The 71303-nt window shown below is 48.9% G+C and overlaps 3 protein-coding genes across 4 annotated transcripts; 2 read left to right on the top strand and 1 right to left on the bottom strand.

Annotated features, from left to right (window-relative positions):
- The first annotated feature begins 14064 nt into the window (after positions 1–14064).
- Positions 14065–14632, top strand: LOC103643723 (uncharacterized). Its single transcript, XM_008666897.2, has 2 exons — positions 14065–14394; positions 14502–14632. Exons 1-2 carry the CDS (start codon positions 14093–14095, stop codon positions 14581–14583), a joined length of 384 nt encoding a protein of 127 aa, XP_008665119.1. The 5' UTR covers positions 14065–14092; the 3' UTR covers positions 14584–14632.
- Positions 14633–17906: 3274 nt separating this feature from the next.
- Positions 17907–19995, top strand: LOC100281188 (nucleotide binding protein). Its single transcript, NM_001154107.2, has one exon. The coding sequence runs from the start codon at positions 18182–18184 to the stop codon at positions 19625–19627; it is 1446 nt and encodes a 481-aa protein (NP_001147579.2). The 5' UTR covers positions 17907–18181; the 3' UTR covers positions 19628–19995.
- Positions 19996–24506: 4511 nt separating this feature from the next.
- On the bottom strand, positions 24507–37849 carry LOC100502100 (exocyst complex component SEC3A). Of its 2 annotated transcripts, none has more exons than XR_004855536.1 (25): positions 37465–37849; positions 36275–36351; positions 35830–35910; positions 35660–35727; positions 35445–35547; positions 33582–33739; positions 32854–32971; positions 32580–32684; positions 31744–31845; positions 31516–31653; positions 30964–31092; positions 30798–30878; positions 30621–30695; positions 30213–30386; positions 29979–30126; positions 29821–29885; positions 29437–29607; positions 29254–29333; positions 27628–27709; positions 26048–26145; positions 25798–25906; positions 25649–25717; positions 25356–25421; positions 25015–25161; positions 24507–24899 (listed from the first exon to the last, which is right to left on the bottom strand). XR_004855536.1 is itself a non-coding variant. In XM_008666895.3 (25 exons), the coding sequence occupies exons 1-25, from the start codon at positions 37634–37636 to the stop codon at positions 24789–24791; spliced, it is 2670 nt and encodes an 889-aa protein (XP_008665117.1). In that variant the 5' UTR covers positions 37637–37849; the 3' UTR covers positions 24507–24788. The 2 variants fall into 2 exon arrangements, 1 of the variants encoding a protein (XP_008665117.1); XM_008666895.3 differs by having other exon boundaries at positions 25015–25104.
- Between the last annotated feature and the right edge of the window lie 33454 nt (positions 37850–71303).

Genomic DNA, 71303 nt, shown 5'->3' with positions numbered 1-71303 from the left:
GAGCCCTTGCCCTCCGACGTGTTCTTTCACACCATCGACACGCCAGCCGTCCGGAGCCCCGAAGGGCTCCAAATAACTAATGATAGCGAGGGCCACCGCATAGTCAACCTAATCATGACCGAAGACTGGCGGGCACCAATAACCCTGTTCCTACAGGGGTACTATCATCCAACCGACGTCAGTGAGGCAAAGCGCCTCAGACATCGAAGCCGGGACTTCGCACTGATTGAGAGCCAATTATACAAGAAAGGGGTCAGTCAGCCAATGCTGAAATGCGTCACCGAAACCGAAGGCATGCAGATCCTACACGAAGTCCACAGTGGCACGTGCGGCTCGCACGCAGGGCCAAGAGCCCTGGCTGCCAAGGTGATCCGACAAGGGTTTTACTGGCCTGCAATGATCTGCGCCGCAAATCGAGTCACAAGGTCCTGCGAAGCCTGCCAGAAGTTCTCTCCTCGGTCAGGCAACCCCTCGCAATATACAAAGCTGATCGCCCATACATGGCCTCTCCAGCGCTGGGGCCTGGACATTGTCGGGCCCCTGCCCACCGCTCAGGGGAACCTTAAGTTCGCCTTCGTAGCCGTTGAATACTTCACCAAATGGATTGAAGCGAGGGCTGTTTCCACAATCACATCAAAGACTGCCCAAAAATTCTTCTGGCAGAACATTGTTTGCCGCTTCGGAGTACCGTCCGAGCTAACAGTTGACAACGGCAAGCAGTTCGACAGCCAAGATTTCAAGGATTTTTGCTTCTCCATCGGCACCAAGCTTGCCTTCGCTTCAGTCTATCATCCGCAGTCCAACGGGGTCGTGGAGCGTGCCAATGGGAAAATCTTCACAGCTGTCAAGAAGATGCTCCTCGACGAAAAAAAGGTAGATGGACCGATTTACTACCGGAGGCAGTCTGGGCGCTAAACACAACTGAGTGCAGGGCGACCGGGTTCACTCCTTTCCGCCTTCTATACGGATCGGAGGCAATGACCCCGCAAGAAATAAAGCATGGGTCCCCGCGTACAGTTCCGTCAGCCGTCCCCGACGTGGACAAGCCAACTTCAAAAGATCTCATTGACGGAGACCGGGTCTTCGCCCTACAGGCCCTAAACAAATACCAAGCCCAGACCAAAGCATGGCGCGACCACGCAGTCATCCCGAGGGAGTTCAGCGAGGGGGACCTCGTACTCGTCCGAACAGCTCAGACGGAGTCCAAGGGCAAGTTGGAGCCCAAGTGGGAGGAACCCTTCATAGTCAAGACAAAAGCTTCCCCCAGCGCTTACAGGCTCACAACGCCAAATGGCGAGGACCTGGAGCACTCCTGGAACATCGACAACCTCCGCAAATTTTTTGTTTGACCCATTTAGGGCTGATTTCGCCCTTGTAATTCGCCGCAAACAATCTTGTACCGGCCCGCACTCTTTTCCTCCCGGGGGGTGAGGTTTTTAACGAGGCGGAGCCATGTAATATATGTGAGAAAAATCCCCCGCAAAAACATGTGTCGAAAAAAGACCGCGACAACGGTCTTCGGCATTCGACCAATTCGAAGTCACCGCGAGGCTAAGCGCTAGCCACCCTCGCGTGCGACAAGTCCGCGCAGAAGTCGCCTAAGGGTGCAGCCGGACTAAGCACAACAAGTGCGAAAAAATCCGATGTCTATCGCGAAGACTATCCGCGCAGAAGTCGCCTAAGGGTGCAGCCGGACTAAGCACAACAAGTGCGAAAAAATCCGATGTCTATTGCGAAGACTATCCGCGCAGAAGTCGCCTAAGGGTGCAGCCGGACTAAGCACAACAAGTGCGAAAAAATCCGATGTCTATCGCGAAGACTATCCGCGCAGAAGTCGCCTAAGGGTGCAGCCGGACTAAGCACAACAAGTGCGAAAAAATCCGATGTCTATCGCGAAGACTATCCGCGCAGAAGTCGCCTAAGGGTGCAGCCGGACTAAGCACAACAAGTGCGAAAAAATCCGATGTCTATCGCGAAGACTATCCGCGCAGAAGTCGCCTAAGGGTGCAGCCGGACTAAGCACAACAAGTGCGAAAAAATCCGATGTCTATCGCGAAGACTATTCGCGCAGAAGTCGCCCAAGGGTGCAGCCGGACTAGCACAACAAGTGCGAAAAAACCCGAAGTCTATCGCAAAGAACCCACGCAGAAGCCGCCTAAGGGCGCAGCCGAACCAGTACAACAAAAGCAGAAACGACAGCATCAAACCACCCGCGCTAAGACCGACTATAATCACACCAGCACAGCATAGCCAACCATACCAGACAAAGTACACAACGTCCTCGCAGGCACAGGCACGCGAGGGCACACAACTTCATCTTACAAGCCTTTACACATATACAAGCGAGGGCGCCACACTCTACATCGGCTCAACCTTAGGAATAATTCCCATCTCCCTATAATTAAATAACATTATCCTAAGCTCCTCACCCGCAAAAAGACTTCGCAGCTCCCCTTCCCCTGCACCCGCGGCGGCCGGCAAAGACAGCAGCTCCTGCCGACCAGCCCTACTCACGCGAAGCCGAGCCCCTTCCTCCGCACTAACCCTACGCTTTGCAACCTCCCTTCGTCGTCGGCGTCCGGTGCTAGGACCTGGCACGTCTGGCGCGTCCGCGGCGTGTGGCGAAGCCTCCGCCGCAGCCACGTCCAAGGCCGCAAAATAATCCAAGTCCTCCTCCGACGACTCCTCAGTCCACTCAACCGAGCTCCCAGAGTCAGTAAAATCAAAAAACTCAGATACAGACCCACCATATTCATTCCCACCTTCCGCGGTCGAAGCCGCCAAAAACTCAGTAGTAGCGGTTGCGTGCGCAGGCCCAAAATCTTGAACCTGCGCAGCAACCAAAATTCAGCACAACATCCAAAAATTCCCCAACCCTAAACACCTACTACGCCACCTGCGAAGGCCCTGACGCTGCGGGAGCCTCCGCCGTTGGCTCCGCCGTTGGCTCCGCCGCTGCCTCCGCCGTTGTTTCCGCCGCCACCGCCGCGGGATCTTCAGCACTCGGCACAGCAGCTGCGGGGGCATCAGGGGCGCCTTCGGCCACCTTCGGGGGCAGGTCTTCGCCGGCCACAGCGGATGTGGGGGCAGCTGTCGCGATCGCCGCGGTCTCCGGGGTTGGCTCCAGGGCGACCCCAGTCACAGCCTCCGCGAGGGTCGGCTCCGGGTCTGGCAGCGCGCTGTTCAGAGCCCCGAAGTCGTCCACCCGCTCGCCGCGCTCCGCCTAGGACAAGACACACAGATTCAGCAAACACACGCACAGCCCGCATACAGCAAACGCCAAACAAACAACAACGTTACCTGAGCCCTTGCAGTCTCGGCCCGCTCCCTGACCACCTCACGACCGTACAGACCCCACATCCGGTCATAAAGGGCCCCGGCGGATTCCTTCACTACGGGGTCTTCGACCTTATAGATATCTCGCTCAAATTCTTCATCCGCCTGGTCGAAGGCCTCGAAGTGCCGGCACCCTTCGCGGGAGAGCGCGTTCATCGCCCCCTCGCAGGTCACCAGGGAGGCGTACGACATCAACCCCCCCCCCCCCCCGCGACGGCTGGAAGTTCCAGCAGCTCCTCCTGCACCCACTGCAGACAGCGAAGCCCGGGCTCTCGGTCCGGCACCTCGAAGTCACCGGTCTGCGCACCCAGCTCACGATATGTATCCATAAGCTGCGTGCGCGTCCGTTCGGCCTCCGCATGCATCACGGCCTCGGCCTCCTTCGCGCGGCTCTCCAGGGCGGTGAGCCGCTCTTGCAGATGTTCGGCGAGCTCCTTGGCAAGATTGCCCTCCGCCCGCGCCAGCTTGGCCTCCGCCTGCGCAGCCTGCCCCTTGGCGACGGCCTCGTTGGCTTCCCTCCTCTCCGCCGCCAGTCGGCGCCGGAGGTCAGCCTTCTCCCTCTCCAGGGCGGCCACCCTGTCCGTCAGCTTACGGCACTTGCTGTCGGAGGCCGACTTCTCACGGACAGCGTCAGCATGTTGTGTCCGAAGTCTCTCGACTTCGGCAGACACAGCTGCCGTGAGGGCCCCTGACGCAGTACGGCTGGCGAAGTCAGCCACCTGCAGAGCCGCGACGCAGTACGTAAGGCCGTTGCCCCAAAAGAGGTGGGGGAGAGAGTATAACTCAGCGGACCTGACTCAGCGCCTCCGTCGCCTGACTCAGCGCCTCCGTCACTCCCTTCAGCCGGCGGGTCACTGCGCCCGCCTCGTCCCTAACCACCGCGAGGGCCGACACCTCGCCTCCGGCGTCAAGGGCCTCGCCCCTCGCCTTCGGCACTATGGCCGCCGTCGCGATCTCCGCGCCAGGCGCAACCATAGCAAGCTGGCCCTCGTCCGACCCTGCAACGCATCTTCGAATTAAAAATAATAATAATAATAATAATAATAATAATAATAATAGGCCAACGACTTACCACCAAGATAGTCGTCTACAGTAATATCGGTGCCGAAGTCGGCAACGCGCTTGCCCGACAACGGCAACGCTCGGGCCGCCTTCGAAGCCTCCGCCACTCCGCTGGCCGGCGGCACCACCTTCGTTGACTTGGAGCCTCCGGCGCCCGCCGTTGCCTCCGGTGCCTTGCTAGGTGCAGAGGCGCCCGCCTTCGCCGCCAGCGGCGGCTTGCCTCCGCCGGAGGCCGCAGCCTTCACAGCCCCCCGCTGCCTCTTCGGCCTAGCTTCATGCAGCCTGACAGCCGCCTGGCGTTTTTGCGCCGCACCTTGGCGATCCTTGTCCATCACTGCCCACACAACAGCACCGATATTCCGCCCGTAAGGAAAAACTCTCCACTGACGAACCATACGAGATGTAAAACAGTCCTCGCCAGCCGCGCAGGGGATAGGAACATTCCTAGGCCAGCAACCCCCGGTAACCCTCAGCATCCGAGCCGAAGACTCCCGGAGCTCGGGCGAAGACATCCTTTCCCCCGGGGCCGCACACGTCCTCATTAACTCTCTAGCAAAACTATCAGACACCCCAAGTCCTCCCATTGCAGTACCTAATTTTCTCTTTTTTGAGAAAGGGGCGGCCGCCAGCGCAGGGTCGCCTCCAGTCTCCACCGCCGGTTTCTTTCCACGGCGGTCCGCTTCGTCTTGACCAGGATAGCCGTCGTATGGCAATTGATTTAATTCGAAGACCCTGTTCAAACGGTCATTTGACCCGCGGATATCAAAGCTGCGCTGGCCTTCCGTCCTCGGCACGTAACGCCCCACGAGCCGCACCGCCCCGTCCTCCGCATCGCGCACAAACGCGGCCGGGTCGCGGTTTCGCAGATTCAGTGCGAAGGCAGGGCTTCGCACCACCCTTCCTCCGTGAAAAGGCATCTGGCGAGGGCACACTTCGCCCAGCGCCCAGCCGTGCGCCAAGGGCCACACCCCGTACGCCACGAACTCTTCAACTAAATCACGCCCACTACTCTGACCGGCGGCGCACCGAAGGGCCCCTTCGTCTGCATCTTCCTCTGCCACTTCAAAGGGCGGATACGAAGAGTAATAATGAGAGCACATCTCAGACACAGGGAGTCCTTCATGGCCTTCGACAGTAGCCTCAGCAACGTAAAACCAAAATTCATTCCAATTGCCCCACTTGTTGCGGGCGCACGGAACCAACTCCACTACTTGCATTGTGGTCTTGCCGGTCTTCGGCGTGAATGTGCATGACCCGAACTGGGCGACTTCGTCCCCAATCATCCTCTTCTGCCAATGCAAACAATAATACTTCGCAAAAACTTCAACCGACGGCTGTCCGCCGTACGAAGTCGTCGCCCAGACATACTTCGCCAGTGCCACCACGGCATTCGGTGTCAACTGATGTATTTGAACGTTGAATCTACGCAGGACTTCGCCAACAAACCGGTGCGCAGGCAAGCGGAGACCGGCGGCGAAGAACGCCTCGAAAATGACCAATTCACCCTCCGGCTCGGGGACTTCCTCCGTCCCTGGAGCACGAGCAACTCCGCCGCCAAAGTAGCCCAATCGCTGCATATCTTCAACGCGGGCTGACGTCATCCGTGACACACCAAAATCAACAGAGTCGCCGGCGCGCAACTCCTCCACCATCAAGCTACTCAACGTCTCCTCAGACGAGGCGGCGGCCGGCGGCGTAGTAGCAGCGGAAGAAGAGGAAGACGGCATTGCTACGTACCGTCGGCGGCGGCGGGCGGTCTGCTTCACTCGAGCCAGAACTCCGGCGAGCAAAAGGAGCAGCGGAAGAAGAGGAGCAGCAAGACGGCGGGCGGCTAGGGTTTTCACGGAGCGCGGAAGGCAAAGTTCAAACAGCGCCAACCCCCGCCCCCTTTTATAGGCAGGGCGCGGCTCTTCGGGAAACCCGCAATCCGACAGGGCGCGACGCTTCGGGAAACCCGCAATCCAACAGTACGCCATCCATCAACGGTCACATCAAAAACCCCCGCGGAACCACTTCGAGCGAGGGCAGCGTCTCCGCCATCTAGCGACGTCTTCGGCACCAGGTGACTTTGTCGAACTGGTCCCTCGGAGGGCAAATGTTGGGGCGAAGGCAAAGACACCACCCTTCGCTCGAGGCCTTCGCCGCAGTCGCTGGTCTGACAGAGACAAAACGGGCAGGGACACCCTTCGCTCCATTCGGCACCAGACGAAGGCCTGCGACGACGCCTCCCCGCGGCGCGGCCTCGTTCAGCTCTGAGGCCCACGTGTGATCTGGCCCATTGTAACGGGCCCTGCGTGGCCGCCTTTGTGTTACGGGCCTAATTTGTAAAGGCATGCTTGTAATTACAGCTTGTAACCCTGCTTTATGGGAATATTCTGGGGATAAACTAGGTGTCTGAGGGCACATGCGTCCTTAACACAAGGCGCTGGGCACTCAGATACCTATAAATACCCCCGCACAGTGCCCGTGAGAGGCTAGATTAACAGAGCTATTGCCCCCGAGCACGCAACCCTGTTGTCACCACTGTTCACTCTTGTTGGCTTCTTTGCTGCTGAGAGCAAGTTCCAACACTCGTCTTGACTACGATGTCATCGACGTAAGCCTCGACCGTTCAGCCAATGTGTTCGCCGAACACATGGTTCATGCACCGTTGGTACGTCGCACCCGCATTCCTCAAACCAAACGGCATGGTGACATAGCAGTACATGCCGAAGGGTGTGATGAAAGAAGTCGCGAGCTGGTCGGACTCTTTCATCCTAATTTGGTGATACCCTGAGTAGGCATCGAGGAAAGACAGGGTTTCGCACCCAGCAGTGGAATCCACGATTTGGTCGATGCGAGGCAGAGGGTACGGAACCTTCGGACATGCTTTGTTTAGACCAGTGTAGTCTACACACATCCGCCATTTCCCTCCTTTCTTTCTCACAAGCACGGGGTTGGCAAGCCATTCGGGATGGAATACCTCTTTGATGAACCCTGCCGCCATTAGCTTGTGGATCTCCTCGCCTATGGCTCTGCGCTTTTCTTCGTCGAATCGGCGCAGAGGCTGCTTCACGGGTCGGGCTCCAGCTCGGATATCCAGCGAGTGCTTGGCGACATCCCTCGGTATGCCGGGCATGTCCGAGGGACTCCACGCGAAAACATCGGCGTTTGCACGGAGAAAGTCGACGAGCACTGCTTCCTATTTGGGATCGAGCTCAGAGCCGATCCGGATCTGCTTGGAGGCGTCGCTGCTGGGGTTGAGGGGGACGGACTTAACCGTCTCCGCTGGCTCGAAGTTGCCGGCATGGCGTTTCACGTCTGGCACCTCCTTAGAGAGGCTCTCCAGGTCGGCGATGAGGGCCTCGGATTCGGCGAGGGCCTCGGCGTACTCCACGCACTCCACGTCGCATTCGAACGCGTGTCGGTATGTGGGGCCGACGGTGATGACCCCGTTGGGGCCCGACATCTTGAGCTTGAGGTAGGTGTAGTTGGGGACGACCATGAACTTCGCGTAGCATGGCCTCCCCAGTACTGCGTGGTAGGTTCCTCGGAACCCGACCACCTCGAACGTGAGGGTCTCCCTTCGGAAGTTGGAGGGCGTCCCAAAGCAGACAGGAAGATCGAGTTGTCCGAGGGGCTGGACGTGCTCCCCGGGGATGATCCCGTGGAAAGGCGCAGCGCCTGCCCGGACCGAGGACAGATCAACACGCAGGAGCCCGAGGGTCTCGGCGTAGATGATGTTGAGGCTGCTGCCTCCGTCCATGAGGACCTTGGTGAGCCTGACGTCGCCGATGACGGGGTCGACAACGAGCGGGTATTTTCTCGGGCTTGACACGCGGTCGGGGTGGTCGGCTTGGTCGAAGGTGATGGGCTTGTCGGACCAGTCTAGGTAGACTGGCGCCACCACCTTTACCGAACAGACCTCCCGACGCTCTTGCTTGCGGTGCCGAGCCGAGGCGTTCGCCGCTTGCCCACCGTAGATCATGAAGCAGTCGCGGACCTCGAGGAACTCTCCTGCCTGGTGATCTTCCTTCTTATCGTCGTGGCGAGCCCTGCCACCCTCCGCGGGTGGCCCGGCCCTGTGGAAGTGGCGTCGAAGCATGGCGCACTCCTCAAGGGTGTGCTTGACGGGCCCCTGATGATAGGGGCGCGGATCCTTGAGCATCTTGTCGAAGAGGTTGGCACCTCCGAGGGGTTTCCGAGGGTTCTTGTACTCGGCGGCGGCGACAAGGTCCGTGTCGGCAGCGTCGCGCTTCGCTTGTGACTTCTTCTTGCCTTTCTTCTTGGCGCCACGCTGAGTTGACGCCTCGGGAACATCTTCCGGTGGGCGGCCCTGGGGCTGCTTGTCCTTCCGGAAGATGGCCTCAACCGCCTCCTGGCCAGAGGCGAACTTGGTGGTGATGTCCATCAGCTCGCTCGCCCTGGTGGGGGTCTTGCGACCCAGCTTGCTCACCAGGTCGCGGCAGGTGGTGCCGGCGAGGAACGCGCCGATGACATCTGAATCGGTGATGTTGGGCAGCTCGATGCGCTGCTTCGAGAATCATCGGATGTAGTCCCGGAGAGACTCTCCCGGCTGCTGTCGGCAGCTTTAGAGATCCCAGGAGTTCCCAGGGCGCACGTACGTGCCCTGGAAATTGCCGGCGAAGGCTTGGACCAGGTCGTCCCAGTTGGAGATCTGCCCCGGAGGCAGGTGCTCCAACCAGGCGCGAGCGGTGTCGGAGAGGAACAGGGGGAGGTTGCGGATGATGAGGTTGTCATCGTCCGTTCCACCCAGTTGGCAAGCCAGCCGGTAGTCCGCGAGCCACAGTTCCGGTCTCGTCTCCCCCGAGTACTTTGTGATAGTAGTCGGGGTTCGGAATCGGGTCGGGAACGGCGCCCGTCGTATGGCGCGGCTGAAAGCCTACGGACCGGGTGGTTCGGGCGAGGGACTCCGATCCTCCCCGCTGTCGTAGCGTCCCCCACGCCTGGGGTGATAGCCTCGGCGCACCCTCTCGTCGAGGTGGGCCCGACGGTTGTGGTGATGGTGCTCGTTGCCGAGGCGACCCAGGGCCGCAGGCGCTGTGTTTCGCGTGCGCCCGGTGTGGACCGAGGCTTCCCGCATGAATCGGGAAGTCGCGGCGCGATGTTCCGAGGGGTACCCCTGCCTTCGGGAGGCGGAGCTTTCGGCCCGTCGGACCGCGGCGTCCTCCAGGAGATTCTTGAGCTCTCCCTGGATACGCCGCCCCTCGGTGGTTGACGGCTCCGGCATCGCGCGGAGAAGCATTGCCGCTGCAGCCAGGTTCTGGCCGACTCCACTGGAAGTGGGTGGCGGCCTTACCCTGACATCGTCGGCGATGCGGTGCTGGATACCCTGGGGTAGATGACGCACTTCTCCGGCCGGAGGTTGGCCCGTCCATTCCTGCCCGATGTCCCGGCAGATCGGCTCAAGTGTTCCTGCTCCCTCGTCGAGCCTGGCCTGCACCCCGCGGATTTGCTCGAGCTGTAGGTCATGACCCCCCGCCGGAACGGGGACCACAGCTAGCTCCCGAAGGATGTCAACGCGAGGCACAGGCCTAGGGAGATCTCCGTTCTCCGGCATACCAAGATGGTTGCCTTCGTTGGGACCCCCTAGATCGACGTGGAAACATTCACGACTTGGGCCGCAGTCCTCGTCGCCGAGGCTGCGGCTACCATCGGAACAGTCGGAAAGGCAGTAGTCACACGCGGTCATAAAGTCCCGCATGGCACTGGGGTTACCAAGTCCGGAGAAATCCCAACAGAAGTCGGGCCCGTCTTCTTCCTCGGACCCCGAGGGCCCGTAGGTCGAGACGGCCGTCAGCCGGTCCCAGGGTGACCGCATACGATACCCCAGAGGGTTTGGACTCGCCTCTACGAGGGCGTCCACCAAAGCGAAGTCGCTTGGTGGGTCAAGGCTGAATCCAAAAGGCGTGAGATGGAAATCGGTTGGTACCTCTTGGTCGATGGGCGGTGACGAAGTCACGTCCGGAGCAGACTGCACCGCCGTCTTAGGTACGAGGGTGACGCCCAGCAAGTCCTTCGCGAGCGTGCTGGCGTCGTCCGTTTGCTTGGGGTTGGCGTGTTGCGGGGAGACGGCGCTCGTCTTCGTCTCAGACGCGAGGTCGATGCCCGACGTGCCCCCCGTTGGGGCGTCGGCGCTGTCGACTCGCTCGACAGCCGACGAGGTGCCGCCTCCTGCTTGGCCTTGGTTGCCCCGCCTCCTCCTCCGTCGGCGGAGGAGGGGACGGGGCGAGCTCGAATGTTGTTCTTCCACCACGCGGGGAAGACATCATCGATTCCGCCGCTGGCGGGCGGGCTGTCGGCCGCCATTGTCGCTGTCGCGCGGCGGGGGAATGAGTATCATGTCGTAGCTGCCGTCGAGGGACATGAACTCAAGACTCCCGAAATGGAGTACCGTCCCCGGCTGGAAAGGTTGCTGGAGACTGCCCATCTGGAGCTTGACGGGAAGCTATTCGTCAACACGCAGCAGGCCCCTACCTGGCGCGCCAACTGTCGGTGTTTCGAACCCGGGGGGTCCCTGGACCGACGAGTAAATTATCGCCGCGTGCCCCAGCCCAGATGGGTCGGCGCGAGACGGAGCGCGAAGGGGGGAAGAAGCCGGAGGGAGACGGGCGTGAGAGGTGGAATCCCGCGGCCTTCATGTTTGTCCCGCGCCCAGGTCGGGTGCGCTTGCAGTAGGGGGTTACAAGCGTCCACGCGGGAGGGAGCGAGCGGCCTCACGCGAGCGCCGTCCCGTCCTTCCCCGCGCGGCCAACCCTCTGTAAGAGGGCCCTGGTCCTTCCTTTTATAGGCGCAAGGAGAGGATCCAGGTGTACAATGGGGGGGTGTAGCAGTGTGCTAACGTGTCTAGCGGAGGAGAGCTAGCGCCCTAAGTACATGCCATCGTGGCAGTCGGAGAGGTTTTGGCACCCGGTTCGTGTGGTGTCGTGGCCGTCGGAGGAGCGCTGGAGCCTGGCGGAAGGACAGCTGTCGGTGCTGTCGAGTCCTTGCTGACGTCCTCTTGCTTCCGTAAGGGGGCTGAGAGCCGCCATCGTCATAGAGCGTGCGGGGCACCATCATTACTTGTCTGGCAGAGCGAGCCAGATGGGACGTCGGTGTTGTTCCCCGTAGCCTGAGTCAGCTTTGGGCAGGGTAATGATGGCGCCTTCTGTTGACGCGGTCGGTCCGTGCCCTAGTTTGGGCGAGGTGGAGGCTCCTCCGAGGTCGAGGTCGAGTCTGTCTTCCAAGGTCGAGGTCGAGTCCGAGCCCCCGGGTCGGACGAGGCGGAGACCGTCGGCTGATGCCAGGGCTGAGTCCGAGCCCTAGGGTCAGGCGAAGCGGAGTTCATCGTCCTTCGGGGCTGAGCCCGAGTCCGAGCCCTAGGGTCGGGCGAAGCGGAGTTCGTCGTCTTCCGGGGCTGAGCCCGAGTCCGAGCCCTGGGGTCGGGCGAAGCGGAGTTCGTCGTCTTCCGGGGCTGAGCCCGAGTCCGAGCCCTGGGGTCAGGCGGAGCGGAGTTCGTCGTCTTCCGGGGCTGAGCCCGAGTCCGAGCCCTAGGGTCGAGCGGAGCGGAGTTCGTCGTCTTCCAGGGCTGAGCCCGAGTCCGAGCCCTGGGGTCGGGCGGAGCGGAGTTCGTCGTCTTCTGGGGCTGAGCCCGAGTCCGAGCCCTGGGGTCGGGCGAAGCGGAGTCCGTCGTCTTCCGGGGCTGTGCCCGAGTCCGAGCCCTGGGGTCGGGCGAAGCGGAGTTTCCCATGGCGCCTAGGGCCGGACTTGGCTGCTGTCAGCCTCACTCTGTCGAGTGGCTCAGCAGTCGGTGCGGCGCAGGCGGCGCTGTCCTCTTGTCAGACCGGTCAGTGGAGCAGCGAAGTGACTGCGGTCACTTCGGCTCTGTCGACTGGAGGGCGTGCGTCAGGATAAAGGTGTCAGGCCACCTTTGCATTAAATGCCCCTGCGATTTGGTCGGTTGGCGTGGCGATTTGGCCTAGGTTGCTTCTTGGTGAAGACTGGGCCTCGGGCGAGCCGAAGGTGTGTCCGTTGCTGGAGGGGGGCCTCGGGCGAGACGTAGATCCTCCGGGGTCGGCTGCCCTTGCCCGAGGCTGGGCTCGGGCGAGGCGTGATCACGTCCCTCGAATGGACCGATCCTTGACTTAGTCGCACCCATCAGGCCTTTGCAGCTTTGTGCTGATGGGGGTTACCAGCTAAGATTTAGGAGTCTTGAGGGTACCCCTAATTATGGTCCCCGACAGGTGTCTAAGCAAATGCCCAGTACCAGCAGAAGATCTAGCAGATAAACGAGTCTTACACATTCTACAAATAGCAGCAATTCGAACATTGGACCCATTCACTTTTTCAAATACCTCATCAAAATCAACCCAGACAGTAGATTTACGCTTACCAACAGATGAGGTACCAGTACCACCATCGGTGCTGGTGGAGCCGACCAGAGTATTGGTGGCCATAGCAGGCCCTCCACCAGCGTTGGTCGGATTAGAACTTAGATCGACAGGAGCAGAGGTTAGATCGATACCGAGCAAAGCAGCAGCGTCAGCCTGGATGTCATCTTCGTCATCTGGGACAAGCCCTGCCGCGCGAAGGTCGTCGTTGCCGGTGACCGGATTGACATCGTCATCATCCGCCATGGCGACCTTCACCGCGGACGGTCGATCTTCAGCACCGTCCCTCAATGGAGCACGCAGTCGCCGTGCCCGATCTACCCCAGAGGAAGAAGACGAGGCATCAGCAACTGACCTACAAAAGAGCAAAACATTATACAGTTAGGGTTAGGGTTTATGAAAGATCTAGGGTTAGGGTTAGGGTTTACCTGTGCTACCGGAGCCCGATGCCGGAGAACACGGGGGGCCACCCAGACGACACACGACAGACAGAGACCGATTAGAGACGACGACGAGCGGGGGAGGGCCGGAGGGGAGGACGAGACGACAACACGAACTCACATAGTTCACTGAGAGAGAGGGGATTGGATAGGGGAGAGGGGTTAGGGTTAGAGAGGAGCTGGTGGATCGAGGTCACCGGCGTCGGGGACGGGAGCCGAGGTCGCTGGACAGGGGCGGCGCCGCGATGGAGGGGAATCGCCGATTCGCCAATCGCCGCCGAGTCGGGAGAGAGAGAGGGAGCAGGGTGCGAATGCGAGTGCGAGCGGAGGGACTGAGAGGTGGGCCCCATGGGTCGTGGAGCCGAGGAGGTAAGGGCCACGGCGTCGGCTACGGGCCCCGATCGGGCTATCCGCATGGAGCAGGCCGTGCCGTGCCGGCCCATGTGCCTGGCCAGCGGCCCAGGCATGACCTGCTCCACTGGGCCGTGCCATCCCGGACCCATCCCATACGTGTCAGGCCGGGCGTGAACCAGGCCAAAAAAACGGGCCTCGGGCCGGGTTAACGACGTCGGGAACGGGCCCGTGTCGTCTCGTCCTCCCCTCCGACCCTCCCCCGCTCGCCGTCGTCTCTAATCGGTCTCTGTCTGTCGTGTGTCGTCTAGGTGGCCCCCGTGTTCTCCGGCATCGGGCTCCGGTAGCACAGGTAAACCCTAACCCTAACCCTAGATCTTTCGTAAACCCTAACCCTAACTGTATAATGTTTTGCTCTTTTGTAGGTCAGTTGCTGATGCCTCGTCTTCCTCCTCTGGGGTAGATCGGGCACGACGACTATGTGCTCTGTTGAGGGACGGTGCTGGAGATCGGCCGTCCGCGGTGAAGGTCGCCATGGCGGATGATGACGATGTCAATCCGGTCACCGGCAACGACGACCTTCGCGCGGCAGGGCTTGTCCCAGATGACGAAGACGACATCCAGGCTGACGCTGCTGCTTTGCTCGGTATCGATCTAACCTCTGCTCCTGTCGATCTAAGTTCTAATCCGACCAACGCTGGTGGAGGGCCTGTTACGGCCACCGATACTCCGGTCGGCTCCACCAGCACCGATGGTGGTACTGGTACCTCATCTGTTGGTAAGCGTAAATCTACTGTCTGGGTTGATTTTGATGAGGTATTTGAGAAAGTGAATGGGTCCAATGTTCGAATTGCTGCTATTTGTAGAATGTGTAAGACTCGTTTATCTGCTAGATCGTCTGATTGCTAGGCTTGACCTTCCATTAGGTATTGGTGAGTCACAGGCCTGGGAGGATTATATTGCCCGTGCTCATAACCCCAGGTTTACCAAAGTGTCTAGACAGACCACCACTAGAGACCTTCTGAAGCTTTTCACTGAACGACGTAATGTGCTTATCAATTTTGTGTTGCCTGCTACTTCTTCGGTTGCATTAACCTTAGATATTTGGTCTGGTAATGCTAAGGAGGACTACATTAGTGTTGTCTGTCATTATGTTAATGCTGATTGGGAATTACAGAAAAAGGTCATTGGTCTTAGGCTTATTGAGGTTAGACATACTGGTCAAAATATTGCTGAAAGAATTGGTGTTGTGGTTGAGGAGTTTTGTCTGGTTGACAAGATTTTCTCTATCACTCTAGACAATGCTTCTTCTAATTCAAAGGCTATGGATACATTGACACCTTTGTTTGCTGGTTATTTGGGTCCTGATCCTTCGTCTAACTACACTCTTATGCATCAACGTTGTGCTTGTCATATCATTAATCTCATTGTTAAATCTGGAATGAAGAGACTGAAACCTTTTTTGGAAGATTTTAGAACTGCAATTAATTTCTTAAATGCTTCTAATTCTAGAATAGCAATATTTAAAGAGTACTGCTTAGCAAGGGGTGTTAGACCCAGAAAATTTGGCTTGGATATGGATGTTAGATGGACTTCTACTTATTTGATGCTTAAACACTTGGTCCCATACAAAACTGTTTTTTCTGTCTTCATCAATTCACATTATGAGTCACAATTGTTGCCTCCTAATCATTGGTATGTTGCTGAGAAGATTTTAGAGTTTCTAGAACTGTACTATGACTCTACTGTTGTTCTGTCTGGTGTTTATTATCCAACTAGTCCACTAGTTCTTCACCATATTCTGGAAATTGCATCTCATTTGAAAGCATGTGAAAGAGATTTAAATCTTAGAACTATTGTGTTTCCAATGCAACTTAAATTCCTTAAATACTGGAGTGACATACCTTTGCTATATTCATATGCATTCATTCTGGACCCTAGAGCTAAGATGAGAGGTTTTTTTAATGTGTTGCATTTACTTGGAGAGTGCACTGGGTGTGAGTACAGTACATATTATGCTGATGTCAAAAATGAATTGTATAAACTGTTTACTAAATATGAGACTAAGTTTGGTGCAGTTAGGGCTCAAAGGGCTGCTCAGCCTTCTATTCATACAGGTAAAAGAAAACAAGCTTGGGGAAGAATATTTGGAGATTCCAGTTCAGGTGTTGTTGGTCCTCCCCCTACCCCTTTTGCTTCATCTTTATCTGCTATTTGTGAGCTCTCAGCCTACTTAGACAGTGACAATGTCACTTCTTATGAGGATGATTTTGATATACTTCTCTGGTGGCGTGACCACAAGCTAACATATCCAGTTTTATCCATAATGGCAAGGGATATTATGTCTGTTCCTGTATCTACTGTCTCTTCTAGACTGTGATGTGGTCATCTGATCTGTGCTTTCACTGCTTTGTCATTGAGTGATTGTGAGAGAGTCATTTTGTATTGTAATATACATTTGTAACAGATACAAACTTAGTGATTAAACTTTGAGCTGGCTGCACTCTTTTTTCCTTTCTAGGGTTTCTCACAATGGTGAGTTTTACCTAGAAAGGTTTTTAATGAGGCAGCATTGCACAAAACAGCTCATTTATTATATTTGTCTATATTTTCTGCTGTTTTTTTAACTTTGGTTAAATTTCTCTATGTTTTCTGCTGTTTGGGATCTCTGACGGGTTGGTGCTGGCACGGCCCGTTTTTTTGAGCGTGCCTAGCGGGCTGGCCCGGCACGAAAAGTGGCCCAGAGGGCCGTGCCTGGGCCAACGGCCAGGCACGTGGGCTCTCTAGGCACGGCCCGTTAAGCCCGTGTACCCGGGCCGGCCCGTTGGCTGATGGGCCGTGCTTCCCCGGGCCCGTGCCGGGTCGTGCCGGGCCGGCCTGTTGGCCATCTATAGGTACGGTACGTCTAGAGAAAGATCAAAAATATATCTAGGGTGGCAGGTCCTCAGACCTAGGTATGTCTCCATTCTCCAGGCTATATGAACTTATTGATCCTATCCTATCCTTAGAAAACAAACAAATTACAAAGGTACCTCCAGTATCTTACCATATGCATGTGTATGTTTATTTGCTAACTTTGTTAATGAAATAACTTATTGATTATTTTATCTATCTTTATTGTTATAGGTTTATTTTTCTAGTGATTTGACGTGAAGGCCTTTATTCAATAGATTTATATAGATTTATATATATAGGGGCATCGCTCGGTTTTTTCCTGGCTGGTCGTATCGTGTTGTGTGAGGGAGGTAAAACATCGGCCCATGGATCTTATGGCCATCTTATTGTCACCGTGTTATTTACGACATATCGTACGAGCATGAGCATGAATTACTTGGTACGTAATAACGATGGCTGATGGCATGTGACGTGGGTATTTATAGCACTCGTTGAAGTAGCTCGTTTTTTCCTAACTTGTGAGTGATCGAAACGAAACGAAGACTTGGTTATTGGCACCGTAGTATGCGACGGGTGAGATCGAGCACGTCTACATTATCTTTGTTTTGGTGGGGCCCTGTCATGTGTACCATTGATGAATATACATGACATTTTAAGACGTACGGCGACGGACACGTGGAAGCGTTGCGCTTGGGGGTGGGAGAACAGAGTGACGTCGCGGTAGGTACGTACACGCACACCGTGTCGAACGTACGCTGAGATACATCTGCCACGATTAGCTAGGGCCGTAAACGGGTTAGCAGGCGGTGTATAATATATACGCTGCGCGTACACGACCACACCGTCCACACGCATTATTTCTGCGAATTATTACATGAGCAAGCAGCACAGAAAAAGGTCGTAGAGAAGTTGAGTGCATGCGCGGCCTAGCAACGGAGACGGAGGACATTGGACCACGGTGCACTGCACAGCACAACTGCCAAACCGTGCATGGAAACTTGTGCGCGCCGGAGCTTCCAAACCTGTCACGGACTGATGATGAGTTGAAACGACCCATGCTGTGGTCCGTATGGGGGCAGGGCACCCGGCAACCCCGCACGCCGGCACAGTCGCGCGCCCTACCGCCACCAGCCACGTGCCCCCGGTTCGGTTAACAAACACCTCCTCCCCCTCCCACTTCTTTTACCAAGGGGGGGGGGCACGAAACCAAAATAAAAAATAAAAAAAATCAAAAGATCCCATTCCGGAGAAATACTCTCTGTTGCGACAAAATCCACGGGAAAAGAGAAAAGAAAACGCCTCTACTACGCGCGGCCCCGCCACCTGTCCCGCCGTCGTGGGCTCGTGGCCTCCCTCCTCGCTCGCTCCTTCCGTCCTTCTCCCTGCGACCCACCGGCCGCCACGCAGTATATATGCGGCCACTGCTCGCGCGTCCCCTTCTCCAACCTCGCAAGCTAGCTAGCTACTACCACTCATGCCCGCCTCCTACGCTCTGCTCCCTACTCCTCCCCTCCCTTTCGGCTCCCGATCCCTTCCCGCGCGCGCACGTCGTCCTTCCCGATTCGCTCCGACGACCCACCGCCGTGCCGTCGGCTGGATATAGCTGCCCGACCCAGAGCGCGCGCCATTAAAACACCTCTTTCCTCCTCGATCGCGGCCGTGCCAAGCGCATAGACCAGCACGTACCACACGTTTACGTGAACGACCGACCGGCGCATTCCATCGTCCATGGGCAACCGCAAGAAGCTGGTCCACTTCCTCCGCGTCGACCCGGCGGCGGCGGCAGCGGCCTCCGCCCTCTCCTCCCCTACGTCCTTCTCCTCCTTCTCCGACGACGACGGCTACAGCTCCTCCTCCTTCTCCTCCTCCTCGCCGTCGCGGTACAGCCCGCCCAAGTCGCCGTGGGCGCGCCTCCCGGGCCTCGGCGGCGCCGACGACGCTGCCGCGACAGGCCTCATCGCGTCGCTCGTCAAGGAGGACGGCAAGGTCTACTCGCTGGCGGCGGCCGGGGACGTGCTGTACACCGGCACGGACTCGGAGAACGTGCGTGTGTGGCGGGACCGGCGCGAGCTCGCGGGGTTCCGGACCGGCAGCGGCCTCGTCAAGGCCATCGTGGTCGCCGCCGACGGCCGCATCTTCACGGGCCACCAGGACGGCAAGGTCCGGGTGTGGCGCGCCGACGCCGCCGACCCCGCCGTGCACCGCCGCGTGGGGTCGCTCCCGCCGCTCGGGGACCTCCTGGTCAGCTCCGTCAACCCGTCCAGCTACGTGCGCTCGCCGCGCGGCGGGAGGGGCCGGGGCCGGCGCCGCGTCGCCGTCTGGCTCCGCCACTCGGACGCCGTGTCGTCCCTCAGCCTCGACGAGGGCGCCGGCCTGCTCTACTCGGCCTCCTGGGACCGCACCTTCAAGGCGTGGCGCGTGTCAGACTACCGGTGCCTCGAGTCCGTGCCCGCGCACGACGACGCCGTCAACACGGTCGCCGCGGCCGGGTTCGGCGGCCTCGTGCTCACCGGCTCCGCCGACGGGACCGTCAAGGTGTGGCGGCGGCGGGAGGCGGCGGCCGACCGGACGAGCCACGTCCTGCAGAGGGTGCTCCGGGAGGGCGACGGCGCGGTGACCGCCATCGCGGCGTGCCCCGAGGCCCGCGCCGTGTACGTGGGCTCCTCCGACGGGCTGGTCACGTGCTGGCGGTGGGGGCTGGACGTGGACGCCCAGCCGACGCACGCGGGCGTGCTGGCCGGACACGGGATGGGCGTGCTGTGCCTCGCCGTGTCCGGGCGCGTCGTCGTCAGCGGCTCGGCCGACGGGACGCTCTGCGTGTGGCGCCGCGACGACGACGACGACGAGCAAAAGGGACACGCCCGCCTCGCCGTGCTCGTGGGGCACACGGGGCCCGTCAAGTGCGTCGCAGTGGCCGCGGACGAGGACTGCTACGACGCGGACGGCGAGCGGCGGTTCGTGGTGTACAGCGGCAGCCTGGACGGATCGGTCAAGGTGTGGCGTCTGTCGGAGGAGCGCGCGCTGGAGCCGCCCGCGGTAGAGACAACAACGCCTCCGTTGATGGCGGCGGCACTGAGGCAGTCGGAGACATGGATGCCCCGCCCCCGAACAGCACAGCTTCCGTCACCGGTGCAAACGTGGGCGCCGGAGCTGAAGGGCGTGGCAGCTGCATGAGCACGATTGCACGAAGAAGCTACCGGTCGATTAGCTGCACCTGCACTGCATGAGGTCGTGCGCGTGTGCGTGCAAGAATGTGCCGCCAACACGTGTGCTGTAGGAGAGTGTGTACATATACCTAGAACATACGGATACCGTATGGTAACTACGCCTAGCTAGTATGAATTTTGAGGAGGATTAAATCAAGTGTGGAGTGCCGGGGTTTTTTTTCAAAAACTAAAAGAAAAAAATCAAGTGTGTGGTGATCTGATACGGCCGGGTGGTTTGATGAGGATAAAAACGAGCGGTTGGTCTGATTTGAAAACGAGAGGTGTCTTCTACAATGTCAAAATCAAATTAATGGACAAGGAAAACGATTTCGTGTTTGTCGGTAGATAATCTTCGCCTTGCTGCTAATTTTCTGTGAAGGAGATGCAGATATAAATGTATGGTTTGGTTTGATCTTGTGGTGGGATTAACAGACAGACAGATAGTGATGTGCTTAGAGCATCTCCAACAATGCCTCAAACTAGTGCCTCAAATTGAAATATAAGGCTCTACACAGGAAAAACTACTCCAACAGTGCTCTATTTCATAAATTTTTGTCAAAAAACTATAGGGCACCCTCTCAAGTGACTCAAATATACTACACCGTAGTGGGCTGCCCTATAATCTAGATTTGGGGCTTTACTGTTGGAGCGAGGTGTTTTGTTGGTGCCCTAAATTCTATAAAATATACTTATTTTCAAATTATAGGACATTTTTATAGGTCACGTTGTTGGAGATGCTCTTAGGTTCTTGTGGTGAAGTGGGGCTTCGTTTTGTGTTCACCATTTTCATTGAGCATCACATTATATATACTCACTCTATCCTAAATCATATATATTTTTGCTTTAGCTCTTGTTTTTTTATATCTATATTCAAATAAATGATGACGAATCTAGACACATATAAAAACGCATACATCAATTATCGATGGATTTATTAAAAATCTAAAATAAATTTTAACTTAGGACATAGGAGAGTATATCACAAATGTGGCGGTATATCATTAGCACACGCGTGTTGCAGTTGATCCATCCCACTCGCTCGAAGTTAACTACCACGTACGGTCATACTGCATCGTAAGTCAAACTTTGTGCTGGGGCTAGGATTAGTACCTTATCCTATCAATTAGCTAGGGTTTTAAGTCTATTTCATAACCCCAACTAGCACGGTTATCCGGTTTTAACACTCAATTATGAAACCAGGTACTAGAAGCGCACAACCGTAGAAACTAGACAGTTTTTTCCTAAAAAATAATACACATTTAGGACCATCTGTAATTTCCAAAATAAGCTCTTGGGCTTGTTTAGCACAACTTGTTTTTAGCTTAATCATATATTTAAGCGAAAGCTGTGCTAAACAGGGAGTTTCTGCAGTAGCTTATCGGAAAACAGACAATAAATAGAAGCTCACCAGCTTCTCAGATAAGTTGTTTTTCAACAAGCAGCAGTTATGCCAAACAGAACCCTTGTTTCATATTTTCTAATTATAAAATTTTAAAATAGTTATGGATATTAGAGGTCAAACTAGAGTTTATAGTTTTTGGAAAGCAGGAAACCATCTTTGATATTAGTCAGATGACTGAATTTGTTCTGTTCAATAATTGGAGGATTTCTAGTGTTAGGTTTTTACAGTTCAAAATAAAAAAAATATGATATAAAGTTTGAAAGCATATATGCCACTAGTGGGATTTTTTTATTAATAACGGTACTAGATTATTGCAATTATAATAGCGATTGATTGAGCGTAGATGGATTCCGTGTCCCATTGATGGTATTCAATTTCAATTTTTCAAAGAATGGGCGACAAGATTAAAGATAGGTTAGCTCTAACTTCTAAGTGTCGAATGAAGTTGATGGATACTTAGATTATTAGTGATATTTTATTTGGCCATACCATAAAGAGGTATGGATGATCAGCTTGACCTAGGTAATTCTAGCGATGAGTGGTGATACACACTTGTGAAATCTAGTACCAGGTAGCTCTATAAAAGCCTAAGGCAAGTTTTAAAACGAGCTCAACTCAAAGAGTATTTGAAATAGATGAGTTAATGATGTCGCAGAAGCATCAAACATGTCTAGTGTGCAGTGGATACGGGGTTCCGGGTGGGTACGGACAATGTCCTATATATATAGAGCTGCAGCATCAGCGTATCTGGTGTGCACCGATCGTGATGCACCAGAAAAAGCGCTTAGAGAAGGTTGCAAAGTATAGAAATATTTTTGTTTGAAGAATAGAAATCACTATTAGACATGTCTATAGATAGGGCTTGGGATAAAAAACGTACACCTTTGAAGCTTGTGGTGTGTTTGGTTTGTGGAGTCACTCTATGTTTCATGAGGTGATGCATCATAAGGTCATTCCATCAATTTTGGTGGAATCAACCCACCTCTCATGTATATACTAATTATTAGCTTATGAGGAATGAGTGAGAAGAAGATGGATCACTTCATTCCTCAAACCAAACACACTCTTGGTGAACGTCAAAATTTCTGCGCTTGGACAATTGGTGGACGCCTAGTACTCGGTTTCAAAGGTTGAAAATTAAACAAAAGGTTAGAATGGATCTTATCTCAGTTTTCTACAGGTGGTGCTGCCTTCCGTTGCTTCTTATGACTCGTTAAAAATGATCGTGTTTTTCGTTAGGAGTAGTACTATGGAAATATTTTTGTAGGTCTTACTAGCTAGAAGTACACCGTTGGTTCTCGTTTTGCATCTACTACGAGGCTTATGAGACCCTGGACGGAGACACTTCAACTTTGGCCATTTCCCCTCCTAGCTATACATGCATCCATCCAGATCTTGCTGCGACCACCGTCCCAAGACCAGACGCATGCAGTCCGCATCTCGCCATCCCGATCATGGCGGCGGAAGGTAGCACCTGTGTTCTTGCACGCACCACAAAATCCTAATGCCACTGGTATACTACTTAATCAATGATCCAATCCAAGGAAGAGGCAAGCAGCCACAGATCTCAGAGGGTTGGTGTCAGGTGGCGTCGCCGGCCGTCGTGGAACATGAAACCGCGTGTGGAGGACGAGGATTCCCTCTGTAGTACTGCACTGCACTGCAAGTTGTTGTACACAAGTGCATGTGTATGTGTAGTAGTCCGGCCTCCGGGCGGGAGGCGCCGACCCCATCCGATGGCGACGGTGGCGTCCTTGTCGGATGCTGAGCTCGCCGACGCTGAGCCTGAGCGTCTACGCCTCCATGTCAACTTGTTATCTATCAAAGCGATCAGCAATAAATTAATATCAACCTGTTTGTCTTGTGTAGATTGGGCATGCTATATGCATGATCGATTAGCCCACACTGCAGGTGAATGAAGGAGAGCTGTGGCCAACGATTAGCCCACCACCACACAATGGAGACCGGAGAGGTGACCAACCGTGTCCAGTCCCGTGAACGGCCGGCACGGGATTGAGTTGAGCGGGCGGGCGAAAAAGCAGCTACTTTCCTCCAAACTTCACAAGCGTAAAGGACTAAGGGGGACAAGATTGATGACATAATGGACGAGTAACCTCCAAAAAAAATCCCTGAAATCTCTATTGTTGTCACTAAACCAGGTGTTTAACTGAATTAAGTTTGTTGTCCTACTTTTAGCAGCCTTTTTGTTTTCTGGATCGCCTTTTCTCCCACCTTCTGTTACTAGCACATCTCGAACCCACGGTGACTGAGGCCGGGCATGCCGCTACCACGCCGGCCAAGCAGCAGCCAGCCAGCCAGCAAGCCGACGGGGACGGGCGCGTCGCAGCGCCAGGCACGCCAGTGAACTCTGTTTTCTCATATCATTTGTGCCACTCAAGTGAACTCTGTCGCTTGAATCATGGTTAATCACCGGTGATTGTTGTAATTGATTAATAGTGTAAAAAGTAAAAGATTATCATAGACTAATATACGTAAAAAGACAAAAAAATGTTATAGTTTAGAACGGATGATTAGTATATGTGAAAAAAGAATGGGCCAAAGTCCATGTCGCGAATGGGTGCAGCAGCAGCACTGATAAAGCTGTCGCCACTGCCGAATGGGGGTAGCCCAGATGGATCTCCATTCTAAAAAAAAAATCTCACCGAGCAGAAAACTCAGGCCACGCGCACCACATGGGTGGGCAGAAACGTAAATTCCGGGGATGCTCCTAACCCTAGGCTCGTGCTATAAATCAACAACAGAGCTTTTCAGGAAGCCATGGCAGTCCAGTCAGCATTCGCGTCCGCCGCCAGCATTCGTCTCCTGTTTTTCCCTCCGGTCTGCTCATCTCTGCTTGCGCCTTTCTTTGCGTTGCGACCTTGTTCCTCTCGATTCGATTTGAGATGCACCAATCCTCTAGGATCTTGAATCCCTCTCCCTTCTTTTTCTATGAATTCTTTTGGTGATCTGTTTCATTATGCTTGCACAATCTGAAATAGGGGGTGTTGCCTGAAATTTCGGTTTGTTTGTTCATTTGGTTTTTTAAAATATATAATTGATAGTAAATACTTGCGAGGAGGTAGAGCGACCCTGATGCAGCAGTGATAGTAAAAGAATGACTCTTACAATCATGAGGCTCGTGCTTCAGCAAGAGCACGGACCCTCTGATTACTTTCAAGCACTGTTGAGCTGCATCACGCTCTTCTTGCCTCACACTTTTTTTTTCTCTCAAACGCCACCCCTTTATTTCTATGTTTGTGTTTCGACACCTGAGATGCTCATGTTTCTAAGCTGGGAAGCCCGCAACATATGGGGCCACACTAACGAACTGGAGCCCGACACGTGATAGCTTGCACTTCAGTCTTCAGCTGAACAACCGAAAGTAGCAATGAGACCTCAGACCAGGAAACAAAGCGAACTTGGCAAGACATGACCTTCTTGACCGTGAATGGAACGGCAATTGGACAAATGACGTCATAAACATGAACATGTTCCTTCCGGTACTCCGGGTTTGCAGTTTGCATTGTCACTGACGGCTCGATGCGACACAGGAACATCATTAGGGGAAGCATGCCGCGTTCACTTCTATACAGAGGACATCCACATACACACACATAACCCAAAAAGGGCGCCTAACACAGTAACGCAAGTGGGTGCAGAATTCAATGGAATGAATGGAATACATAGCTATTTCTCTGAAATCATACATGGTGCTGTGTACTTGTATCTAAAAACCAGCAAGGACGTCTTTCATTTCGTTGACTGACATGATCGGCTCATTCCCATATATCCGTGTTACCATCTGAACAAAGCTCTCGTATTTGTCCAAAAACTCCTTCTGCAAGTGTTTGAGCAGATTAAGCAATCAGCTTAAGTGGAACGTCTCAAGCAATGACTCCTGGGGGCAATAGTGAACCAAACATTCATAATAATAGGATGGTCGAGTGGCTAACCTTGCACTTGTCCCACAGCGAAGGAAACAACTCGTCGGAGGTCAGTGTCTTTTGCAACCTCCTGTACATGGCGCTAATTGACTTATCAATCTGCACAGTTTTACACTGTGTCAGTTCTCATGGTGACACCGTGGGATGAACGAGCCTCTTGATCAAACAAAATAATTGGGCATTAAATTGATGTGATTTATTTGAAAATACAAGACAGTAGTTAGTCTGCAACCCCACATGGAAATATGCTCACAGGTCACAGCTTAGGGCAAGAAGTGACAACTGCCACCCAACTCTGTAAAAAGCTCTGAAGTACAACTGATTCATGAAGCAGATATAGATTTACTTACCCCAGATAAGCTGGATTTCAGTACCCTCCTTAGGTCAGTTTTTGATAATCCCAGCTGAAACGGTATCTGAAAAATTTTGACAATAAAAATTAGACGGCTTAATAAAAAAATGAATATTCAAAGCTCATTTATTGTCACTTCCGAAGTATATATATATCATACTTTCTCTGTCCCAAAATAAATTTTTTTTTAGAGAATTGGTGGATTCATACAATACTTGATGTATGTGTTTTGTATATGTTTACATTCATTATCATCCATTTGACGGAGGGAGTATAATAAAGTTAGCTCACCTCCTCAGCAGCAATAGTGTAAGTCAATTCGTCAACTTTCCGGTTGAATTGAAATAACCTCTCAAATTGCTGCCAAAGGTCCAAAAGAAATCTTAGATCTGTCAGAGACAGACAATATCCCACAAGAAAATTTGAATAAGTTTACATACCAGATAAATGAGTGAGCTGATATGGCGAGTGCAAGCTAGTTCATATGATTCACTGGCTTGATGGTAGAACTTTGCAAGCGTTGGCACAACATTAGCCAAGTCATAAAGACTGCATCAAACATAATATATTGTTAGTTTTGTAGACCCACCTATGCATGAAGGATGAAAAGGCAAGGATGTATATAAGTGAAAGATCATATGCTCAACAAATAGGACAAGCCCAAGTTAAGGAAAGATGAAGAAACATAACCTGTTCTGGAAAGCAGCATAATTCTCAATCAACACAATATCAGCAGTTTTAGGATCACTCTGTGCAATTTTCTCCAAAGTTGCGAACATTGTGCTAACCTATTCCATGATACGAAATGTGGTTTAGCCATATGGTGAAAAATAAAAAAAGTGCCCAACTTACAAAAAAAATCGGTAATACAATTTTCTACCAAGTAAGATAGAAATCTTACAATAATGCAAAATCTTAGGACGAAATCTTCCTTGACTCTAAACTGACTATTGGCAACATTATGCCATGTATCTCTAAAATCTAAATGTGGGAAACCCTAACTCAGGGTTGGGAGTTGTATTAGTAGGCCAAGGTTATTGGGCCTAGCCCATTACACAGGGGTAAGAATGTAATTACATGGGGTTAAGCCCAAAAACCTAAACGGGGTTCTAACACCCCCAGTCTCAACTCTATCCTGTACAGATGTTGAGACTGGATCGAAAATCGGCGAATACACTCGACGATAGCTCCTTAGTGAGGTTGCCGGCAAACTGCTGCGTGGTGGGGACACTGAGAACCCGAACATCACCGGCAGCGACACGCTGGTCAATCTCAACGTGCTTCATGCGCTGATGTTGCACGGGATTGGTGCAGAGGTAGACCGCGCTGATGTTGTCGCAGTAGACGAGGGTGGCGCGCTGAAGAGGGCTGTGAAGCTCCTGGAGAAGCTGGTGTAGCCAAGAGACCTCTGCCACACCGTTGGTCACAGCATTGTACTCGACCTCTGCGCTAGAGCAGGAGACGAGGTTGGCGCCCAGGAACACGTCAATAACCGGAAGTGGTCCGACGCGTGTCGGGACAGCCAGCCCAGTCAGCGTCGGTGTAGACCACGAGCTCCGACGTCGGGGAGAGTCAGAGTAGAAGGTTGTAGTCGAGGCAGCCGCGGAGGTAGCGCAGGATCCTCTTGAGAGCGGTGAGATGAGGCTCCCACGGGGTGTGCATGTGTAGGCACACCTGCTGGACAGCGTAGGCGATGTCGGGCTTGAAAAAGGTCAGGTACTGGAGGGCACCCGCGGCGGTTGGAGGTGGAAATAGGGAGAGATGACAGTCGGCGACTGGGGTGGAAAAAAATTACCTAGCCTAATACCATGTGGGAAACCCTAACCCTAACTCAGGTTTGGGAGTTGTATTAATAGACCAAGGTTGTTGGGCCTGGCCCATTACATAGGAGTAAGAATGTAATTACAAGGGGCTTACCCCAAAACCGGGATTCTAACACTAAATTACAGTCCCATTGGATAGAAGTAGAACTTAGGATACAAAAAACTACTATACACTATTTAGTGCAATGGAAGAAATTTGCAAATATTTGTGTATATTTTTTAGAAGGTAATCTATTAACGAAAGACACCTTTCAATGGCACCTATAAAGTCATGGAGTCTACAAGTGTTGATAGGCAAGCAAACAATGAAACAACCCAAAGTATACCACATGTCATATGCCCATGTACAGTACTACTAAGTACTAACACAAATTTATGAACTAAATCGGCAAAATATGTATACCAAGAATGCAAACAAGTGCAAGATTGCAAGGGAATGAAACTCACTAGCTTTGTGTATGCTTTATCAATTAAATCCCTGGATTGTCCTTGGATATATTGTTCCATACGTGATGCAAGGACAGCAAATCTATATGAAACAAACAGTCAGATCTTGGTCTATGTTTGCCACTTCAGAAAAGAATCTCTAAGACAACAAAAAAACTTGTCACAGTACACCCTGCAATAAGCACAATTTCTCCATAGTGCTCTTTTTATCTTGAAGCAGAACTTAAATCATATAATCACCAGTGCCAAGGATAAGAGCACCGGAGTCTTGCTGCTTATTGCCAGTTTTTACATTTTTGGGTAAGAGCTGAGCATAGGCAAAACATATGTGAGAACCTGCTGGGTCATGTCAAATTTATTCTATATTGTTTTCACAGGGAATATAATGATGCAGGCAATGTGTTACCACATGTAAACAAGGTTCTGCAAAGTACCAATGAGAATGTTTTAACATGTATGTTCCTATGAATATTATGAGCTATTATGTGAGTTTTATTCTTTGTCTAAGTGCAATTAAATTAAAATGTTAACAAATAATACTCCCTCTGTCCTAGTACATAAGACGTACCCACTTCTAGTTCAAAGACCAAGAAATATATTTAATTCTCTTTATCAACACTAATACTACTATATCGATGTACGTATATGCAGAGAGAGCACACCTTATATTATGGGATTAGAATAAAAAGCGGTTATGTCTTATATACTAGAACGGAGGGAGTAATGCAGGATGCACGAATTAGGATTTAATATGACAATACACAAAAGGTGAGCTAACATGCAATGGAATGTTTAATCACCATTTCTGTGTCAGAATATACATAAGTGTCAGGGCCCAAGAGGGCCTGCTACAGTGCCGCTGCAGTAACAGCGGCTCTGTAGCACGCCCCTCAGGTTGTTTAGATAAAGATAGACTAGTTTGGGATAAGATTAGATTTAGTGCTTAGGGTCAAGTAACCCTCTCTATATAAGGAGAGGGATTGTATCAATTGAAGGTAAGCAAGAGATTAGAAGGAAATCCCTTCTCTCTTGCCAGCCGTGGGCAAAGCCCTGCGGCCGACCTCCACAGCGCCGATAACCCTAGTTGTCGCCCTCAAACCCTAGCCATCGCCCTCTAACCCTCGCAGCCATCTGCCGCTCATAACATAAGAGTACTCCCTCCATTTGTTTATACAAGGTATATTAGGATTTGAAAATGTCAAACATCATAAATTCCAACTAGCAACTAGTCAAATGATATGTGTGCTTAATTTATGACATTTATATCAACAAAATGTGACGCTGGTTTTATAGTAATTAATGAGGTATTGTATGAGAAATTGACTGTCAAAGTAGAAAGTACACTAGAAAAAAATCTCCGAATCCCAATAAGCCTTATAAAAAGAACAGGGGGTAGTCTTAAATTGTACTTCCTCCGTCCCAAAATAGTATTCGTTTTAGGGTCTTAATAGATTCATAAAATATTTGATATATGAGTTTTATATAAGTGTCTAGGTTCATTGTCATCAATTTGAATATGGATAAAAAATATAGGCCTAAAACGACTAGTATATTGGGACAGAGGGAGTAGCACTAAAGACTGGAATTACAAATAAATCACAGTGCTAATCCATCCAGTGCAAATACCTTGGAATGTAGGCTAGAATTCCAGTTTGCCGCACATTTCTTTCGTTACGCTCAATTTGATGGCATGCTTCATCAATAAACTGAAAAGAGAGAAGAAATAAAGATCTGAACAAGCAGTGGACAGAAAATCAGCCCGTAATGAATAGTCACACCGAGCAGCTTAGGCTCAACAAGGGAACTAACCCGGCTGAACTGTACTGATATTCTTGATTCCAAGTCATCAAGTAGTTTGCGAACAAATCCTGCAGCATCAGCTTTCTGTCCAGAAAGGTAACGCTCTGTAATCCCATGCATTGAGATGCAACGCAAGGGGTCAATTTTATAAGCCCAATCTACGACCGCATAGAAGTCTTCCTGGAATACAAGGGGGAAAACATTTCAGTCACTGAAGGAAGTTGGCAACTGCAATACTGCACAATAATGTGCACATGAAAAAACAGAAGAATGCACAATTGACTTAAATCAGAAGTACTTCATGTTTGTCCTATCAAAAAAAATTATTTTTTACTCTTCTTTCCGTCAGTATGGACGAGTCAGGGTTGCAGTGTTCTATATCACGAAATATACCTGGATTCCATCGAGTAATTCTTGAAGAGCTTCATTCAATGTACCCAGTTCAGCAGAGGTACTGTCTGTAAACAGGATAGCAACACATAAAAAAAATAAGAAATAGAGCATTAACATTACATCCACGAACACATATTAGTGAGTACAAGAAAAGGTACCAGGTTTCAGATCGTTGCCATCTGGATCCATAAGACCCAGATCATCATCCGGGTCATTTCCTCCGGATTTGCTCTTATTAGCATTAGGAGAACCAGCTGGAACAAGTGCAGGTACTTCAAAGCACATAAAATGTGCAAAAAAGGAACTCTGCAAAGGTAATAGCTATTAGTTTGTCTATCAAATAAAAACAAAGGTAGTCATGTAGCTACATTTAATGAAAGGAAAGGAGCAACCTCGTCCACAAGAAGCGGGATAAATATTGTAAGCATCTTTGAGTATGCATCTGAGACCTGTGAAGTATCAGAACTGCTTCCATTATGACCAGAGCCGCCAGAACCTTCAAGCCAAACAGCAGGATTCTTCGGTGCTTTTGTACTTGCACGAAGTTCATTGGCAAATTCGCGTGCCTGAACCAAATCAAACAGTAAACTTCAAAATTGTGAATCCTTTAAAATCAAATAAAGAAGGCAAATGGATTGTAAAGTAACTGTCCATTAAGCAGAGGACTCAAAACAAACAAACAAAAAGATAAATTGTTAAATGTGAGATTAAAACAAAATGAACATATTTGAAATTAGATAAACAAAAAGTGAACTGTATGGAATCAAATTAAAAAAAGCATTCCATTATCCATATCTAACCTCTCGTCGTAGTAGTAAATTAAGGGAATGACAGTATGCCTTCCTTAAGGGACCTAAGCAGCTCTTGTCCAGACTCTGCAGTAATTAGCAACAAGAAATGATACATGTCAAATGTGTCAATGAAGTAAATATGTAATATCTAGGCAGACCCCTTGGCAAAATTAAGTCAATTATTACCTTTAAGTGCTGCAGAAGTCGGGCATATGTCCTGCATTTATACCTAAGGTCTGCATGATCAGGCCGCTTCAATTGTCCACGCTGCTTTCAGTTAAAAGTGAACTCTGTCGGTCATCTCAAATGGGAAAGGAAATATTTACTTTCAAAAATGAAGCTATGAAGAAACCTGTGAAAAGTAGCTTTTGTCACTGATCATGAAGTCTACCAAACTGGAGAAGTAGTTCCGCAAAAACTCTGATGCTCGTCGAACAAAAGTTGTTTTCAGTTTCTCCAGCTCTGCCTTTTTCTCTCTAACCTGACAAGATGTTACACAGAAGTAATTTATCAGAGATGCACAGTTCTCAACTTTAAGCTACTACAAAGAAAAACTTAAATAGGGCTTATTGAGGAAATGGTGACACCCAAAGCATATGAAGCATAGTGATTCTTAAAATTTGTTCCTTAACCAATACAGGTGGACTTTACAAAAGATTTTTTGTTAAATATGCATGAGAGCTGTGTATCATTGCATTAAGGAGAAACCAAAAAAATTACAACATACCCACCTCGCTAACACGAACACACTCTTACAAAACAAGTCTTAACAATTTTGTAATGTTATTCAACGTTCACAGTGTCACAACTCTATAATATTAACAATTCTGCAATGTTAGCATGATCAATTCCATGCACTATTAAATTGTAAATTGTAGCAGAAAACAAGAAAAAGGTAGCTCACAGCGCGCATGTTGACATAGCATGGGTCCAAATTAGGAACTTCAAGACTGCGAATGGCCCCTGTCAACCATTCACATGCCTCAACATTTTTCAGCATCCGTGACTCTTCAAATGAGCCTCCAGTTAATGATGCTGCAAACTGAATTGGATATAAGCAAAAATAAATAAATAAATAAATAAATATTAGACATCAATTTAGGGAGATGAATATTATTCCTCTCCATCATACCTCCTGTGGAATCCGCAGACGCTCAAGCAATTTATCTAGCTCTTCCATAAGCCCTTTGTTATTTACAGACTGCATCTCCAAGCCATTGTTACGTGATTCAATCTGCAAAATTAGATAGTAGGGGACCAATTAGTGAAGTTCTTTCTTATCAGCATCTAGAAAATTGTGTCTTCTGCTAACAAATGACTGCAGCAGGACCAGTGGACCACAAAAACAGGCACAATATTTAATTTTTCAAAATGACAAGTCCAAGAGGCCAGGCTGATGCCAAAGGAAGGATTCTACCAAAATTCTGAAACCGATGATAACAAGCAAGCAAGAATTCAGGACCTTCAGATTCCAAGTGAGTATTGAGTTGATTCAACAGACCTTGTAGCTCAGGTGCTAGTTACAACTACCAAACTAGTACAGGTTGTCAGTATTACTCAGCTTGATAGGTTGTCTTTTTCTTAAGTTTTTCTGAAACCCCAAAAGCCAGACAGATATGTCGTCAGAAGAGTCAGACAATCAGGTCAGAAGGGCTATAATTCTGGATGCATGTGTATTCAGCATACGGGTGCTAAGATCCTTTGGGTTTTGAATGGCAAATAATGGGGTTTGATCTACAGAGGCGCAGAGGAATATTTTCAATTAACATCTATATCCCACTGATTTCCACTTATCAGTAAACTCCATATACCAGATAGGGCCAATCACTAATCCTGGCTTTTCATGTCAAACTGGTAGTCTCTGTTTTCAACTTTTCATAGCTATGCTTCTAACAGTAAAACAAATAAACTAGAGAAGAAATATATATCCGCTTCAAATCAGACAGCTAAAAAACTCCTCAAACATACCGATGCAATATCTTCTCTCATGTGCCTCAGCTTCAGATTGAAAATCCGTAGCCACTCATCCATATCATCTACAGTTGCACTAGCAGCATCCAGACCCTGCAAGACCTGAAAATCCAAGCAACTAGATCAGTCAATGAATAAGCTTCCATACCAAAAAACAAAACATTCACTCCAGAATAAAAGTGAGATGAGTAATGGCAGTCAGATGCTGTACTATATCATAATTAGTGCACAAAAGTCAATATTGCATTGCAAAGGAACATAGAAGCAATACCTCTTCTATTAAAGGCTCGCTTTCCAGTAATTGATATACATTTGCAGCCTCCAAAGCCACAAGCTCCTGCTTCAATCTCTCAGAGAATGCATCTGCTTCACCTATTCCCATAACATACCTGCATTATTTACGGCTTTACGCTAGTAAGATTGTAGTGGTACCAAAGTACTGAAAGCATTTCAGCAATAGTAAGGTCAGATGCAAGTGATATGCAAACTAATTACACGTGGTACATTGGAAAGGCAAAGGGATCTTTGGGCAGTAAGATTTTGTATGAGTTTAGTATGGTCCTTCTATCGGTTGTCACACCATGAGGTCGAGTCAATAGGGCACATGAGCAACTGCATCCCCTGATGTTTCAACTTGTGTTAACATGGGAAAAAAGATCACGGCTAGGTTTAATCTCAACAGAATTAGGGATGAACTCCTTGTATTATAAAAAATGGCAGATAAAAAGTTCAAAAACTACAAAATGAACTACTAGAATAATATAGGTGTACAGCTAAAAAAACTAAGACCTTGTTCGTTTGTGTCGGATTGCACCCGGAATCGTTCCACCTAATCAAAGTTTATATAAATTAAAGAAGCAATCCGGTTAGGAATCGTTCCGACCCACCAATCCGGCACAAACGAACAAGCCCTAAAAGACAGCAATAGTTGTTGTATGCAGTTTTGGTTGTATTTTTTGCAATAATCAGGGGCAAATCTATGTAAGATAAGATATTTACGTGTCAAGAAGTGCCTCCATGTCTTCTTCCTCCTCTTTTGCTTGGGACACGAGATCATTTTCAACAGTTACTGTTACTTTCCTCTCGGTTTGAGTAGCAACTGATGTTTCTTGACCATCTTGGGTACTCACTTGATTATCTATGGTCAGTGTGTTTTCCTAAAAAGGATTCAGGTTCATTAGAAAAATATCCAGACAACAACCATCAAGGGGCATATCAAGCCAAACCATCATTTTGGTGAAAATTTGGAGATCAAATTAGTGAGCACCAAATCGATGTGAAATGTTGCCCAAAAAATGAAATATCAGTAGAGATATCAGGCTTTAATGTTTAAGGTGTAAACTAAAAATGAGCTAGGCATTGCAGAAACAAGAAAATTGATATAGTACTCCCTCCTTTTATTATGTAGGATTTGTGAAGCGCAAACTGTAACTCTGTATCTTCTCTATTTTCTTTAACTTGTATTCCTTGAATAAAAATAAGTTTGGCCAGTGACCAGGTCTTCAAAACATAACTTCGGTCAGCAGTATCTATTACAATTTATTTAAACAAAATAAAAAAAATATGACATTGTGAGACTAGTTTTTATTAAATTGCATGTCACCAATCAATTCAACCCAAAGGTTTAAGCTAAGGCTATCTCCAGCAGCTTACTCATCTACATACCCATATTCAAACTCCACTCTGCTAACAATGCAGTCTACAGTGCAAAACAGTGTTTCGATTGACCATGTGAGTGAACTGTTGTACAAGGTATAATAGGAAGAGGTGAGCAATTTACTTATATTATATTCCAACACTCACTCATGTCGAGTCCCTTTTGGATCTCAAACGTGAAATAGGAGCGAACAATAACTATTTTATTTTAATTTCGCTAAACAGGATTCGAACTCGACTACTCTGGCTCTGATATCATATTAAGTTGCATGCATCAACCAGTCCAAGCTCTGATACCATATTAATTGGACTGATTGGTGCATGGAACTTAATATAATATCAGAGCCAGAGGTCTCAAGTCGAATCCTGGTAAGTGCAATTAAAATAAAATAATTATAGCTCACTCATATTTCACGTCTGAGACCCAAAAGAGACTCAACGTAAGTGGGAGTGTTACTCCAATAACGTTCCCTATATCTCGTTCTCTATACGTAAATACCTATATTAGAGACATATTTTACTTTTAACTTTTGTACGTACGTATTTGTAATACTCTCAAATGTATTGTACTTGTACATATTTTAGTTTTGCTAAATATGTTGTTTTATATATTAAAACGAATAGAGGAGAGGAGAGAGAAACTATATAGCGAGAGGATTCAGCAACATCCTCTATATTTAGAGGAATATTTAGAGGACATTGCTGGAGACATGAAGGATGGAAATCTTTCATAAAATTTACGGTAGAGGAGGCTTTAGAGAACCTACTGGAGACAGTCTAATAAACCGATTTGGAGTAGACATGTTCAAACGTCGGTCGAGTTCGGGATGAGTCAAGGTCGGGTCATGGGTTGTTTGACACGGCCCATGCCCGACTCATGTCTAGTGTCGGGTTGGGTTGGACCGTACCTCCCGGTTGAACGTGTTGGGTTGGGTTGGACCGTACCTCCCAGTTGAACATGTTGGGTCGGGTTGGGTTTTGGATGAAAAATCATGGTATATTACTATGTGGAACATAGATATTCTATTTATTAGAAACAATGAGAGAAAGGGCGCAAAAATACCATAGATAGGCAATTTGTGTCAAATTAGTTCCAAGAAATCACTATGTGGAACATAGATATTCTATTTATTAGAAACAATGAGAGAGAGAGGGCGCAAAAAGGCAAGCTCGCAATCACAACGAATGGAAAATTTTGATATACACCTTTGCCCAAAGAGCTAGCTCCACAATATCAATTCCAACAACTTTTGGAAGATAACTGAGTATCTCCTTGCACATATTCAGAATACAAAAAAGTAGACGATTTCTGCAAAATATATAGCAAAGAATGAGATTTAAAGCACAAGAGACAAGAAGTTGGATAAAATTAGCACTCTAGCAGAGTCTAATACCACACAGCAAACTTTCTGGGCAACAACCTGTCATCAATGTTACGCATCGTCCATTGTGGTGGGGCAACACTCTGACTCCTAAGGTTATCAAATCCCTGCAGTCCGGACATAAAACATAAAGAGTTAGTAATGGATATAACCGATGTTCTCTTCAGATACTCCACCAGAAGCATTGCGAAAGAGATCAAAGTACATACCAGAACAAATGTACAACCACTGGGATCATTGGAAATAACCTCAACCTTTGTTAGATGTTTCAGCTTGTAAAGTTTGGCTGGCTGAAATAGAAGAAAAAGAACAGGAGAAGACTAAGTTTCTCGCAGCAAAGTAAGCAACAACCATCACCAAAAGCCAGAGGGGGAAAAATTAGTACAGTATTTTATTGATGCAGGAGTATTACAATACGCAATGCTAGCTTGAGGTAGTGTTCATGCAATGCAATCAATCATGAGTGATAGGAAACAGAAGAAAGATAATAGTATATGTAATCATGTATGCAATGAAAATGCACAGTGACCCAGTGTTTCATCTTTCAACAACAGCATGTATACCCTCATGAAAGCTTAAGGCGCCAAACAAGATTACCCCATTCCTGTGATGGACAACTATTAGATAGCAAAGTTGTCAGTATTGAAAACAAACCTCGAGCACTGCCCCAGATGAATATTTTAATACTCGAAGAAAAGCTTTGTTCGCCTCGCCTCTTGATGATTGTTTAACTGCGTGAAGCTAAAATTGTTCAGCAGATGTTGCAAGCATATATCTTCTATATAACACAGTTCCTACCCTATGCTTCCAATAACATAGTGAGATATTTACTAATAGATGCCTATCATATGCCACCCAAGATATTTACTGAATTACTGAACAGAAAAAACAGCAAACTGACACTGGCCACGGTAATAAATCCAAAATAAAGCAAATCACGTATTGGGCAGACATAATGACTGAAGCATGAATGCATAATCAAGGATCATCTTCAAGAGCCAACTCCTCCAATTAGACTCGGGTACTACATGGTTAGGCTCCATTTATCTTCAAACAATCAAGTGAATGACAACTGCATATAGATCACTGCTTCTTTCATCCAAAACAAATTATGGCTAAGCTAGGGATCTACTCATATGAATATGTGAATGCAACAAATATCTGAACAAAGAAATCACTGTTGTTGCAATCCTCGAATCCACCAGTTATGGGCTCATAGCCTCATATTCTGAGCTCTCTCATAACAACGCCATTCCAGTGTGTAAAGTGGAACTGTAAATCATCCCCTCTGGCTAACTGTGGTAGCTCCAGCTGCTAACTTCAGAAGGACCTATAAAGAGGTCCAGCACATCAAATTTGGCAGTTGACGATTGCTCATCTTTTCTGCTCCTTAGTTGTTATAGTCCAGCAATGTGTAAGTTTGGGTTCGCATTATCTTGCTAGAGCTTTGTGAGGTAAATAGCCAAGTTGTGTGCTTAAACTATGAAAAGTGGATCCAGGTGTAGTGAATGCGGGCTACTTTTCCAGGTAGCAGCATGAGATAAGCAACACGGATCTTCTCAAGCCAGCGGCAAGTGTGAATAAGAGCATAGCGAGCAAGACTTGGCTTCGTGGGGATCCAAGCGGCCCAGATCACGACCGTCCGAGCAAGAGTCGTGCAAGTGGCAATGAAGCGGGACATCACCAATGAACCCGGCACAATCCTCTTAGGCGCCAAATCCGCTCCAAGCAACCCAACTTGGTGCTCAGCAGCCCACCCCTCGCTCGCAGCGCAGCGTAGCACTAGCGCAGCAAATCGAAGCGGAGACGTGAGTGGGGCGAGGAGGGAGAAGGGGGGCGCTGACCGGTGAGAGCGAGGACACGGGGCTTGGCGAGCCTGCCGAGCTTCTCGAAGATGCCGCGGCCCTTGGCGACGCGGATGGAGAAGGCCACCTCCTCCCCGCGCGCGCCTGACGCCGCCACGGCCGCGGCGCACGCGCGCCGCAGCTCGGCGTCGTCCGCGCTCGACTTCGCCATGACGCCTCGAGCTCTCCGCCGCCTGTCCGGGCCCCCCGGTTCGCCGCCGATCTGGGGAGGTGGAGGCGCGTGACGCGGTGGGGGATAGGTTGGTGGTGGTGGGGCGTGACGGTGGCGTCGTCTGGCCGTCTGGGAGAAGAGAGGGCGAGGGAATAGAGAACAGTCAAATCATTTTCCGCGTACACTAGTAGTACTACTCGCCGTCGTGTGGACGTTACGGTTTTACCGACGACACTGGAGTGGGAGACTTGCGGTGGAACCGGAACCGGCCCGTGGCGATGGGTCGGCGGTCGCTGGTGCGAGGCGTTGTGGCTACTGGTCCTAAGTTGAGTATGTCTGGGAGAACTTCTTCAGTCTTTACCGATAGAAATAAACAGAAAAAAATATAAGTTTTTGTTAAGGCTGACTCCAATCTCTAGTGGCTCGTCCCCGGCTATTATTTTAAACTTCACTTTATAAACACTAGACTATCAAATAATATTTTACACAGCCATTAATACGATCTACGGGCTAAAGCTTTAGTCCCGTCTCGCTCGCCCAACCGTGATGCCTGCACCGTCATTGTGCCTAGTAACGCCCATCGAGACGGTCGCGACTCGCGAGCAGGGCGGGGGGCACCCAGACCAGCCCTCTATGGCTATTAAGTCATTCTCTCCTTTCTTTTTACATCATGTCAGCTTGATTTCACGTTTGCGACTCGAGTCGAGTGTATGCGAAAAGATGTGTTGATCTTAAACATGAGGTTAGGCTCAAAGTTCAATCTCATTTTTCTAATTGAGGTTTCATATGTATATTTTGTGCAATTTGAATTACTTCAAGATGTTATTTTATATATGCAAATTGAATTCTATGCGTTATTTCCTTAATATGTTCATTTTAAAACTTTGCCATGTGAATGCTCGTCAGAAATTGCTAGCATCTTCCCAATGATCTTTTTGCTTCCACTTCATTAGTCATTCTTTCCCTTTTCTTTGTCTGCTATTTAGGTTATGCTCCGGATAAAAAAATGACTTTCTTTTTGAAAGGGTATGCATCTTTACTATCCAAAATCTTCCTTCGTCACAATTAGAGTAAAGGTTGGCAGGGAACTTTTAAGTTAAATTCGTTTCTGCATCTCCCTAAGTTGTACAATACTAACTACTTAATTATGTTTGTTTGTTTGAACTTGTGGAGGTTGTGTCGGTACCCTGAAACTAGGGTACCCCTTACTACAGTATGAAGACGCAGTACCCACGCGGCGATTTTTAGTCGCGTGGTAAAGAAGTTGTGCGTGGGGCCAGGCCGTGACTCGCCCCAGCCTCGGGTGACTACTCTGGGCCAGCAACAGCATCGCCACGTGGCCGGAGAAGGTGATGTACTCCAAGGCATCGACAATGAGTCCGGACCCCATGGGAGGGTGCTGGACCCCTGGATATACGGTCCAAACCTCCAGGTTGGTCCAGGACCCTTACGTGTACGGACCGAATCCCCTAGAATGGGATCCGACCCCCCCCCCCCCCCGTATGGGGTCCGGATCGCCCACAGTGGGGTCCCAAGACCTTACTTAAGGCACAGGCGGGGGTCCAGAGCTGACACGTGTCCAGACCTGCTCTGGTGCGCTCTGGACCTATCTGCATACACTTCTGCTCCCCGCTCAGGCGAAGCCCCGATGCTGTCACGTGGCATACTGCGCGTGGCATAAGCCAACGGGCGAAACCCAGCATGACGCCTCTGGGCTACGCGCGCCTTCATGACGGATAAGATGTGCGCCTGTCCATTCAACTGACAGGTGGTGTGCTCAATCCACGATACGTGGGCCGCGCAGTTACTCATCATTACTCCCGTATTACTCGTACGGTAACTGTCCATCAATGCAGCATAGATTGCGGACATCAAGACTCCCGGTGATTGCTCAGGCGTTACTAGCATTAACTACTCACATAATGTAGTCCTTCTGTTATGCTCCTGGGCCCGCATGTCGGGGCTCAGTATTCTTGTATGTGCCTTCCCTTAGACTATACAAGGGAAGGCACACTGCGTTACAAGGACAAGTTCACACAAGCTCTCAGACTCTCAAGCTCACAGGTTTTACACACACTCAATACAACATACACACAGTGGAGGTAGGGTATTACGCTCTGGTGGCCTGAACCACTCTAAACTCTTGTGTCCTCGTGTGTTCATCCCAAATCCACATAACAGGCAAAACGCTTAGGCCCCTCCTCATCTTAGGATTAGGGCGAGTGCGTTCCGCCACCCGGCTGGAGGATTTTCTCTCCGACATTTGGCACGCCAGGTAGGGGCTTAGGCTTTAGGTTTTTCCATGTTTCCTTGCTCGGCACGATGGTTCAAATCGTAGAGCACTGTGACTTCATTCCTGAGGACTTCCCAATGGAGGAAGAGGTTGTGTCTTCCATGTCGTGGGCTTCCAACCGCCCTGCGCCTAGTGCTGCTGTTGTGCGCGCTGCGCAGCAGCACACGCCTGCGCAGACATCTTGGGCTCCGTCAAGGGCTGCTCCTGGAGCGCTGTCTGCAGCCAGGGAGTTGCTGTGCCACCCTCCTAGCTCCACGGCCTCGCCGGGGACCATGAAGCAGTGGCGTGACGATGTCGACCGTCTGCTCAGCATGGCGCATTATGGCTCAGTCAGGCCCAGGCCTCGGTCATTCCGGTGTCAACATGAGGCGTCGGCATCGGTGCGCTCACCTTCAATGAAGGCCGCACCGACTGAGGACCTGCGGGTGGAGCTCAACCGCCGACTTGTGGGCGAGGATGCCCCAATTTCTCTAGAGAGACCTAATGACCTGCGGACAGAACTCAACAGCAGGCGTGCGGGCGAGGACGCACAAGTCTCTCTGGAGAGGGCGCGTGAGCGCCGGCTAAACTTCAAGGGTCGCAACCTCGACCAAGACTTCGCTCCGCTTGCTCCACAAACTCCAAGGGGTGCCCAAACCCATACGGGTGTCCCATTGGTTGGCATGGGCTGTGCCGCGCTAGCGGATCACCTTCGCGTGGCGACTTGGCCGCCCAAGTTTCGGCCACACCTGCTAGAGAAGTACGACGGTACGTCAAACCCGTCGGAATTTTTGCAGGTTTATGTCACCGCCATTACGGCAGCTGGTGGAGACACTGATGGCGACCTATTTCCATGTAGCCTAGACTGGGCCGGGCCAGACCTGACTCATGAACCTGACCCCGGGATCCATCTATTCCTGGGAAGAGCTCTGTGCACGGTTCACAACAAACTTTGCCAGTGCTTATCAACAGCACGGTGTGGAGGCTCATCTCCATAATACAAGAACCCGGGGAGACTCTCCGGGCTTTCATCGCCCGCTTCACCAAGGGGGTGTGTGATGAGAAGATGCTAGAGAAGCTGGCGACACACGACGTGGAAACCGTCACCACGCTCTTCGCTCTGGCTGACAAATGTGCTAGAGCTACCGAGGGCCACGCATGGCACTCGGCACCACAGACCAGAGTTACCCAGGCGGGTGGCTCGAGTGCCGTCACCCAGGGCGGCAACAACAAGAAGAATAAGAACCGCGACCACGAGAGTCTGCAGTCTGCTGCTCCGGTCGTCGCGGCTGCGATTGGGGGCCGGAACGAGCACAACAAGCGCCCATGGCCACAGGAGGCAACAGTGGCTCAAGCCCTGTCCATCCCAACAATCGCCACAGCGCATCGGAGTGCCGCGAGATCATCAAGCTCACGAAGCGCGTCAGTGAGCGACGCGAGCAGGCCTCCAGGGATGGTTTGCCACCTCGTCGCCAACTTGGCAAGGAGAAGGTCGACGAAGGTGACGCGGCCGCAGGAGAACGGGACCTCAGGTATCAATCACCTGAGGGGGTCCTGAAGGACGTTTTCACTGGAGACTCCGACTCTGGTGACGACAACGACCGCCGCAAAAAGTTGTACATCATGTACGGCGGGAGCTATGAGCTCACCTCCCGTAGGAACGTAAAGTCCCTACGCCGAGAGGTCCTTCCGGCGGTCCCAGGGGTCCCGAAGGCTGCTCCACATCAGCGGTGGAGGAGCACCACTATCTCCTTCGGGGCATCCGACTGCCCCGACAACATGGCAGGGGCTGGTATACTACCGCTCATCACCGCCCCTATCATTGCCAACATGCGGCTGCACCATGTTCTGATTGACGGTGAGGCTGGGCTCAACGTCATCAGCCATGCTGCATTCAAGCAGCTGCAGATCCCAAGGTCCCGACTGGGACCCTCTCGTCCATTCTCAGGAGTGGGCCCACAATCGGTGTATCCCCTTGGGAGCATCGCTCTCCCGATTACATTCGGGACCGAAGAAAACTTCCACACAGAGAACGTCCAGTTCGACGTCGCGGAGGTTAACCTCCCCTTCAATGCCATCATTGGCATGTCGGCCCTGTACCGGTTCATGGCCATTGCCCATTACAGGTATTTGGTTCTCAAGATGTCGTCCCCGGCTGGGGTCCTTACCGTGCGGGGTGACCGCGCCGCTGCGCTAGCGGCTATCAAGAAGCTGCACGCCCTGGCGGCAGAGACTGCTCGCCCGGACGATGGAGGGAGGGACCCCTCGACTTCCGGTACCAAGGCACCTTCCAAGGTGCCAAAGGTGCAACCATTTGGAGCAGACGACGGACCCGTCAAGGCCATCCAGATCGGCGTTGACTCCTCCCGGATCACTCGCTGAGAGCACCTAGAGGGGGGGTGAATAGGTGATCCTGTAAAACTTAACACCACAAACTTGATTAAGAGTTAGAACAATGAAATCAAGTAAGTAGAGAGGAGAGCTCTTGTGAAGCACAATAGACATAATAAGGACAAGCACAAGAGACACGAGGATTTATCCCGTGGTTCGGTCAAGTACAAAACTTGCCTACTCCACGTTGTGGCGTCCCAATGGACGGGAGTTGCACTCAACTCCTCTCAAGTGATCCATGGATCAACTTGAATACCACAGTGTTCTTCTTTACTTTACTCTTTCCCGTTTGCGAGGAATCTCCACAACTTGGAGTCTCTCGCCCTTACAATAAGAATCAATATGAAGCACAAGAGTAAGGGAGGGAAGCAACACACTCAAATCCACAGCAAATACGCACACACAAGATCAAGACTTGAGCTCAAGACAATATCTCGAGGTTCTCACTAGAACGGAGCTCAAATCACTAAGAATGTCGAACAAGTGCGCAAGAATGAAGTGTGAGTGATCTACAATGCTCAAGGAATGCTTGGTGTGCTCCTCCATGCGCCTAGGGGTCCCTTTTATAGCCCCAAGGCAGCTAGGAGCCGTTGAGAGCATTCCAGGAAGGCAATTCTTGCCTTTTGTCGCCTGGCACACCGGACAGTCCGGTGCACCACCGGACACTGTCCGGTGCGGATCTCTTTCCTTATTTGGCGAAGCCAACCGTTGCAGATTCCGAGCCGTTGGCGCACCGGACACTGTCCGGTGCACACCGGACAGTCCGGTGCCCCTTCTGACCGTTGGCTCTTGCCACGCGTCGCGCGCGGATTATGCGGCCAACCGTTGGCCCGGTCGACTGTTGGCTCACCGGACAGTCCGGTGCACCACCGGACAGTCCGGTGATTTATAGTCGTACGTCGCCGTCGAAGTCCCGAGAGCAGCCAGTTCGTCAGAGTCAGCCTGGCGCACCAGACACTATCCTGTGCACCACCGGACAGTCCGGTGCACCCAGACCGAGCTGTCTTTGGCTAAACAAGTCATCTCTTTTCCAACTTGATTTCTCCTGTTTCCAGCACTTAGACACAAATCATTAGTCTCCAAAACAATGTACTAAGTCTTAGGAACATACCTTTTTACTTGATTTGCACTTTGTCCATAACTTTGCATAGATTAACATAAGTCCACTTGTGTTGGCACTCAATCACCAAAATACTTAGAAATGGCCCAAGGGAACATTTCCCTTTCAATCTCCCCCTTTTTGGTGATTTATACCAACACAATAAAAAGCAACTAAAGGAAGTGCAACATCAATACAAATTAGAACTCAAAATTGTTTTGGTTCAAATTTGGCATATATGGATCATTCTTTGCCACCACTTGGTTTGTTTTTGCAAATCAAACTCAATTTCATATCTCTAAGTCAAACACACTTGTTGAAACATAAAGAGAGACATTTCAAGAGAAATTGATCAAAGATTCAAAAACTCCCCCTTTTCCCATAATCAAATATTCTCCCCACAAGAGATCAACTTTTGACAATAAGAGACAAACAAGAGTATTTTGACAAACAAAAACTCTAACTCTACCTTTTCAAAATTCTCAAGTGGTAGCTGATCCATTTCTTGCTTTGGCCTTATTTTCTCCCCCTTTGGCATCAAGCACCAAAACGGGATAAATTTTGGCCCTTTAACCCCATTGCCTCACCAAAATCTTCAACTAAGAGTAAAAAGGCAATAAGAGTACATAGATGAACTTGGAGTGAGTTACTCTCTCATCGGAGTGTAGTGGAAGTCTTGCATGGTCCAAGTCCACCTTTTTCCTTTCAAACCTCCTTTGAGACTAAATTAAGCAAACTCAAGCACACAGTTAGTCTCAAAAGGGTCAAGTTGTAGCACATCTCCCCCTAAATATGTGCATCACTTGCAATTGGACTTGTGAGGTCCGGGGAGTGCTTATACAACTTGAGCACCATAAATAAACAACAAAATGCATTAAGGAACATGATCAAGGCATAAAACACATGTATGCTATAAATCAATCCAGGTTCCGCGAATCTAAGACATCTAGCTCACTACGCGGCCTGCAAAAGGTCGACTCATCTAGAGGCTTGGTAAAGATATCGGCTATAGCTGGTTCTCGGTGCTAACATAAAACACTTCGATATCCCCTTTTGCTGGTGGTCTCTCAAAAAGTGATGCCGGATGTCAATGTGCTTTGTGCGGCTGTGTTCAACAGGATTATCCGCCATGCGGATAGCACTCTCATTATCACATAGGAGTGGGACTTTGCTCAGATTGTAGCCAAAGTCCCTGAGGGTTTGCCTCATCCAAAGTAGTTGCGCGCAACACTGTCCTGCGGCAACATACTTGGCCTCAGCGGTGGATAGGGCAACAGAAGTTTGTTTCTTAGAACTCCACGACACCAGGGACCTTCCTAAGAATTGGCACGTCCCCGATGTATTCTTCCTATCGACCTTACATCCAGCATAGTCGGAGTCTGAATATCCAATTAAGTCAAAGGTAGACCCCTTTGGATACCAGATCCCGAAGCAAGGCGTAGCGACTAAATATCTAAGAATCCGCTTCACGGCCACTAAGTGACACTCCCTTGGATCGGATTGGAATCTAGCACACATGCATACGCTAAGCATAATATCCAGTCTACTAGCACATAAATAAAGCAACGAACCTATCATGGACCGGTATGCTTTTTGATCAACAGACTTACCTCCTTTGTTGAGGTCGGTGTGTCCGTCGGTTCCCATTGGAGTCTTTGCGGGCTTGGCGTCCTTCATCCCAAACCGCTTGATCAAGTCTTGTGTGTACTTTGTTTGGGAGATGAAGGTGCCATCCTTGAGTTGCTTCACTTGGAACCCAAGGAAGTAGTTCAACTCGCCCATCATCGACATCTCGAACTTTTGAGTCATCACCCTGCTAAACTCTTCACAAGACTTTTGGTTAGTAGAACCAAATATTATGTCATCGACATAAATTTGGCACACAAAAAGATCACCATCACAAGTCTTAGTAAAAAGAGTTGGATCGGCTTTCCCAACCTTGAAATCATTAGCAATTAAAAAGTCTCTAAGGCATTCATACCATGCTCTTGGGGCATGCTTAAGTCCATAGAGCGCCTTAGAGAGCTTACACACGTGGTTGGGGTATCGTTCATCCTCGAAGCCATGGGGTTGCTCCACGTACACCTCCTCCTTGATTGGCCCATTGAGGAAAGCGCTCTTCACATCCATTTGGAACAACCTGAAAGAATGGTGAGTAGCATAGGTTAACAATATGCGAATTGACTCTAGCCTAGCTACAGGAGCGAAAGTCTCCTCAAAGTCCAAACCTGCGACTTGGGCATAACCTTTTGCCACAAGTCGTGCCTTGTTCCTTGTCTGAAAGGGAAATATGCCCTTGGGCTATTTCTAAGTATTTTGGTGATTGAGTGCCAACGCAAGTGCTTCTGTGCTAATCTATGCAAAGTGGTGGACAAAGTGCAAATCATGTCAAAAGGTATGTTTCTCAGACTTAGTACATTGTTTAGAGACTAATGTATTGTGTATAAGTGTTGGAAACAGGAAAAGAACATTTGGAAATGCCTTGGCTCGAGCAGCCAAGACTCTGCTCAGTCTGGGAGCACCGGACTGTCCGGTGCGCCAGGCTGGCTCGTGCAAACTCGCTGCTCTCGGGATTTCATCGGCGGCGTACGGCTATAATTCACCGGACTGTCCGGTGTGCACCGGACTGTCCGGTGAGCCAACGGTCGGCTGCACGATCTGCGCGAGACACGTGGACCGAGCCAACAGTCGGGAGGGGGCACCGGACTGTCCGGTGAGCCAACGGTCGGCCGGGCCAACGGTCGGCTGCGCGATCTGCGCGAGACACGTGGACCGAGCCAACAGTCGGGAGGGGGCACCGGACTGTCCGGTGTGCATCGGACAGTGTCCGGTGCGCCAACGGCTCCCAGGCGCCAACGGTCGGCTTCGCCACAGAAGGAAAGAAATCCGCACCGGACAGTGTCCGGTGTGCACCGGACTGTCCGGTGCGCCAGGCGACAGAAGGCAAGATTTGCCTTTCTGGAATGCTCTCAACGGCTCCTAGCTGCCTTGGGGCTATAAAAGGGACCCCTAGGCGTATGGAGGAGCACATCAAGCATTCTCTAAGCATTCCTAAGCACTAAGACATCGATTCCGCGCCTTTGATTCTTTGCGATAGCAATTAGAGCTCTAGTTGAGTTGTGAACTCATTGAGTTGTGTTGTGAGCTCTTGTTGCGACTTGTGTGCGTGGTGTTGCTGTGATTTCTTGTCTTGAGTGTGTTGCTTATCCCTCCCTTACTCCGTGCTTCTTTGTGAACTTCAAGTGTAAGGGCGAGAGGCTCCAAAGTGTGGAAATTCCTCGCAAACGGGATATAGTAAAGCAAGCAAAACACCGTGGTATTCAAGTGGGTCTTTGGACCGCTTGAGAGGGGTTGATTGCAACCCTCGTCCGTTGGGACGCCACAACATGGAGTAGGCAAGCGTTGGTCTTGGCCGAACCACGGGATAAACCACTGTGCCATCTCTGTGATTGATCTCTTGTGGTTATTGTGTTTTGTTGAGACTTCTCTCTAGCCACTTGGCATTATTTGTGCTAACGCTTAACCAAGTATTTGTGGCATTAAGTTCAAGTTTTACAGGATCACCTATTCACCCCCCTCTAGGTGCTCTCAATTGGTATCAGAGCCGTTCTCTTCAAGAAAGGGACTAACCGCCTGAAGAGATGGATCCTAAGGGCTAGGGGATTGTGATCAATGACAAGGAGAAGGAGTCATTCGTCAATGAGCCCAAGGATGACAAGCCTACCGACTCGGGCTCGGGCCACAAACGCAAGGATGGGAAGAAGAAGAAGACAAGGCGCATCAAGGAGATCGTCTACTACGATGATAGCGATGAATCCACTTCTTCCCAAAAGGACAACGACGACAACGACTACGAGAGAAGGAAACCGGTTAATTTGAACTTTTCTTTTGACTACTCTCGTATTCCGCAAAGTACAAATGCTCATTTGCTCTCCATTCCACTTGGCAAACCTCCTCACTTTGATGGAGAGGACTACAGATTTTGGAGCCACAAAATGCGTAGTCACCTGTTCTCTCTCCATCCAAGCATATGGGAGATTGTGGAAAGTGGAATGAAATTTGATAGCTCGGATAGTCCTATGTTTATCAATGAACAGATTCATAGAAATGCACAAGCTACTACTGTGTTGCTAGCCTCTTTGTGCAGGGAAGAGTACCATAAGGTGAGCGGCTTGGACAATGCCAAGCAGATCTGGGACACCCTCAAGATCTCTCATGAGGGGAACGATGTCACCTTACTCACCAAAATGGAGTTGGTGGAGGGCGAGCTTGGAAGATTTGCAATGATAAGGGGCGAGGAGCCAACTCAAACATACAACCGGCTCAAGACCCTTATCAACAAAATAAGGAGCTACGGAAGCACGTGATGGACGGATCACGACGTCGTCCGCCTAATGCTAAGGTCTTTTACTATACTTGATCCACATTTGGTGAACAATATTCGTGAAAATCCTAGGTACACCAAGATGTCGCCCGAAGAAGTCCTTGGAAAGTTCGTAAGCGGGCGAATGATGATCAAGGAGGCAAGGTACGTGGACGACGCGTTGAACGGTCCAACCCATGAGCCTCAACCCATTGCTCTCAAAGCAACGAGGAGCAAGGAGGCGCTACCTAGCAAGGTGGTGCAAGTTGAGGCGGTCGGGCTCAATGATGAAGAGATGGCCCTCATCATCAAGCGCTTCAAGACGACGCTAAAGGGTCGCAAGGGACAACCAAGCAAGACCAAGACAAAGGGGAAGCGTTCATGCTTCAAATGCGGTAAGATTGGTCATTTTATTGCTAACTGTCCCGATAATGAAAGTGACCAGGAACAAGGGAGCAAGAAGGAGAAGAAGAAGGCATACAAGAAGGCTAAGGGCGAGGCACACCTTAGCAAGGAATGGGACTCGGATTGTTCGTCATTCGACTCCGATAATGAAGGACTCGCCGCCACTGCCTTCAACAAATCATCCCTCTTCCCCAACGAGCGTCACACATGTCTCATGGCGAAGGAGAAGAAGGTATGTAATCGAAATAATGCCACTTATGATTCCTCTAGTGATGATGAGTCTAGTGATGAAGAAATAGATTACTCTAGTTTGTTCAAGGGATTGGATAGAGCTAAAATAGATAAGATTAATGAATTGATTGATGCCTTGAATGAAAAGGATAGACTTTTAGAGAAACAAGAGGACCTTTTATATGAAGAGCATGATAAATTTGTTAGTGCACAAAATTCACTTGCTCTAGAAGTTAAAAGAAATGAAATTCTTTCTAGTGAAGTGTCTACATGTCATGATTCTATCTCTAGCTTAAAGAGAATTAACAATGATTTAAATGCTAAACTGGAAGTAGCAAATAAATCTAACTCTTGTGTAGAACATGTTATGATTTGCACTAGGTGTAAAGATTTTGACATTGATGCTTGTAGTGAACACCTAGTTTGCATTTCTAAATTAAATGATGAAGTGGCTAATCTTAATGCCCAACTTAAGACTAGCAAGAGTGAATTTGACAAGCTAAAATTTGCAAGGGATGCCTACACGATTGGTAGACACCCCTCAATTAAGGATGGTCTTGGCTTCAAGAGGGAAGTCAAGAACTTAACAAGCCATAAGGCTTCCATCTCCACCAAGGAGAAAGGGAAGGCCCCTATAGCTAGTAGTGTGCAAAAGAACCATGCTTTCATGTATCATGATAGGAGACATTCTAGGAATGCCTTTAGAAGTTATGAAGCTTTTGATTCTAATGCTATGACTGCTTCTAGTTCCCATGTTGTGCATGATAGAAATGTTGCTAGGAGAAATGTTGTTCATCATATGCCTAGGAGAAATGTTGTTAATGTTCCTAGGAAAATTAATAAACCCTCTACAATATATCATACTTTAAATGCTTCCTTTGCTATTTGTAGAAAGGATAGAAAGGTGATTGCTAGAAAATTAGGGGCAAAATGCAAGGGAGACAAAACTTGCATTTGGGTCCCTAAGACAATTGTGACTAACCTTGTAGGACCCAACAAGAGTTGGGTACCTAAAACCCAAGCCTAAATTTGCCTTGCAGGTTTATGCATCCGGGGGTTCAAGCTGGATTATCGACAGCGGATGCACAAACCACATGACGGGGAAGAAGAAGATGTTTACCTCCTACGTCAAGAACAAGGATCCCTAAGATTCAATCATATTCGGTGATGGGAATCAAGGCAAGGTGAAAAGCTTAGGCAAAATTGCAATATCAAATGAGCACTCTATATCTAATGTGTTTTTAGTTGAGTCTCTTGGATATAATTTGTTATTTGTTAGTCAATTATGCAATATGGGATATAATTGTCTATTCACAAATGTAGATGTGTCTGTCTTTAGAAGAAGTGATGGTTCACTAGCTTTTAAGGGTGTATTAGACGGCAAACTTTACTTAGTTGATTTTGCAAAAGAGGAGGTCGGTCTAGATGCATGCTTAATTGCTAAGACTAGCATGGGCTGGCTGTGGCATCACCGCTTAGCACATGTAGGGATGAAGAACCTTCACAAGCTTCTAAAGGGAGAACACGTGATAGGTTTAACTAATGTGCAATTCGAAAAAGATAGACCTTGTGCAGCTTGTCAAGCAGGTAAACAAGTGGGAGGAGCGCATCACATCAAGAATGTGATGACCACATCAAGACCCCTGGAGCTGCTACATATGGACCTCTTTGGACCCGTCACCTATCTAAGCATAGGAGGAAGTAAGTATGGTTTAGTTATTATTGATGACTTTTCCCGCTTCACTTGGGTATTCTTTTTGTAGGATAAATCTAAAACCCAAGGGACCCTCAAGCGCTTTCTAAGGAGAGCTCAAAACGAGTTTGAGCTCAAGGTGAAAAAGATAAGGAGCGACAATGGGTCCGAGTTCAAGAACCTTCAAGTAGAGGAGTACCTTGAGGAGGAAGGGATCAAGCACGAGTTCTCCGCTCCCTACACACCACAGCAAAATGGTGTGGTAGAGAGGAAGAACAGGACACTTATAGACATGGCGAGGACGATGCTTGGAGAGTTCAAGACCCCCGAGCGCTTTTGGTCGGAAGCCGTGAACATGGCTTGCCACGCCATCAACAGGGTCTACCTTCATCGCCTCCTCAAGAAGACATCGTATGAGCTACTAACCGGTAACAAACCCAATGTTTCGTATTTTCGAGTTTTTGGGAGTAAATGCTACATTCTAGTGAAGAAGGGTAGGAATTCCAAATTTGCTCCCAAAGCCGTAGAAGGGTTTTTGTTAGGTTATGACTCAAATACAAAGGCGTATAGAGTCTTCAACAAATCATCGAGTTTGGTTGAAGTCTCTAGCGACGTTGTATTTGATGAGACTAATGGCTCTCCAAGAGAGCAAGTTGTCAATATTGATGATGTAGATGAAGAAGAAGTTCCAACGGCCGCAATACGCACCATGGCGATTGGAGATGTGCGGCCACAGGAACAAGATGAGCAAGATCAACCTTCTTCCTCAACAATGGTGCAATCCCCAACTCAAGATGATGAACAGGAGGCGTGTGATCAAGGGGGAGCACAAGATGATCTTGAAATGGAGGAAGAAGCGCAACCGGTACCTCCAACCCAAGTTCGAGTGATGATTCAAAGGGATCATCCCGTCGACCAAATCTTGGGTGATATTAGCAAGGGAGTAACTACTCGATCTCGATTAGTTAATTTTTGTGAGCATTACTCCTTTGTCTCTTCTATTGAGCCTTTCAGGGTAGAAGAGGCCTTGCTAGATCCGGACTGGGTATTGGCCATGCAGGAGGAGCTCAACAACTTCAAAAGAAATGAAGTTTGGACACTAGTGCCTCATCCCAAGCAAAATGTTGTGGGAACCAAGTGGGTGTTCCGCAACAAACAAGACGAGCACGGGGTGGTGACAAGGAACAAGGCACGACTTGTGGCAAAAGGATATGCCCAAGTCGCAGGTTTGGACTTTGAGGAGACTTTTGCTCCTGTGGCTAGGCTAGAGTCCATTCGCATTTTGCTAGCATATGCCGCTCACCATTCTTTCAGGTTGTTCCAAATGGATGTGAAGAGCGCATTCCTCAACGAGTCAATCAAGGAGGAGGTGTACGTAGAGCAACCCCCTGGCTTCGAGGATGAACGGTACCCCGACCACGTGTGTAAGCTCTCTAAGGCGCTCTATGGACTTAAGCAAGCCCCAAGAGCATGGTATGAATGCCTTAGAGACTTTTTAATTGCTAATGCTTTCAAGGTTGGGAAAGCCGATCCAACTCTTTTTACTAAGACTTGTGATGGTGATCTTTTTCTGTGCCAAATTTATGTCGACGACATAATATTTGGTTCTACTAACCAAAAGTCTTGTGAAGAGTTTAGCAGGGTGATGACTCAAAAATTCGAGATGTCGATGATGGGCGAGTTAAGCTACTTCCTTGGGTTCCAAGTGAGGCAACTCAAGGATGGAACCTTCATCTCTCAAACCAAGTACACGCAAGACTTCATCAAGCGGTTTGGGATGAAGGACGCTAAGCCCGCGAAAACTCCGATGGGAACCAACGGACACACTGACCTCAACAAAGGAGGTAAGTCCGTTGATCAAAAGGCATACCGGTCTATGATAAGGTCTTTACTTTATTTATGTGCTAGTAGACCGGATATTATGCTTAGTGTATGCATGTGTGCTAGATTTCAATCTGATCCAAGGGAGTGCCACTTAGTGGCTGTGAAGCGAATTCTTAGATATTTAGTCGCTACGCCTTGTTTCGGGATCTAGTATCCAAAGGGGTCTACCTTTGACTTGATTGGATATTCAGATTCCGACTATGCTGGATGTAAGGTCGATAGGAAGAGTACATCGGGGACGTGCCAATTCTTAGGAAGGTCCCTGGTGTCATGGAGTTCTAAGAAACAAACCTCTGTTGCCCTATCCACCGCTGAGGCCGAGTACATAGCCGCAGGACAGTGTTGCGCGCAACTACTTTGGATGAGGCAAACCCTCAAGGACTTTGGCTACAATCTGAGCAAAGTCCCACTCCTATGTGATAATGAGAGTGCTATCCGCATGGCGGATAATCCTGTTGAACACAGCCGCACAAAGCACATAGACATCCAACATCACTTTTTGAGAGACCACCAGCAAAAGGGAGATATCGAAGTGTTTCATGTTAGCTCCGAGAACCAGCTAGCCGATATCTTTACCAAGCCTTTAGATGAGCAGACCTTTTGCAAGTTGCGTAGTGAGCTAAATGTCTTAGATTCACGGAACTTGGATTGATTTATAGCATACATGTGTTTATGCCTGTGATCATGTTCCTCATGCATTTTGTTGCTTATTAATGGTGCTCAAGTTGTACAAGCATTCCCCGGACCTCACAAGTCCGTTGCAAAGTGATGCACATATTTAGGGGGAGATATGTTACAACTTGACCCTTTGAGACTAACCGTGTGCTTGAGTTTACTTGTTTTAGTCTCAAAGGAGGTTTGAAAGGGAAAAGGTGGACTTGGACCATGAAAGACTTCTACTGCACTCCGATGAGAGGGTATCTTATTCCAAGTTCATCTCATGTACTCTTATTGCCTTTACATTCTTATTGAAGATTTTGGTGAGGCACTGGGGTTCTAGGGCCAAGATTGATCCCGTTTTGGCGCTTGATGCCAAAGGGGGAGAAAATAAAGGCCAAAGCAATAAATGGATCAGCTACCACTTGAGAATTTTGAAAATAATAGAATAGAGCTTTTGTTTTGTCAAAATACTCTTATTGGCTCTTTTTGTCAAAAGTCGGTTTCTTGTGGGAAGAAGTGTTGATTATGGGAAAAGGGGAGTTTTTGAAATTTTGAATCAATTTCTCTTGGAACGACTCTCTTCATGTCTTAACAAGTGTGTTTGACTTAGAGATAGAAAATTGAGTTTGATTTGCAAAAACAAACCAAGTGGTGGCAAAGAGTGATCCATATATGCCAAATATGAATCAAAACAATTTTGAGTTCTCATTTGCATTGATATTGCACTTGTTCTAGTTGCTTTATGTTGTGTTGGCATAAATCACCAAAAAGGGGGAGATTGAAAGGGAAATATGCCCTTGGGCCATTTCTAAGTATTTTGGTGATTGAGTGCCAACGCAAGTGCTTCTGTGCTAATCTATGCAAAGTGGTGGACAAAGTGCAAATCATGTCAAAAGGTATGTTTCTCAGACTTAGTACATTGTTTAGAGACTAATGTATTGTGTATAAGTGCTGGAAACAGGAAAAGAACATTTGGAAATGCCTTGGCTCGAGCAGCCAAGACTCTGCTCAGTCTGGGAGCATCAGACTGTCCGGTGGTGCACCGGACAGTGTCCGGTGCGCCAGGCTGGCTCGTGCAAACTCGCTGCTCTCGGGATTTCATCGGCGGCGTACGGCTATAATTCACCGGACTGTCCGGTGTGCACCGGACTGTCCGGTGTGCACCGGACTGTCCGGTGAGCCAACGGTCGGCTGCACGATCTGCGCGAGACACGTGGACCGAGCCAACAGTCGGGAGGGGGCACCGGACTGTCCAGTGAGCCAACGGTCGGTCGGGCCAACGGTCGGCTGCGCGAGACACGTGGACCGAGCCAACAGTCGGGAGGGGGCACCGGACTGTCCGGTGTGCACCGGACAGTGTCCGGTGCGCCAACGGCTCCCAGGCGCCAACGGTCGGCTTCGCCACAGAAGGAAAGAAATCCGCACCGGACAGTGTCCGGTGTGCACCGGACTGTCCGGTGCGCCAGGCAACAGAAGGCAAGATTTGCCTTCCTGGAATGCTCTCAACGGCTCCTAGCTGCCTTGGGGCTATAAAAGGGACCCTAGGCGTATGGAGGAGCACATCAAGCATTCTCTAAGCATTCCTAAGCACTAAGACATCGATTCCGCGCCTTTGATTCTTTGCGATAGCAATTAGAGCTCTAGTTGAGTTGTGAACTCATTGAGTTGTGTTGTGAGCTCTTGTTGCGACTTGTGTGCGTGGTGTTGCTGTGATTTCTTGTCTTGAGTGTGTTGCTTATCCCTCCCTTACTCCGTGCTTCTTTGTGAACTTCAAGTGTAAGGGCGAGAGGCTCCAAAGTGTGGAAATTCCTCGGAAACGGGATATAGTAAAGCAAGCAAAACACCGTGGTATTCAAGTGGGTCTTTGGACCGCTTGAGAGGGGTTGATTGCAACCCTCGTCCGTTGGGACGCCACAACGTGGAGTAGGCAAGCGTTGGTCTTGGCCGAACCACGGGATAAACCACTGTGCCATCTCTGTGATTGATCTCTTGTGGTTATTGTGTTTTGTTGAGACTTCTCTCTAGCCACTTGGCATTATTTGTGCTAACGCTTAACCAAGTATTTGTGGCATTAAGTTCAAGTTTTACAGGATCACCTATTCACCCCCCCTCTAGGTGCTCTCATTGTCACCACCCCGTGCTCGTCTTGTTTGTTGCAGAACACCCACTTGGTTCCCACAACATTTTGCTTGGGACGAGGCACCAGTGTCCAAACTTCATTTCTCTTGAAGTTGTTGAGCTCCTCTTGCATGGCCAACACCCAGTCCGGATCTAGCAAGGCCTCTTCTACCCTGAAAGGCTCAATAGAAGAGACAAAGGAGTAATGCTCACAAAAATTAACTAGTCTAGAACGAGTAGTTACTCCCTTGCTTATGTCACCCAATATTTGGTCGACGGGATGATTCTTTTGAATCGTCGCTCGAACTTGGGTTGGAGGTGCCGGTTGTGCTTCTTCCTCCATTACATGATCATCTTGTGCTCCCCTTGATCACACGCCTCTTCTTGAGTTGGGGGATGCACGATTGTTGAGGAAGAAGGTTGATCTTGCTCCTTTTGTTCCAGTGGCCTCACATCTCCAATCGCCATGGTACGTATTGCGGCCATCGGAACATCTTCTTCATCTACCTCATCAAGATCAACAACTTGCTCTCTTGGAGAGCCATTAGTCTCATCAAATACAACGTTGCTAGAGACTTCAACCAAACCTGATGATTTGTTGAAGACCCTATACGCCTTTGTATTTGAGTCATAACCTAACAAAAACCCTTCTACAACTTTGGGAGCAAACTTAGAATTCCTACCTTTCTTCACTAGAATGTAACATTTGCTCCCAAATACACGAAAGTAAGACACATTGGGTTTGTTACCGGTTAGAAGCTCATATGAAGTCTTCTTGAGGAGGCGATGAAGATAGACCCGATTTATGGCGTGGCAAGCCGTGCTCATGGCTTCCGTCCAAAATCGTTCGGGTGTCTTGAATTCACCAAGCATCGTCCTCGCCATGTCTAGTAGCATCCTGTTCTTCCTTTCTACCACACCATTTTGTTGTGGTGTGTAGGGAGCGGAGAACTCGTGCTTGATTCCTTCCTCCTCAAGATACTCCTCCACTTGAAGGTTCTTGAACTCGGACCCATTGTCGCTCCTTATCTTCTTCACTTTGAGCTCAAACTCGTTTTGGGCTCTCCTTAGGAAGCGCTTGAGGGTCCCTTGGGTTTCAGATTTATCCTGCAAAAAGAATACCCAAGTGAAGCGGGAAAAATTATCAACTATAACAAGACCATACTTACTTCCTCCTATACTTAGATAGGCGACGGGTCCGAAGAGGTCCATATGAAGTAACTCCAGGGGTCTTGATGTTGTCATCACATTTTTGGCATGATGAGAGCTTCCCACCTGTTTCCCTGCTTGACAAGATGCACAAGGTCTATCTTTTTCGAAAGTTACATTAGTTAGACCTATCACGTGTTCTCCCTTTAGAAGCTTGTGAAGGTTCTTCATCCCCACATGTGCTAAACGGCGATGCCACAGCCAGTCCATGCTAGTCTTAGCAATTAAGCATGCATCTAGACCGGCCTCCTCTTTTGCAAAATCAACTAAATAAAGTTTGTCGTCTAGTACACCCTTAAAAGCTAATGAACCATCACTTCTTCTAAAGACAGACACATCTACATTTGTGAATAAACAGTTATATCCCATATTACACAGTTGACTCACAGACAACAAGTTATATCCAAGCGACTCAACTAAGAACACATTAGAAATAGAGTGCTCGGATGAAATAGCAATTTTTCCTAACCCTTTCACCTTGCCTTGGTTCCCATCACCGAATATGATTGAATCTTGGGGATCCTTGTTCTTGACGTAGGAAGAGAACAACCTCTTTTCCCCTGTCATGTGGTTTGTGCATCCGCTGTCGATAATCCAGCTTGAGCCCCCAGATGCATAAACCTGCAAGGCAATTTAGGCTTGGGTCTTAGGTACCCAACTCTTGTTGGGTCCTACAAGGTTAGTACAAATAGCCTTAGGGACCCAAATGCAAGTTTTATCTCTCTTGCATTTTGCCCCTAATTTTCTAGCAACTATCTTCTTATCCTTTCTACATATAGCAAAGGAAGCATTTAAAGCATGATAGATTGTAGAAGGTTCATTACTTGTTTTCCTAGGAACATGAGCATTTCTCCTAGGCACATGTTGAATGACATTTTTCCTAGCCAAACTTCTATCATACATCATAGAAGAACTTGAAGCAAACATTGCATTTGAATCATAAGCATGTGAAACAATATCATTGCAACTTCTATCATGATGAACATTCCTAGAATATTTCCTATCATGGTATAAGAAAGCATGGTTCTTTTGAATACTATATGCCATAGGGGCCTTCCCTTTCTCCTTGATGGAGATGGGAGCCTTATGACTTGTCAAGTTCTTGGCTTCCCTCTTGAAGCCAAGCCCATCCTTAATTGAGGGGTGTCTACCAACCGTGTAGGCATCCCTTGCAAATTTTAGTTTATCAAAATCATTTTTGCTAGTCTTAAGTTGGGCATTAAGACTAGCCACTTCATCATTCAATTTAGAAATTGAAACTAGGTGTTCACTACAAGCATCAACATAAAAATCTTTACACCTATTGCAAATTGCAACATGTTCTACACAAGATGTTGATTTATTAGCTATTTCTAACTTAGCATTCAAATCATCATTTATGCTCTTTAGGCTAGAAATAGAGTCATGGCATGTAGACAATTCACAAGAAAGCATTTCATTCCTTTTAATTTCTAAAGCAAGGGATTTTTGTGCCTCTACAAACTTATCATGTTCTTCATACAAAAGATCCTCTTGCTTTTCTAATAACCTATTCTTATCATTCAATGCATCAATTAATTCATTAATCTTATCAACCTTAGTTCTATCTAGGCCTTTGAATAAACATGAATAGTCTATTTCATCATCACTAGATTCTTCATCACTTGAGGAAGCGTAAGTACTACTATTATGAGTGCTTACCTTCTTTTCCCTTGCCATGAGGCAGGTGTGATGCTCGTTGGGGAAGAGGGACGACTTGTTGAAGGCGGTGGCGGCGAGTCCTTCGTTGTCGGAGTCGGACGACGAACAATCCGAGTCCCACTCCTTTCCAAGGTGTGCCTCACCCTTAGCCTTCTTGTAAGCCTTCTTCTTTTCCCTCTTATTCCCTTGTTCCTGGTCACTATCATTATCGGGACAGTTAGCGATAAAATGACCAATCTTGCCACATTTGAAGCATGAGCGCTTCCCCTTTGTCTTGGTCTTGTTGGGATGCTCCTTGCGACCCTTTAGCGCCGTCTTGAAATGCTTTATGATGAGGGCCATCTCTTCCTCATTGAGTCCCGCCGCCTCAACTTGTGCCACCTTGCTAGGTAGCACTTCCTTGCTCCTCGTTGTCGCTTCCCCTTTGTCTTGGTCTTGTTGGGATGCTCCTTGCGACCCTTTAGCGCCGTCTTGAAACGCTTTATGATGAGGGCCATCTCTTCCTCATTGAGTCCCGCCGCCTCAACTTGTGCCACCTTGCTAGGTAGCACTTCCTTGCTCCTCGTTGCTTTGAAAGCAACGATTTGAGGCTCGTGGATTGGGCCGTTCAATGCATCGTCAACGTATCTTGCCTCCTTGATCATCATCCGCCCGCTTACAAACTTTCCAAGTATCTCCTCGGGTGTCATCTTGGTGTACCTAGGATTCTCACGAATATTGTTCACAAGATGTGGATCAAGGACAGTAAAGGACCTTAGCATTAGGCGGACGACGTCGTGGTCCGTCCATCGCGTGCTTCCATAGCTCCTTATTTTGTTGACGAGGGTCTTGAGCCGGTTGTATGTTTGGGTTGGCTCCTCGCCCCTGATCATTGTGAATCTCCCAAGTTCGCCCTCCAATAACTCCATCTTGGTGAGCATGGTGACGTCATTTCCCTCATGAGAGATCTTGAGGGTGTCCCAAATTTTCTTGGTGTTATCCAAGCCGCTCATCTTATGGTATTCATCCCTGCACAAAGATGCTAGAAGAACAGTAGTAGCTTGTGCATTTTTATGAATTTGCTCATTGATAAATGTAGGACTATCAGTACTATCAAATTGCATTCCACTCTCTACTATCTCCCATATGCTTGGATGGAGAGAGAACAAGTGACTACGCATTTTGTGACTCCAAAATCCGTAGTCCTCTCCATCAAAGTGAGGAGGTTTACCAAGTGGAATGGAGAGTAAATGAACATTTGTATTTTGCGAAATACGAGAATAATCAAAAGAAAAGTTTGAATTGACCGTTTTCTTTTTCTTGTAGTTGTCGTCGTCCTTTTGAGAAGAAGAGGACTCGTCGCTGTCGTCGTAGTAGACGATCTCCTTGATGCGCCTTGTTTTCTTCTTCTTCCTGTTCCTTTGTGGCTTGAGCCCGAGTCGGTAGGCTTGTCATCTTTTGGATCATTGACGAAGGACTCCTTCTCCTTATCATTGACCACCATCCCCTTGCCCCTAGGATCCATCTCTTCGGGCGATTAGTCCCTTTCTTGAAGAGAACGGCTCCGATACCAATTGAGAGCACCTAGAGGGGGAGTGAATAGGTGATCCTGTAAAACTTAAAACTTAACACCACAAACTTGATTAAGAGTTAGAACAATGAAATCAAGTGAGTAGAGAGGAGAGCTCTTGTGAAGCACAATAGACACAATAAGGACAAGCACAAGAGACACGAGGATTTATCCCGTGGTTCGGCCAAGTACAAAACTTGCCTACTCCACGTTGTGGTGTCCCAATGGACGGGAGTTGCACTCAACTCCTCTCTAGTGATCCATGGATCAACTTGAATACCACGGTGTTCTTCTTTACTTTACTCTTTCCCGTTTGCGAGGAATCTCCACAACTTGGAGTCTCTCGCCCTTACAATAAGAATCAATATGAAGCACAAGAGTAAGGGAGGGAAGCAACACACTCAAATCCACAGCAAATACGCACACACAAGATCAAGACTTGAGCTCAAGACAATATCTCGAGGTTCTCACTAGAATGGAGCTCAAATCACTAAGAATGTCGAACAAGTGCGTAAGAATGAAGTGTGAGTGATCTACAATGCTCAAGGAATGCTTGGTGTGCTCCTCCATGCGCCTAGGGGTCCCTTTTATAGCCCCAAGGCAGCTAGGAGCTGTTGAGAGCATTCCAGGAAGGCAATTCTTGCCTTCTGTCGCCTGGCGCACCGGACAGTTCGGTGCACCACCGGACACTGTCCGGTGCGGATCTCTTTCCTTATTTGGCGAAGCCGACCGTTGCAGATTCCGAGCCGTTGGCGCACCGAACACTGTCCGGTGCACACCGGACAGTCCGGTGCCCCTTCTGACCGTTGGCTCTTGCCACGCGTCGCGCGCGGATTATGCGGCCAACCGTTGGCCCGGTCGACTGTTGGCTCACCGGACAGTCCGGTGCACCACCGGACAGTCCGGTGATTTATAGCCGTACGCCGCCGTCGAAGTCCCGAGAGCAGCCAGTTCGTCAGAGTCAGCCTGGCGCACCGGACACTGTCCGGTGCACCCAGACCGAGCTGTCTTTGGCTGAACAAGCCATCTCTTTTCCAACTTGATTTCTCCTGTTTCCAGCACTTAGACACAAATCATTAGTCTCCAAAACAATGTATTAAGTCTTAGGAACATACCTTTTTACTTGATTTGCACTTTGTCCATAACTTTGCATAGATTAACATAAGTCCACTTGTGTTGGCACTCAATCACCAAAATACTTAGAAATGGCCCAAGGGCACATTTCCCTTTCACTCGCATCGTGGGCAATCTGGAGGAGAAATAGGAACTCGCGCTCGTCGCCTTCCTCCAGGCAAATGTCGACGTTTTCGCATGGGAATCGTCGCAGATGCCTAGGATCCCCAGGGAGGTGATTGAGCACCATCTGAAGATCCACCTTGACGCCAAACCGGTGAGTCAGAAACCTCGCAGACTGTCTGTTGAGCGGCAGGACTTCATCCGTGAGGAGGTCCAGAAGTTGCTTGATGCTGGCTTCATCGAAGAGGTTCATCACCCCGTATGGCTAGCCAACCCAGTCATCGTTCCAAAGGCAAACGGGAAGCTTTGGATGTGCATCGACTACACCAGCTTTAATAAGGCTTGTCCCAAGGACCTGTATCCACTTCCATGCATAGATCAAATCGTGGATTCTACCTCCGGGTGCGACCTCTTGTCCTTTCTAGATGCTTACTCTGGTTTCCATCAGATCTAGATGGCTAGGGAAGATAGGAAGCATACCGCTTTTGTAACAGTGGATGGGCTTTATTGCTATGTTGTAATGCCCTACGGTTTGAGAAACGCCTTGCCAACATTTGTACGGGCGATGAGTAAGACCTTCGGGGACCTGATTAGGGACAGGATAGAGATATATGTCGATGACATCGTGGTCAAGTCTAAGGGGGTCGACTCTGGTGGAAGACCTGGCCCTGGTCTTTGACAAGCTGCGAGCAACGCGCACGAAGTTGAACCCAGACAAGTGCGTCTTTGGTGTCTCAGCAGGAAAGTTGCTGGGGTTCCTGGTTTCACACCGGGGCATTGAAGCAAACCCGGAGAAGATCAGGGCAATTGAGGCAATGAGGCCTCCAGCCCAGATCAAGTACATCCAGAAGCTTACGGGGTCCCTGGCCGCCCTTAGCCGCTTCATCTTGCGGTTAGCTGAGAGGGCGCTACCCTTCTTCAAGCTCCTACGGAAGTCTGGCCCATTCTCTTGGACCGAAGAGGCGGAACAAGCCTTCCAGGAGTTGAAGCAACACCTTGTGTCCCTACCAATACTGGTAGCTCCGGAGCCAGGCGAGCTGTTGTACTTGTATATTACAGCGGCTGCGGAGGCAGTGAGCATGGTGCTGGTCGTCGAGAGGACGGAGCAACACTCCTAGGGGAGTCAGGAGGTTCCCCTAGGAGAAGGTGGTGGTCCGACCGCCACGGACCCTGAGGGCTTGGGGCCAACCGTAGGGGTCCGGACCATACAGAGGCCGGTCTACTACGTCAGCGAGGTCCTCCATGAGGCGAAGACCAGGTACCTTGAGACGCACAAGCTTCTTTATGCTGTGCTTATTGCGTCCAGGAAGCTGCGCCACTATTTCCAGGCACACAAGGTTGTGGTGGTGACCTCCTTCCCGCTAAGGGCCATCCTCCACAACTCTAACTCCACAGGCAACATCGCCAAGTGGGCAGCAGAGCTTGCTGAGTTCCAGCTGGACTTTCAGCCTCGCCACGCTGTCAAGAGCCAGTTCTAGCTAATTTCATCGTGGAGTGGACCCCTCCCCCGAGTGCTCCTGGGGGTCCGGATCCCGATTCGTACCCCACACCTGCGGAGCCCAGGGTCCCGGTCTTCACCGAGCCCCACTGGACGCTTTTGTTCGACGGGTCCGCCCGCCAGCAAGGTGGTGGTGCTGGAGTGGTCCTCGTCGACCCAAGCGGAGGTCAAGTCAAGTACATGGTGCACCTTGAGTTCAAGGCCACCAACAACATGGCAGAGTACGAGGCGCTTATCTTTGGCTTGTCTGTGGCCCTATCCCTAGGGATCCGCCAGCTCCTCGTGAAGGGGGACTCCCAGCTGATCATCAAGCAGGTCCGTGGGGAGTGTAGCTGCAACGAGCCTAGACTTGCAGCTTATCTCCTCCACGTAAGAAAGTTGGAAAAGGACTTCACGGCCCTGGAACTGTTACAAGTTCCTCGGGCTGACAACTCAGCGACAGATGAACTCTCCACGAGGGCATCAACTTGGGCATCCGTGCTCGAGGGCGCCTTCGAAAGACGACTGCTGAGACCTACGGCCTAGCCTGCCGAGCTGGGCGAAGGGGGTGAGACTAGCACCTCAAAGCTAGCGGTCCCGGTGGCGTTACATTCACAGAACCCACCAAGGATTGTGTGTGCTACAGGGGGTCCTGCCAACCTCTTAGCGCCACAGCCAATAGCTCAGAGTGGTCCCTATGCATGGATCTCCGAGATCCGAGACTACCTGAAGGAAAATATCCTTCCTGAAGATCATGTGTCCGCAGAGCGCATAGTGCGGTTGGCTAAGCGATACGTGGTGGTGGAAGGGGATCTCTACCGCCGTGGCGCCAACGGTATTCTCATGTGGTGCATTACCCAGGAGGAGGGCCGCGAGTTGTTCACGGAGATCCATGGAGGTGAGTGCGGAAGTCATTCCTCATCCTGCATGCTGGTTGGTAAGGCCTTCCGGCACGGCTTCTACTGGCCAACCGCCCTCCAGGATGCAGCTGAGATGGTAAAGTCTTGCAAGGCATGTCAATTCCATGCAAAGCACACACACACACACACCAGCTCAGGCTCTGCAGATGATTCCACCCTCCTGGCCATTCGCTGTATGGGGGGTGGATATTCTGGGACCATTCCCCAAGGCCATCGGCGGGTACCGATTCATCTTCGTCGCCATCGACAAGTTCACAAAGTGGCTAGAGGCCACCCCTGTGGTCAATATCACCCAGGGTGCTGCTGTTGCTTTCCTCAGATCGATTGTCCGTAGATTTGGGTTCCCAAGCCATATCATTACGGACAACGGGACCCAGTTTACAAGTCGGCTCTTCTAGGAGTATTGCGAGGGCATCGGCACCCAGCTCTGCTTTGCGTCTGTGGCTCATCCCAAGAGCAACAGCTAGGTGGAGAGGGCAAACGCATAAATCCTCAGGGGACTCAAGACACGCACCTATGACTGCTTGAAAAAGCATGGTGCGAATTGGGTCAACGAGCTTCCGTCCGTACTTTGGGGGAACCACACCACACCCAACCGAGCTACCGGGGAGACCCCGTTCTTCCTGGTCTACGGGGCCGAAGCCTGCCTTCCCTCGAACATCATTATGGGCTCCCCACGGGTCCAGGCTTTCGATGAGTCTATGCAGGAACAGCTACGGCGTGAGGACGTGGACTTCATCGACGAGCACATATGGTGAGCGACGATCCGAAATGCACGGTACAACCAAGCGCTCAGGCGCTACCACTAATGGTTCGTGCATAGTAGGGAGCTCAGGGTCGGGGACCTAGTCCTAAGGCGAGTACTGAACCTAGAAGGGCTCCACAAGCTCTCCCCCGACTGGGAGGGACCCTTCAAGGTGACGGAAATATGCCGACCCGGGTGTGTCCGCCTTGCCACGACTGAAGGAGTGCCTCTTCCCATTCCCTGGAACATAGAGCATCTCCGTAAGTTTTACCCATAAGAGCAACACTGGGGAATTCATTTTTCTTCCTTTGTAACTAGGTTACGCATATATATACGTCAATCCGGTGAGGTCCGCCCTCATAAACCTGATCTATTGGCCTACACTCATGTATATCAAGTTATAAGGAAAAGATTCACCCCCAGATTTATTTTTATGATGGTTCGTTCTACTTCAATTTACGACCATTATTTTTTTATCTAACCCACCCATACTGTTCCCCACCCTTGCTGGTATGATGACATCCGAATTGAGTAGCCAGACTTGCAGTTTAGGACCCCTCTACAAAGGCAGGGGGGTCCGGCAGCCTGGGGGCTAGTTCTAGAGAATGGGCGCTCGTTTCCTGGGGTGGTCTGGAGCTTTGTAGACGCTAAGCTTGGTTCCGTACCCTAAGCCTGCACGCTCCACCACTCTGTGACGAGTATCCTAGTATTTGGAACTATAGTCCTATGGGTCCGGCAACCTGAGGTCCGGTTCTAGAGAATGGACACTCATCTCCTGGGGTGGTCCGGAGCTGTGTAGCCGCTTAGCCTGGTTCCGTACCCTAAGCCTGCACGCTCTGTGGGGGACAGATATTCCCCGGGTCCACTAGAAGGATAAAAGACCTCACGAAAGGCCCAAAGGCCCCATAATTCGTAAGGTCATCCCCCTCGTAGGCCTGGGAGGAACGACCAGTGAGACAGATCAACACAAGGCCGGGTCGGTGCAAGCCCAGACGGCCCAACAACATCCGAGCAGTAATCACAGCAGTGACCCGACCTTCCTGCACAGGAGCCCCGTATATTAGAACTGGGCGAGGATGAGTCGGCTGAATTATAGGGAGACAAACTCAGTTAGTTCACTATTATTCTGGCTCACGATGTTATCATATCCACATGTAATGCCCCACGGTCGAGTATATAAGGCCTAGGGGGCACCCCTTCAAGACGATCGGTCAACATCATTCATCACTTAGCCTTCCACCTCGCTCTCTACGTTTTCTGGCACTAGAGAGCTCCCTTGTAACTCGTCGCATAAAGCATTCCAGCCAGGACGTAGGGTGTTACGCATCTCAAAGCGTCCCGAACCTATACATCATTGTCTACTATTTCTCGTGCGCCCGGCACGAACCATCGAGCTACAGTCGGTAACACCGTCCTACTCCTAAAAGCACCTTGGGGAGTAACCCTGGGTGCGCGGTCAAACCCGAAACACCGACACGCTCCACCACTCTGCGATGGGTGTCCTAGCATTTGGAGCTGTGATCCAGGGGGTCTGGGCATATGACTTGGCTTCCCAAGCTAAATCCTACAGGTCCTGTTGCATGAATCAAAGGATACAAGATACCAGTTGGTGGGTCCTATGGGTGCGCTACTAAAACTTCCTAGCCAAAGCTGTGTATAGGTCCAGGTCCCAGTCCAGACTACATCCTTGACCAGCACGAAGGTGGAGATGTAGGCTATGACCAAATCCGGCCTCGTTTGAAAATAGTAGGCATCAAGATGGTCCCTAGCCTTCCCAAACTTGACCAGCACGAAGAAATGGTGGAAGAGGGAAGTACAGGGGGCCACCCCTACGAACATCTCGCAGAGGTGGATGAAGATGGCCGCTTGGAGGATGGAGTGGGGTGTAAGGTGCTGAAGCTGGAGCCTGAACTCCTCCAATAGCAGCAAGAAGAAAGGCGAGATCGGCAGCGCCAACCCACAGGAGAGGTAGGAGACGAACAACACGAACTCCCCAGCGGCGAGATCGTCGAGGGGAGCGGTGCCAGCGTGGATCCTCCCGGCGAGCGCCGGCGTGTGACAGCCCTCCCAAGTTATCAGGCCCACATGCACCAACCCTTGCCATTAACGGCCTCAGATGGCTGTGCACGTGTACCGGGTAACTTAACAAGGCTATCGAGTTCATCAACTCGAACTCATCATCCCAAGGATCTCCCACATTCATGCATATTACAGTAATCACACTCGATACACACACACTTCGGAGATAAAGCGGAAGACTTTACAAAACATATTTTACATTTCCAAAGCTCAAGTTTTACAATATAAGAAGAATTGTAATTATTACAAGTCCTGATAGTACTCGAAGTGCATAACTTAACTACAATAATTGGAAGGGTGAAGCCTTTCCAAAGAGATATATAAAAACCTTCTAAGCTTGAAGTCCTCCACAAGAAGTAACTAACCCAAAGATAAGGGAATAAAACTTCTCCTACAAAAACAACAAGGGATAAAACCCTGAGTACGCAATTACTCAGCAAGACTTACCCGACTAAAGAAAAGACTCTCAAGGGTATGCTGGCTTTAGGAATTAAGGTAAAGCTCATCAAAGTTCAATGACTCATTTTGCAGAAAAGCTTACTAGAAGTGGGTCCTTAAGCCAAGTTTTATTTCACAAGTTAGTTTATTACCTGAATCTTCTAGCCTGAATCTAACAGTTTCCTAATCTAGATCATTCACTTGTCCTATACTAACTTTCTTTTAAAATCCAAATTTTGTTTCGCTTGTTATCTACGATGAAGGGCAGCGATCCAGTCTTCATATCCGAGAAGTAACGGCGATCCGAATCGATTAATACCCAGCTGGGGATCTCCAACCACACGACATATGTAGCACTTAACCCTTGCATATGTCAACCATTCCCACGGATCCTCCACTACATGAACCGGTCCGTGCTACCCGGGAGCACATTACCCTACCATCCAGCCTCTTGCCAGGAGGGTAACTGCTACTCCCACCATCTCCCACGCCCAGTGCGCGGTTGTCTTTTCACGTATGGAATAGCCGGGTTCAGGCTTACCCATGACGAGGTATGTGGCCAGTTAAAAGGTCCTAGATCATCAGGCCAACAATCGGTACGGTCCTTAATCGACACAGACGGGCGACCTTTCCTGCTCAACGTCTGGTCCCATTTTAAACTATTTCAAAAATTTGGCGCCTGACAGAGGGGCCGTGCCTGGATAATGAATTTATCAACGTCTTGATGCCTTCATTATCCCAAGCCCATTTTCTGTTTTGGAAAAACATGAGTCATAGATAAAAACATTTTTCTTAATCTATCAGCATGACTAAGCATCTCTAGCTTTTATAAAATAGGTGACAAGGTACGGTAATCAATCTTTCAAGGATGGTAATGCATCAAGTGTTTAATCAATCAAGTCCTATCACCTAATGCAGCATATAAGTGATAAAATTTTGTAAACACAAGGGAGGTGGCAAATGCACCGGGGCTTGCCTTATTGCAGTGAAGAGGTGCTCGAACCCTCTATTAAACCCCAGTTAGATGGCTCCTCCACTTGATCAGCAGCCACTGGAGTAGATTCCTCTTCAGTCACCACTTCAGCTTGAATCTTCACTCCTTCTAGTAGGAGTTCTATATGAAATGACATGATCATGGATGTTTATGCTTATGCAACTTGAAAAGAAAATACTAAGAAGCATCACAAGACTTACACCTCTCTAAAGGTGCACACAAAAACTAACAAAACCTTAAGAGAGTTAAATACTCTAATATCACAACACAATTCACCAACCAAACTAGGAAACCTTGCCTCCATAACCAACCAAGTGCTTCATTTATGCCTTAAGCAAGGATCCAAACTGCATGTACTACAAGTTAAGGTGTCCAAAATTCAGCCACAATTTACTGAACTTGGTTTCAGTCCTCTGAATTCAGTTTAGAGTTCACACAGCGCCACTTCTTGGGGCTTTTACTCCAATTTTTTTTGTAGAACTAGACCAATCACTTAAGGGAATTTGTTCTCCTATATGTGGCATTTCTGTTTGCTACAGAATTCCTAACTCAAATCTCCTTGGTCTAATTACCATAGAGCTCCAAAGTTAGTTAAACACAACCCTGAAATAGATTTTCAGTGCACTGAAACAACCCACAATATGTTTGACAGAGGATTTTGCAGCAGACTATTCTCTAAATTCCATATAGTAGCAAGCCCACTCTTTGCACAAAACTTGTTCATCTACATCTGTTCTATCATTTTGCTACAGACTCTTAACCCAAATCACTTTGGATTTATTACCACGAGGCCTCAAAGTTGGGTAAAAACACACATATTCAGACTGAATTTGCACTAAGTCTGAAATCTGACAGCCTATGTTTGAGCAAATTTCACACCTAGTTCTAGGCAACCAATAGTGGTAGAGTTCAAGTAGTAAATGGTGTGAGCTTCACTGACCTGAGATGAGTACGGAACAAGCTTCATACAGGCCAGCAACTCCCTAGAACGTTCTGGCTATGGTGGGGTGAAGAATTGTGAGCATGGTCACCACTGGCGCTTGATGCTCTGGACAGAGTAGACTTGGTGGCTGTGGGAGAGGGTTATCACTAGCAGGAATACAAGAACCCCAACACCCATGCAGTGGTATGTGAGTAGAGCTCGAGGTAGAGAGGAGATTTCCACTGCTCCCTGCCCTTTAAATACCTGAAATGGGATAGGTGTTCCCTGAACTTGGCAAACATGTAGAGGGGATGTGTTTTCCATTGTGCCAGCACAACATGGACTCAAAGACGTGGCTCTCATGTACTAACTCCACACACGCACCCAGGACACTGAACTGGTCTAATTCATAGCACAAATATCACCTGCTCACTTCTGTAGATAGAAGAATGAGCAGATAGGAACGCCACCGAGGGCAGACTTAAATGGGTCCAGAGCTGATATTTCTGCAAGGATAAGGTCACTAGAATGTTTGCTGTCCAATTTATTCCCTCAAGTCAAGAACCAGTAAATCAGGTTCCACGGCTTACTGCATGTTGGACAGGGGGCAGATAGACAACAACAGTCTCATGTGATGGAATTCACTTCCCCTCGCCCTCAATCTCATCTTTGATATTGTGCATGGGAGCCAGGTAGTTGCCCCCACAGATTGCCAGCACAATCCTTATCCCCAACGTACCTAGAAGGAATTGGAGTCTATAGTGGAGGGTGATATTTCTAGCAGATATTTTTACTCCACCCTGAAATGCTACTGCTCGACAGCCCCACCAGATTCTCCCCCTTTTTCACTGCTCCACAACAGTCCAAACTTGGATATTTTTAGTGGGGAGAACAGCCCCTAGCACCTAGGCTAAACACTTCACCCTTATCTTCATTTAAACCTACACGTGTAATTACAGGGAGAGGAGATTCTTCTTCAGTTTCCCGTAAATCAGCCACTGGTTCACTGATACAACACTCATTTCTCCATTGCACCCTCTCAGTTCAGTCCCTTTAATCTCACAATTCCATATGTCAACAGGTCAACCTTGGTTAACAAAACTTGATCCTTAAGCATAGCTCTACCAACTTGGTATAGCAACCCAAGACTGAAATCACAGAACACAAGTGATGGTGCACCAGAGTTTAGTAAAAACACTGAAACACTCCAATTTCAGCTAACTGACATAGATCCATGCCAACCCTGACATAGAGGGTTGCAGTACCATTATCTCCAAATTTTACACAACAGCAAGGCTAACTCCTTGTAAGAAACTTGTTCCCCTATACTTGGTCTTTAACTTTGCTATAGAATTTCTAGTCCAAATCCTCATGCACTAGTCACAAAATAACTCCAAACTGGGACTCACGCACTGATTGAACTGCAGACACTACAACCAAATTCAGACCACCCTCAGCCGAACAGGGAAGGTTGGGACCCATTTTACTCCTATTTTTATGTAGCACCAAGTCCATCGCCCTTTAGGAAATTTGTTCCTTTTACTTTGGTCTACCACTTTGTTATATAAAGCATGACCCACAACTCCCTAAAATAGTCTCAAGAATCCACCAAAGTTGAGCCAAAAGAACTGAACTCAGACTTGGTTAATCCGAACCTTGTTCAGTGCATTACTGCCTGACAGCACCACTTTGAGCAATCTTTACACCTAGTTCCATGTAGCTCTAGGGTCAAATAGCTTAACCAAGTTTGCACTACTACAATATCCCTACAATGTTTCTACAATGACAAATAACTAAAGACTCATGGTTTAAAAGTTACAGTATTTCAATGTTGAACCAACTTCACAAAAATTCAGTTTCAGCTTCTGAACTAAACTCAGTCACCAACATCTGACAGTCCAACTTTGAGCAACCTTTTCTCCATTTTTTGTGCAGGATAAAACCCTCCAATATTAAATACTTTTTCTCACCAACCTATGGTCTTTAACTTCTATATATACTCCACAGCCCAACACCCTATGTATTAGGCACAAATGAGTTCCAAAATCAGCCAAAACACTGCAATTTCAGACTTAGTGGACTGTTCTGAATCTGAAAATGCAAAGATCTGTTAACACCTCTTTGGACTACCTTTTCTACTAGTAGCATATAGTTTTAGGGCTATCACACTTAATAAGGATTGTTCTCCAACAGTTACTCTAAAAGTTTTATATAGTGACCCATAGCCAAATACTCCTGGATTCCAAACTACAAGAACCCAAAGCTTGCACAAAACACAGAAGCTCAGACTCTAAATTTATTAAGTCTGAAATCCACAATTTCTGACAGCTTTATTTTGGACCAGTTTTACTCCAAGTTCCAAATAGTTTTAGAGCTAGATGACTTAACCAAACTTATACTCCTCATGTAGCTCTATGACTTTGTTATAAGGACCATCTTCAAAATGCTTATAGATAAGAATTTATAAGGGTTCAAAGTTGGCTAGTTTATATTAATTTCAGAAGTTCCAATTTGAACCCAAAACTGAATTTCTGCAAATTACTCCAAATTCTTCCACACAACTTGGGAATCTCCAAATAAGAAAGTTATTCACTTTTCCAAGTTCTACAACTTTGGTATATGGACTTTTAGCTAAATCCTTCTAGATTTTGAATTCCTCTTTTGGGCTAGTTTTAGGGTTTCAAATGTGACTCCTTCTCATCTAGTGATTTACCAACTCAATTCATACTCCTAAAAGACAAGTGAATCCTTAATCTCAATCCAACTCTAGTACATGAAACTCATCTCCAAAGTGTCCTTGGTTTAGGAGTTGTTTTGTTTATCCACAATTCCAAGCAAGGTTTTCAAATCTCACTTAAGGTTTTTTTGTAAGGTCAATCCAGTTCATCAATTAATGCTTCCACTTAACATACCTCCGAAATCATAGTTTCTCTCGGTTCTAAGTCTTGCCTTTAATACTTTAAATTCTAAGCCAGCTTACTACTTGCTCAAGAGACGACTTCTCTTCCCATGGCTTAATCAAAGTTCTTAATCTGAGCCATGTACTCTAATACACAACACCACATTCAGTGAAATTTTTTGACCTAGTGAATGCATTCTAGGTGTATCAAGCAGTTAATGCAAGTGCAGATGATGACATGTTAGAGTTTTAGTTAACGTAACACCAGGGGTGTTACACGGCGCGCTCCATCCGAGCAAGTTGCGCACCAGGTTGAGCGCTCCCTCAGACTGGAAACGCTCGAGATGGCCAAGCGAAGTCATGGCTTGTGTGGTGGCGTGAGCGCAGAGCAGAGGAACACGAA

The sequence above is a fragment of the Zea mays genome, chromosome 1 (assembly GCF_902167145.1).
Source record: "Zea mays cultivar B73 chromosome 1, Zm-B73-REFERENCE-NAM-5.0, whole genome shotgun sequence".
NCBI classification, from domain to species: domain Eukaryota; kingdom Viridiplantae; phylum Streptophyta; class Magnoliopsida; order Poales; family Poaceae; genus Zea; species Zea mays.
This window is presented reverse-complemented; position numbering and strand designations above follow the sequence as displayed.

Bases quoted from the DNA above. Each gene is read 5' to 3' on its own strand.
- LOC103643723 (XM_008666897.2), top strand. From the start codon at position 14,093: ATGGCGGATGATGACGATGTCAATCCGGTCACCGGCAACGACGACCTT. The intron at 14,395-14,501 runs GTCCAATGTTCG...GGTGAGTCACAG, and splicing joins GTATTTGAGAAAGTGAATGG to GCCTGGGAGGATTATATTGC.
- LOC100281188 (NM_001154107.2), top strand. From the start codon at position 18,182: ATGGGCAACCGCAAGAAGCTGGTCCACTTCCTCCGCGTCGACCCGGCG.
- LOC100502100 (XM_008666895.3), bottom strand. From the start codon at position 37,636: ATGGCGAAGTCGAGCGCGGACGACGCCGAGCTGCGGCGCGCGTGCGCC. The intron at 30,696-30,797 runs GTAATAATTGAC...TAATTACTGCAG, and splicing joins GACTTCTGCAGCACTTAAAG to AGTCTGGACAAGAGCTGCTT. The intron at 25,718-25,797 runs GTATGTAAACTT...GACCTTTGGCAG, and splicing joins TCAGCTCACTCATTTATCTG to CAATTTGAGAGGTTATTTCA.